We start from the raw sequence: 72,089 nt of genomic DNA on the forward strand, positions 1-72,089 counted from the left end.
TTCTCAGTTTCAGGAGGTTCCATTTATTAATTGTTGATCTCTAGCTACTGGAGTTATGTTCAGGAAACGGTCTCCTGTACCAATTAGTTCAAGGGTACTTCCCACATTCTCTTCGAACAGGTTCAGTGTGGTTGGATTTACGTTGAATTCTTTGATCCATTTGGACTTAAGTTTTGTACATGGCAATAGACATGGATCTAGCTGCAGTCTTCTACATGCCAGCCTCCAGTTATGCCAGCACCATTTGTTGAAGATGCTTTCTTTTTTCCATTGTATAAATTTAGTTTCTTCATCAAGGATCAGGTGTTCATAAGTGTATGGGTTAATGTCGGGGTGTTCAATTCAATTCCATGCATATATTTTTCTATTTTTGTGCCAAACCAAGCTGTTTTCAGAACTATAGCTCTGTAATACAGCCTGAAGTCAGGGATGGTGATGTCTCTGCATGTTGCCTTGTTGAACGGGATTGTTTTGGCTATCCTGGGTCTTATGTTTTTCTATACAAAGTTGAGAATTGTTCTTTCAAGGTCTGTGAAAAATTTTGCTGGGATTTTAATGGGGATTGCTCTAAATCTGTATATTGCTTTTAGTAAGATTGCCATTTTTACTATGTTGATCCTACCTATCCAAGAGCATGGGAGATGTTAACATTTTCTGGTGTCTTCTTTAATTTCTTTTTTAAACTACTCAATGTTCTTCTGATAGAGATCTTTCACTTGTTTGCTTAGCATTACCCCAAGGTATTTTATGTTGTTTGTGGCAATTGTAAAGTGTGATGTCTCTCTGACTTTTTTCTCAGCACTTTTGTCATTTGTATGTATTAGGGCTTCTGATTTTCTTGAGTTGATCTTGTATCCTGCCACTATGCTGAAGGTATTTATCAGCTGGAGAAGTTCCCAGGTAGAGTCACTTATGTAATGATCATATTATCTGCAAATAGTGAAAGTTTGACCTTTTCCTTTCTAATTTATATCCCCTTGATATTCTTTTGTTGTCTTATTGCTTTTGCAAGAATATTGAAGAGCCTTGTGTTGTTCCTGATTTTAGGCGAATCACATTGAGTTTCTCTCCATTTAGTTTGATGTTGGCTCTTGGTTTGCTGTATATAGCTTTTATTATGTTTAGGTAACTTCCTATTATCCCGGGTCTCTCCAAGACCTTTATCATGAAAGGGTGTTGGATTTTGTCAAAGTTTTTTCTGCATCTAGTGAGATGATCATGTGATTTTTGTTTTTCAGCTTGTTTATATGATGGATTATATTGATGGATTTTTGCATGTTGAACCCTTCCTGCATCCCTGGGATAAAACCTACATGATCATGGTGGTTGAGTTTTCTGATGTGTTCCTGGATCCGATTCACCAGTATTTTCTTGGGCATTTTTGCATCAATGTTCATGAGGAATATTGCTCTGAAGTTCTCTTACTTAGTGGTGTATTTGTGGCTTGGGTATCAAGGTTATTGAAGCCTCATAAAAAACCTTGGCAAAGACCCCTTGGCTTCTATTGCATGGAATGCTTTGAGGAGAACTGGTATAAGCTGAACTTTGAATTTCTGCTAGAAGTCTGCATTTAGGCCATCGAGACCTGGACTTTTTTGGTTAGGAGACTTTTGATGACTGATTCTATTCCCTAAGGAACTATGGGTCTATTTAAATTGCTTATCTGTTCTTGATTCAATTTTGGCAAGTGATAGCTATCCAGAAAATTGTCCATTTCTTTTAAATTTTCAAATTTTGTGGAGTACAGGTTGCAAAGTATTACCTGATGATTCTCTGGATTTTCTCCGTGTCCATTGTTATGACCCTCTTTTCATTTCTGATTTTGTTAATTTGCATGTTCACACTCTGTCAGTTGGTAAGTTTGGAAAAATGTTTGTCTATCTTGTTGATTTTCTCAAAGAACTAATTATTCATTACATTGATTCTTTGTATTGTTTTCCTACTTCTACTTTATTGAATTCAGCCATCAATTTGATTATTTCCTGGTGTCTACTCCTCCAGGGTGAGTTTGTTTCTTAGTGTTCTAGGGCATTCAGTTGTGCTGTTAATTGACCAATATGACTATTCTCTAGTTTCTTCATGTGGACACTCACTTCTATGAACTTTCTTCTTAGCACTTTCAAAATGTCCCATAAGTTTGGATATGTTGTATCTTCATTCTCATTGAATTCTAGGAAGTCTTTAATTTCTTATTTGACCCAGGATTGGTGCAATTGTGCATTATTCAATTTCCATGAGTTTGTAGGTTTTCTGCAATTTGTATTGTTGTTGTTGATGTTGGTCTGATAAGGTACATGGAGGTATTTCAATTTTTTGTACCTGTTGAGTGTGATATGCTGGCGAGTATATGGCCCATTTTTGAGAAGGTTCCATATGGCACTGAGAAGAAGGTATATCCCTTTGTGTTTGGATGGAATGTTCTATAGATGTCTGTTAAACCTAATTGGGTCATAACTTCTATTAATTACTTTGCTTCTTTGTTAAGTTTCTGTCTGGTGGTCCTGTCTAGTGCTTAGAGTGGAGTGTTGAAGTCTCCCACTTAAATGTGTGAGGTTTTATGTATGATTTGAGTTTTAGTAATGTTTCTTTTATGAACATGGGTGCCTTTGTATTTGGGGAATTGATGTTCAGAGTTGATAGTACATCTTGGTGGATTTCTCCTGAGATAAATATGAAATGACCTCCTTCATCTTTTTTGATTGATTTTAGTTTAAGCTCTAATTTGTTAGATATTGGGATTGCTACCCCTACTTGTTTCTTGGGTCCATTTGATTGGAAAATCTTTTCCCAACCCTTAACTCTGAGGTAATGTCTGTCTTTGAAGTTGAGGTGCGTTTCTTGTATGCAGCAGAAGGATGGATTCTGTCTTCATATCCATTGTGTTAGCCTGTCTTTTTATGGGCAAATTAAGACATTAATATTGACTTATATTAATGACCACTGACTGCTTATTTATGTTCGTTTTGGAGTTGTTGTTGGTTGTGCAATTGTGTGTGGATTTTCACCCCTATTTTCTTTTGGTTGTTGGTAAAGTGGAATTATCGATTGGCAATGTTTTTCTGGTTGTAATTATCTTCCTTGGGTTGAAGTTTTCCTTCTAGAACTTGCTGTAGGGCTGGGTTAGTAGATAAGTATTGTTTTTTGTTTTTTGTTTTTTGGTTTTTTTGGTTTTATGAGACAGGGTTTCTCTGTATTGTTTTGGAGGCTGTCGGTCCAGCCCGGCCTCGAACTCACAGAGATCTGCCTGCCTCTGCATCCCGAGTGCTGGGATTAAAGGCGTGAGCCACCACTGCCCGGCTAGATAAGTATTGTTTAAATCTGGTTTTGTCATGGAATATCTTGATTTCTCCATCTATAGTGATTGAAAGCTTTTCTGGGTATAGCAGTCTAGGCTGGCATCCGTGGCCTCTTTTTGTTGGTAGAATACCTATCCAGGACCTTCTGGCTTTCATAGTTTTCATAGAGACATCATGTGTAATTCTGATAGGTGTACCTTTATATGTTACTTGACCTTTTTCCTTAGCTACTCTTAGTATTCTTTCTTCACTCTGTGCATTTGGGGTCTTTATTATTATGTGGTGAGGGCATTGTGTTTTGTGGTCCACTCTATTTGGTGTTCTCTAAGTTTCTTGTACCTTCATTGGCCTGTCTTTCTTTAGTTTGGGAAAGGTTTCTTCTATGATTTTTGTTGAATATGTTGTCTGCCCCTTTGAGGTGGTTTTCTTTACCTTTTTCTATACATATTATACTTAGGTTTGGTCTTTTCTTGGTGTCCCATATTTCCTGGATATTTTGTGTTAGGGATTTGTTGGACTTTCTTTGGCTAATTAATCTCTTTCCCCTAGTGTATCTTCACCATGTGATATTCTCTCTTCCATCTCTTGCATTCTTTTGGTTATGCTTGCATCTGTAGTACCTGACTGTTTGTCTAGGTTTTTTATTTCCAGCATTCCTTCAAACTATTTTTATTGTCTCTATTTCATCTTTCAACCCTTGCACTTCTTGAATTGTTTCTTGCAATTTTTGCTTCATCTTTTCCTGTCTTTCTTGCATTTGATGTTTTTTGTTTGTTTTTTCTTGCATTTCTTTATGGAATTTTCTCATATCATCTTTGAGGGCCTCCATCATGTTCATGAAGTTATTTTTAAGGTCTTTCTTATCTACTTCATCAGCAGTGGACTGTTCAGTTCTTGCAGGTGTAGAGTCTCCAGACTTTGCTGGTGTCATATTGGTTTATGTGTTGCTGGGTGTGTTTTTATATTGTCTCCTTCTCATCATTTCTTCCAGTGGGTGCAGAAGGAGTCTCTTCCTCTTCTGATAGGTATGTGACCACAGTTCCTTTCTAATGGGTGAGAGCAGGTCCAATACTCTGATGGCTTTCCTGTTGTGTGGATGGATGTGGTCCTAGTACCAAGACCTTGGCAATCTTTGGGTAGGTTGGAACATGCTGGGATGGGATCTGTAGTGTGCAGTCCTCAGGTTTCTGGTGGTTAGGCTTGCCTTTCCTGTGGGTGGAGAATGGGACTTGTATGCTGACAGTCTCTGGGCAGGCTGTCTCCTGCCAGCATGGGAACTGTAGTACACAGTACCCTGTCCTCATCAAATTATGTGAAGATCACCTGAAGGAGGGCTGTGAACAGTCCTATCTACTCCCATCGGTGGAAAAAGGGACTATGTTGTTGGCAGTCTCTGGGTGGGCTGAATCATGTCTGGATGGGATCCGCAATGTTCAGTCCTCAGGTCTCCAGTGGTTCTGCTCAGGGCACGGGAAGGCAGGCTGGAGACAGTCCTATGATTTCCTTGCCATGGGACTTGGATGCTGGCAGGCTCTGGGCGTGTTGTCTCCTGCAAGCGTGGGAGCTGCAGTGTACAGGACCCTGGCCTCAGCTGGTTAGTTGTGCGAAGATCTTAGTGTAAAACATGTATGTACTTTTATGATTTTCTGATATTTTCATCCATTAGAAAAGAACTATTTTAGGAAAATAAAATATGTATGCTGCAAAATTTGAATTTTAATTATTTTATGAGTAGTTTTGTATCTATGCTTATCAGGTAAATTGATCTATCATTTTCATTGATTTTTATTTTAAAGCAGAGCACTGATTTGATGCCATGGTAACTTTGACTTTCTAGAATGAACTTGGAAGTGGCTCTGATTATTTATTTTATAGAATTGTTTGAGTAAATAGCAGTATTAGCTTGTTAAAGGTCCTTTTGAATCAGTAGCGAACCTGATGAATCCTTAGGTCTTGGGTGTTGTTGGGAGTTTTGATAACTGCCTTGATTTTCGGGCTCATGATTGATGTCTATTTTTAGTATCCTCTTGTATGATATCTGGTACTTCCTTAGCTTTAGAAATTTTAAATCCTATGTCAACTTACTAAACATAACTTTGCTGATCATTTCCTAATTTTCTTGTAAATGTGAGTGTAGTCTATGGTATTACACATTTTTTATCTTTAGTTTTGTTAATTTTCCCTTCTGTTTGAAATAATATATGATTTCCAGTAATTTTTCTGGCAAGTATTTTAGTTAGTGCACAATAGAAGAAAGCTTAATGACAGAGATCCATAGTTATTTAGACATTTATTTCTAATGACTATGACTGGTTTACCTCCAGTACTCAGAGAATCTTAGGAGAAATGTTATTGAGGATGGCCAAATAGGTTCAGGTTATTTCTGTTTCCCAATTTCTACTTAGTACTTCATAGGAGCACTATGTTTATTATTCTGTTAAAATTCAAGAATAAAAAAAGAGTATAAATACATATACTGGGTGAATATTCCAGAAAGTATTCATAGTATATTGAATGCAAGTATACTACCATCATATAATGTTATTTGTAAGCACTTGTGCTTAGCTACCAGGCCAGAGTTAAGGATATGGCTGGAGAGAAATTATACCAGGCTTCAGTTGGAGTGGCCACAGCAAAACTGAAGCTGTAACAGTTTTTATCGAGAGACATCAGTCTTCTTACATCCTTATCAGAAACAGAATATCGTTAATTGCCAGGATCAATACAGCCATAGTTCCCAGGATACAATGATTTTTCTAAGCTATGCAGAATACTCAGGATTAATGTATGATTTCTTGACACTTAAGGGAAAATAGAAAGAAACACTGAACACTTCCCTTCCTGAGGGAGTTCCTTGGCTTCTCAGCAGGTAAAGAACCCCATAGTGCCCGAGGAGCCACAGACTGCAACCTCAAAGTTCCTAGGACAGGACAACTTCATGTTTCCCCACAATTATGTATGGGTTTCACTAAGTGGATGTAGTATACACAAGACAAATCCAAAGCAATACACAATGTCGCTTGATCTAATATTCAAATATCAAAAATAAAAGTACTATATTTATTTCTGCTAGTAGATTTACAAAATTGAGCAGTATGAATGTTTTAAAAGCTAAAAAGTAAATATAAAAAAAGAAAAATACCCAACCCATTAAAGGAATTTCATTTTGAAAATTGAGAATCATTTGAGACAGAGTAGAAATTTGGGCAGCAGAATATGTTAGATATCTTCTTTTTCCATAGTTAAAATTTTCTTCAGTATTTCATAATAGTATATTTGTAGCTTCAGCAGGATCTCTCTGTCTGTGGAACATCTCCCACTGACACAGTGCAACTGTGTGTGTGTGTGTGTGTGTGTGTGTGTGTGTGTGTGTGTGCACGCGCAATGTGGTTCAGTAGTTCATCTTTCTTCTGCTTACTATAAATTCTCCCAATGAGAATGATAACTACAATATCACACAGTTAAGAAATTAAACAGATAACATGAATGCTTTCAGAATATATCACAATTTAAATATTTATTCTTCTGGGGCTAGTGAGTGATTATAATCTTTTTGGGGAAGAATTCTGTGGAGATGTTATCAAAAAAGGTCTAGTCTGTGATACATATTTATAATATGTAATATGTACCTATGCCAAACTAATTTCAAACTTGGGCACATAGGTATTAATTGATTTATGACTAGTGGGAACAGGTATCCCCACTGGAAAAAAGTATTTTTTGTATAAATGGAACTGGGTGTTTGGAAAACAAGTCCAGTTGTGGTTTTAATGTGATACTGCTCCCTTTTATATATATTATAAGCAATAAAACTTCAATGAGAAAGAACAACTTTATCAAAAGCAAAAAGGTAAAATGATAATACGTTGATATTTTTCTCAGCACTGTGAGTTTGTGGATTATGATTTAATAATTCTTATTGAACATCTGAGATAATGAATTCTAGTATATTAGACTTAAAGTTTTGCTGTTTGGTTAGTCTTAGATTTTTCTTACTGTATAACTTAAATAATAAAATAATATGGTAACCCTCTGAAATTTTTAATTCTTAAAATTTTCCTATAATCTTGATAAAAATATGAAGAAATAATGATTAGTATTGTTTTGATTATAATGAAAGCACATTTTGTTGTGATGGTAATAAAGATAAATCTACTATTGTAACATCTCTCCTAGAAATACTTTTCCTATATTAATGACTCTTCTAGTATAGTGAAGACAGACAGCAATTGTTTCTTCCACGATACAAGTGTCATTATTGGTGAAAAGCTGCTGATTTGATTTTGGTTATAAGACTCCCAGTCAAACTGATGGCACAATTTTTATGCAATATGTGACTACAGGTACTTAATGTGGTAAAAGGTTTTTTTATTTTTCCATGTGGAAAGTTTAGATGCAAAGGAAAGCAAGAAGAATTATATTATTCTAATAAATAATGAATAAACACAATATGTATGTTTTAATGCAATACCACCTATTTTGATCTAATCTGTGTTAGTAAGAGTTTTTAATATTGAAAACTGAATTTTGTGTTCTCATATTCCCATTTAGCCTTTCCACTTGATTCACATGAAGCAGCCAATTCTATTGATAAGTTGTAGCATTACTTTATTTTGAAATCACACATCAAAACATAGCCTTGTCTGTATCTGGAATACATTGGATCACATTACATAATGTAGAGTGAAGTTGTTATTTGCAGTTATTATAGCATTAGCCTATTTTCCAGCTTTATTTCTCTCATATAATCTGGTTGATTACTTTATTTAACAGATATGACCTCAACAAAATAAACACACAAAAAGTTTAAGAATTTTAATGGGAAAATATTACAGAAAAAATACTAAAATTTTCAAAAAACAAAATGATGGTTTAAATCAATGACATCTTTCATTAGGAAAATGTTTTATTTTATGACACAATATTTCGCTTTTATTGACAGAGTCACATTGAACTCATACCAATACTCTTGCCTCCAACTCCTACAAACTTGGATTATGGAAGTACATTATAACAATTTGCTTTATACAAACTTTTTGATTCTAGTTTTCTCCCTGTGCAATGAATAGTTGTGGCATAAACAACTTATTTTCACTATGTAAAATAATGAAATTCAATTAATAAACATCGACCCACTTCTATGAATGCAACTCAATGACAATTCTCACAAGCACCATGATAGTTTCTCTGACACCTATACATGCATTGAGGTCCACATATTTAGAAGAAATCATCATGAGAAAAATAAAAAGAAATAGAAGAAAGAACAGCTTTAAGCTTGGCTTTTATAGGATCCTAAACTAGAGCTCACTATTAAACACAAAGATTGAGGGAGCAAATATGCAAAATTAGTTTGCTATGTAAAGAATAGTCAGAGTTGAATTCTGGATAAATTGCTCAATGGTAAGGGAACTTACTGCTAAACTTGATGACTTGAGTTCAGTCCCTTGGTTCCTCATGATGTAAGTGGAAAGCCATATACCAGAAGATGTCCTATGACCTCCACTGTGGGCTATGGACTCTGTATAACACCCTCCTCCACCTACACACAGACAAACACAGAAAGAGATGTAAAGAGAAACAGAGAAAACAAGATGAAAGAGAAAGTGTGAGGAAGAAAAACAGGATGGAGAGGAGAGAAAGAGTATGAGACAGAGAGAAAGGGAAAGAGGGAGGAGAGAACATGCAGATAATAAAAATTTAAAATATAGCCCATTTGAAATGTGTATTCCATAAGTTGAAGGGAATTTAAGTATTTCAATTGGAAAGTATTTTTAATTAAAATGTAATATAATAGGTTTTGAATGTTTTTTGTTCTTTATGAGCCTAAGTTCTCTTATACAATATACAATTTTCTAGTTCCATCTATTTACTGGAAAACTTCTTGATTAAATTTTTATTTACAGCTGAATACAAGTTCATAATGTATACATAACAAGTGTTCTTTATCCACTTACCACTGAGGAATATTTAGTTTTATTTTCCATCTCTGAGCTATTGTAAATGAGCTGAAAATAAGCACACTGATCAAGTATCTGTAGAATAGGCTGTCAAATCCTTGTGTATATACCATAGATATGTTACATGATTAAATTTTTATTTATTTGCATAGATTATAATGTAATTAAACATTTGTCTCTTCCCTTTCATCAGGTACACCCTGCTGTTTTGTTTAACAATGATTAATGATTAACAAATGGTGATTGCTTAAAGTTGGATATAATCTCATAAAAATAAAGATGAACATTTTTGTTTAATGAATTTTTTTTTGGTTTTTCAAGACAGGGTTTCTCTGTATTGTTTTGTAGGCTGTCCTGGAACTCGCTCTGTAGACCAGGCTGGCTTCAAACTCACAGAGGTCTGCCTGCCTCTGCCTCCCAAGTTCTGGGATTAAAAACATGTGCCACCAACACCTGGCTATTTAATGCATTTTACTTGTTAATTAAAATAGGTACTGTCATTCTAAATCCACAACAATGAGAAATTTACTACACTAAATTGGAAGGGAAAGCTCTGTAAAAGAAATCCAGCTTGAACGGTTTACACATTTTTAAAAAGCAATAATTCCATACCCAGAAAATATAAATGGAAATATTTCTTCAGTCATTGGCAAATGAAGAAAAACCTTGAGTGTTGTTTAGGTCAGACTGCATGATAGATTGAAAATTCATGTGAAAAAAACAATAAAACCTTAAAGATGTCAACCTTATTTTAGAAATTCAAAGATAAGTGGTATTTTGAAAGATTCAATGCTTTTAAAGTCAGGAACTAGATTAAATGAATTCTGAGGCTATGAAAGGGATAGACACAGGGAGTAAGTGAATAAAAATGTACAGCTGAATAGATTTTGTTGAAACAATTAGAATATATATGTATATATACATATATATGACTAATATAATTGAAATATTTTATTGATGAATCTGATTCCATTTTTATTTATGTATATTCACTGCTTCTAATTTCAGAGCATATCCCCCAAAAATTGAAACTGCAAGTGTCAGAACGAAACTTGGAACTTATAAAGACCAAAACACATACCCCATCCCTTTGAAAAGAGGAAAATGCAATTCAAACATGTGAATCTAGAGAGAGCAAATGAATTCAAGAACACAGAAACAAATTTTACTCTACCTATGGAATTTGTTCTCTTGGGATTTTCTGATATTCCCAAATTGCACTGGTTTCTCTTTGGAATCTTCCTATTCATCTACATAATTATTCTGTTGGGGAATGGCATCATCATTCTAATCACAAGGGTGGAGCCCACTCTGCAAACACCCATGTATTTTTTTATCAGCAATTTTTCTTTCCTAGAAATATGTTATGTTTCTGTCACTCTTCCTAGAATGCTTATGGATCTTTCTACACTGAAAGGAAGTATTTCTTTTTTTGCCTGTGCTACACAAATGTGCCTATTCCTTATACTAGGGGCCACAGAGTGCTTCCTCCTGGCTGTGATGGCTTATGACCGTTATGTGGCCATCTGTAACCCTCTGCACTATCCTGCTGTCATGAGTCACAAGGTGTGTACCCAGCTAGTGGTTGGTTCATGGGTCATTGGAATTCCTATTCAGGTGGGACAGACATCAGATTCTGTCTCTTCCCTTCTGTGAATCTAACCAAATCAATCACTTCTTCTGTGACATACCTCCACTGCTCAAATTAGCATGTGGAAACATCTTTGTGAATGAAATCGTGGTCTTTATATTTGCTGTATTGATTGTCACTGTTCCCTTCACGTTGATCCTTGCATCTTACAGTAGGATCATCTCAACCATCCTGAAATTGCCATCAAACACAGGAAGGAACAAAGCCTTTTCCACCTGCTCTTCCCATCTTACAGTTGTGTTTTTAATCTATGGATCAGCTAGTATCACCTATTTAAAACCTAAGTCTAATAAGCATGAGGGAACAGACAAACTCCTTTCTCTCTTTTATACCATTTTAACTCCAGTGTTTAATCCCCTAATATATAGCCTGAGGAACAAAGATGTCACAGGAGCACTGAGAAAATTACTTACCAGATTGGTAGCAATGAGACACAATTAAAGTTAGATAAATTATTTTTATATGTTTTGTATATTTAATTAGAACGTGATCTCACCTTCTAAATAAATTGATGATATGGTTTCCTCTTAATGGACTCTGTTGAATACTTATCTTTAAGCTCATTAGTAATGTTCTGCATTTTATTTAATTTAGAAACAATCTTATTTTATATTTCAATCCCAGTTCCCTCTCCCTCCCAACCTCCCATGACCCCCCCAAGCCCCCATGCTACCCCTGCCCACTCCCCAGGGAGGGTGAGACCTTCGATGGGGGATCATCAAAGTCTGTCACATCATCTGGGGGAGAGCCAAGGCCCTCTTCCACATATCTTGGCTGAGAGAGTATCTCCCCATAGGGAATGGGCTCCTAAAGTCCATTTGTGCACTAGGGATAAATACTGATTCCACTGTCAGAGTTCCCAAAGACTGCCCCGGTCACCTAACTGGCACCCATTTTTAAACATCAGTGTTTCTCCTTGTTTCATATGGGTACATAGGAGTTTGTAAATCAACAAGAAATGGTTGTGCTTTGTCTGCAGCAAAATGTCCCCAGTAAAGCATCTGTGTTCTTCTCAACCTTTGCCTGCTTTTGGGATCCTTTACTTCCTACTGGGTTGCCTCATCCAGCCTTGACGCAAGGGTATGATGTGCCTAGTTTTATTGTAACTTGTGATGCTGTGTTCAGTTGCTATCACTAGGAGGCCTGAAGTGCAAAGGAGGAAAGATGAATATAGGATAGAGGAGAGCTGGGGGAGAGAGTGGGAGGATTGGTGGGTGGAAAAATTGTGATCAGGATGTAAAATATGAGAAAAGAATAAAAATAAAACGATTTTTCATTTTTCCCCAAACAGATAGCTACTACTATCAATGCCAAGTTGAAAACATGAAAAATATTTCAACATTAGGACTTCATTTTTTCTAAAAATAGAAACCTTTCTATGAGGGGAAAATTCCAAACCTACTCTTCCAGTCAATCACAAATTATACAGAAAGGAGCCATTGTTTGCATGAACATAGGGATAAAATGTCTATTAAGGTTTGTTACATTCTGTCTTAAGTGATGTAAAATGATTTGTCCCCATACTGCATAATGGTTCTGTGATATGTGTACTATTATTAACTCTTAAATTTCATTTGTTTACTAATAATACATGTTTGTTTTCTAATATATAATATATAATTTTTATTTGTAACATATTTATAATAATTTATTTTGACTTTAAAAGACATTTCACAGCTCACTGAATATGTAGAAGTTCACATGGATAATAAATATTTTAATGATGAAACAAGTTTCACATCAGTTATTTGATTAAAATAAACTAGGAAAACCTTAATTTCAAGAGAGACTTACTGATGTCTCACAATACAACTATTCAATGTCTTTATGTGAAATTATTTTCTTTGTTTTTATAAATTGTAAAATGGTACTTGGGATTATTCAGATTTATTACACTATGCCAGTGGATATCTATAATTTTCCTTTTTTTCTTAACTTTTTACACATGTCACTCTCAGTTCCCTTCCCATCCCCTTTTCCCCCAACCCCCAATCCTCCCAAACCCCCATCCCACTCCATCACTCCTCTGCTCCCCAGTGAGGGCAAGGGCTTCCATGAGGGATTTTCAGACTCTGTCATATCATGCCGGGCAGGGTCTAGGTCCTTCCCCATTTGTCCAGGCTGAGAGAGTGTCCTTCCATATGTAATGGGTTTCCAGAGTTCATTTGTATGCCAAGAGCAAATGCTGCTCTACTCTCCAAGTCCCACAGATTGCTGAGGCCTCTTCTCTGACACCCACGTACTATGGGAGGGGGTGTTAGGATCAGTCCCATGCTGGCCTCTCAGTCATCAGTCTGCGGTCCATGTGTTCCTCCTTGTTTAGGTCAGCTGCCTCTGTGGGTTTTGCCAGCCTGATTCCTTTGCTCATCACTCCTCTTTGCAACTGGGTTCCAGGAGTTCAATTTGGTTTTTAGCTGTAGTGTCTGCCTCTGCTTCTGTCAGCCACTAGATAAGTATTCTAGGATGGCATATAAGGTAGTCATCAATCTCATTATCATGGAGGGCATTTAAAATAGCCTTAATGCCAGTTGGTGTCATTCTTGTAGACCTTTAAAGATCTCACTAGTGCCAGATCTCTCCTCGAACTTATAATGGCTCCCTCGATTATGGTATCTCTCATCCTTCTCTCCTCTATTCTTACCCTGGCTCAACCTTTCTGCTCTCCTATGTACTCCTCTACCCTCCTCTTTCTCCCATCTCCTTCTGTCCTCCCCTTCCCTCCTCCCAATACAATTAAGAGATCTCATCCCATAACCATTCTCCAGGTTACCATGCATATCTCTCTTAGGGTCCTACCTACATGCCAGTCTCTGTAGCCGAGGGATTGTAGGCTGGCAATGCCCTGTTCCATGTCTAAAATCCATATATGAGTCAGTACATACCATGCTTGTCTTTTTGTGACTGGGTTACCTCACTCAGGATGGTTTCTTCTGGTGCCATCATTTTGCCTGAACATTTCGAGATTCCATTTTTTTCCTGCTGAATAGTACTCCATTGTATAAATGTAACACATTTTCTCTATCCACTCTTCAGTTGAGGGGCATCTAGATTGCTTTCAGTTTCTGGCTTTTACACATAATACTTCTATGAACATAGTTGAGCAGATGTCATTATTGTATGAGTGTATGTCTTTTGGGTATATGAGAGTGGAATTGCTGGATCTTGTAGTAGACTGATTTCCATTTTTTCTGAGGAATCTCTATACTGATCTCCAAAGTAGCTGCACAAGTTGGCATTCCCACCAGCGGTGGTCTTCCTGGATTTCAATGAAAATGATAGCAGAACATACCCAAACCTTTGGGATACTTAGAAAGAAATTCTAAGAGGAAAGTTCACAGCACTAAGTACTCACATGAAGAAACTGGAGAATTGTCACACTAGAGAGTTTACAGAACACCAGAAATCTCTAGAACAGAAAGAAGCAAACTCACACAGGAGGAGTAGACACCAGCAAATAATCAAATTGAGAGCTGAAATCAATAAAGTAGAAACAAAGAAAACAATACAAAGAATAAATGAAACAAACTGCTAGTTCTTTGAGAAAACCCACAAGATAGAAAAACCTTTATCAAACCTAACCAAAGGACAGAGAGAAAACATGATAATTAACAAAATCAGAAATGAAAAAGAGACAACAACAGACACTGGGGAAATCCAAAGAATCATCAGGTCATACTTTAAAAACCTGTAAGGCACTAAATTGGAAAATCTGAAGGAAATGCATGATTTTCTGGCTAGATATCACTTACCAAAATTAAATGAAGAACAGATAAACAATTTAAACAGATATATAGCATGTAAAGAAATGGAAGCAGCCATAAAAAGTCCTCCAATCAAAAAAAGTCCAGGGCCAGATGGCTTCAATGTGGAATTCTACCAAAAATTCAAGGAAGATCTAATATCAATACTCTTCAAATTGTTCCATATGATAGAAGCAGAAGGATCACTGCCAAACTCTTTTTATGAGGCTAAATTACCTTAGTACACAAACCACACAAAGACACAACCAAGATAGGGAATTACAGACCAATTTCCCTCATGAGCACTGATGCAAAAATACTCAATAGAATATTGGCAAATTGAATCCAAGAACACATCAGAAAAATCATACACCATGATCAAGTAGGCTTCATCCCAGGGATGCAGCGATGACTTAACATATGAAAATCCATCAAAGTAACCCACTATATAAATAATCTGAAAAAGAAAAACCACATGATCATCTCACATGATGCTGAAAAGGCCTTTGACAAAATCCAATACACCTTAATGTCAAAGGTCTTAGAGAGATCAGGGATAACAGGAACATACCTAAACATAATAAAGCTATATACAGCAAACTAAGAGCCAACAAAACTAAATGGAGAGAAACTCAAGATGATTCCTCTAAAATCATGAACAAGATAAGGATGTCCACTTTCTCCATATCTCTTCAATATTATACTCGAAGTTCTTGCTAGAGCAATAAGACAACAAAAGGAAACCAAAGGGATACTAACTGGAAAGGAAGAAGTCAAACTTTCACTATTTGCAGCTTGCCAGGACTTCCTCTGAAATCCTAATGAAAGATTTTTGGTCCTGTATGTGTTACATACTAGATGTCTGCAAAATTAGCATCAGTAGAAGTTGCCAAGGTCTGCCATTAATTGAAGCAGAAAGGTAAACAGCTGTAAGTGACCCAATGAATTCTACCAGGGAACTCCTAGAGCTTAGAGCTGATAAACACCTTCAGCAAAGTGGCAGGATAAAAAATTAATTTAAAAAATCAGTAGTCCTCCTATATATAGACAATGAAGGGGATGAGAAAGAAATAAGAGAAACATCACCCTTTAAAATAGTCACAAACACCATAAAATAACTTTGGGTAACTCTAACCAAACAGGGGAAAGACCTGTATAGCAAGAACTTTGAGTCTTTAAAGAAAGAAATAAAAGAGGATACCAGAAAATGGAAAGATCTCTCATACACTTGGATAGGTAGAATCAAAATAGTAAAAATATCAATCTTACCAAAAGCAATCTACAAATTCAGTGCAATCCCTATCAAAACACCAGGAAAATTTTTCACAGACCTGGAAAAGACAATCCTCACCTTCATATGGAAAAACAAAAGACCCAGGATGTCTAAAACAACTCTGTACAATAAAAGAACTTCAGGAGGCACCACCATTGCTGACTTCAAGCACTATTATAGAGTTATAGTCCTGATAACACCTTGGTATTTGCACAAAATCAGACAGGTAGACCAATGGAATAAAATCAGAGATCCTGATATCAACCCATACACCTTTGAACACCTGATCATTGACAAAGAGGCTAAAACTCTACAATGTAAAATAGAAAGCATCTTCAACAAATATTGCTGGAGTAACTGGATGCTAACATATAAAAATTGCAGGTAGTTCCCTATCTATCACCATGCACAATACTTAAGTCCACATGGATCAAAGACCTCATCATGAGTCCAGTCACACTGAGTCTCTTAGAAGAGAAAGTGGGAAGTACCCTTGAACTAACTGGTACAAGAAACTGCTTCTTGAACATAATACTAGTAGCACAGACACTGAGATCGACAATTAATAAATGGGACCTTTTGAAACTGAGGAGTTTCTGCAAGGCAAAGGACACAGTCAACAAGACAAAACAACAGCCTACAGAATGGGAAAAAATATTCACAAACCCCACATCTAACAGAGGGCTGATCTCCAGAATTTACAATGAACTCAAGAAGGAAGGCTCCACAACATTAAAGGATCCAAGTGGGGTACAGAAGAAAATAGAAAATTTTCAATAGAGGAGTCTAAAATGGCCAAGAGACTCTTGAGAAAGTGCTAAATATATTTGGTACCAGAGAAAGGCAAATCAAAACAACTCAGATGTCATCTCACTACCATCAGAATGGCTAAAATCAAAACCACTAATGATTGTTTATGTAATTTGTATTTCTAAAGATTTTTTTGTTTTGTTTTTGTTTTTTAATTGATTATCATTGAAAATAAAAACAATGTTATTTTACACCCCAGTCCCAGTTTCCTTTCCCTGCAGCCCTCCCCTTCCCCCATCATCTCCCCCATCCAACTCATTGAAAATCCTTTGTAGATTTATGTTCCTAACCCTTCACATATTTGAAACTTTATTTCAACAAATAAAACATTCCAATTTGAAATGCATATATTACTATACTTAATACTATTGATTTAACTTGAAAAATAAATATCCATGGTAATATAATAACCCCAAGCAATACTATAGGCACTGATCAGGGAAAATACTCAATTATAATGATTATATTTTATTTTAAATATTTTGTGAAACCTAACACATTATAAATTATTTGGTTATATCTGAGTAAATTTGTATGTTGTTTTTATTTTTTAGGATTTGAAGGGAAGACCCATGAGGGAATTTGGATGAAATTGGCATTTTACGTTACCTGTAGGCAAATGGTTAATACTGGGATACACACACACATTTGTTCCTAGATGCAGGTTACACAAGCCAGCACCAAAGACAACCTATCAGTAGTCTATTTCATAAGCATAGGCTTATATTTCAAATATTATAAAATATGAACAACAGACGGAAGCTAATCTTCCAAGGTATGAGCCATTTGAAGAGATTTCATATTCAAACATCATTTTTCCCAAGTTTCATGGACATCTAATAACAAAACACATTTAAAAACTCTAAAGAATTCAAAACTGTTCAAAAGTCCAGCATCAAAATGCCTTCTTGGACTCAGATAAATTCTTAGACTTGAGTTTTATGACAAGACTTTTCTTGAGGACACACAACACACACTTCTACTCACTCCAGATTGGGGGCCTATACCAGGTAATAATATATACATTATCAAACATTAACTTAGTGAACTAATGAGTTTTATTGAGGTTAATTCTAGGAATATGGGTGAGGAGATACTTACAGGGTCACAAAATGACTCAAACACAGCTGCATTTCCAACATCACATGAGCAGGGTGACAGCTCACAAAAGCTGGGAACCTGAAGCATAGTGCACAGCCTGCAAGCAGCTGAATAGGCCCTTCCATGTTCCAAGTTCTAAGTGTCTTCTAGGCAACTTGGCCAGTTTCAGCTTTTTCCAGACCCTGGTCCTGTGAATCTTTGCTGTTTGCTTGGTCTGAGATTGGATCTGAGCAGCTTGGCCTGTTTACTATTGAGAATAGAGGACTTAGTGATTTTGGTAACTTTCAGGGACTTCTTTAAACTATTTTGAGCTGTTTACCTTCCTGCTTAAAGAGCTTCTATGCAGGATAGAATGTTTTAATATTGAGGGGAATTATTACAGAAACCTCAGGTATATGAGCAATTGAATATCTGTTATATAATACAGTATATAACAAAAAAGGAAATATATATTACTTCAAAGAATATACTGGAAATTGAGAAAAGAAAAAACAGAACCAACACCAAGCCAAAACTTAATGAGACAAATATTAAACCCTGAAACTCCATGTTGCACTAGCGACAGATGTAATAAAATCTGAATTCTAATGTTCTTGAAAAGCCTTATGTCCTTGTTGCTTGTAGTATATAACTTCTCTGTTTATTGTATATCCTCCTCTTGCCTGAGGATTGTCTTACAAAAGATCCACAAATTGGTACTTCTGTCATCTTAAAGTTCTCTGAATAGTTTAGACTTCATCTTACACAGTCATGCATTATCATCCCAGGACTTGCTTTTAGAAACCCTACTTTTTCATACATCCTTGACTTGCCAGAACTTCCTCTGAAATCCTAATGAAATATTTTGATCCTGTATGTGTTACATACTAGATGTCTGCAAAATTAGCATCAGTAGAAGATGCCAAGGTCTGCCATTAATTGGAGCCAAATGTGTGACTATTGAACCACGCCTACAGCAATCTCTGATTGCCTATGTGACTGAATTCAGGGAAATCTTTGCTTCAATTGTAGGGTAACATGCCAGTGAAAAATTGCCCATCCCTGGTCTGTTCTGCCTCTGAGACTTAGAAACCTTCATTCTTATGACTCATCTTTAACAACTGAGTGAAAATTCCTGCCACCATATTCTTTTTCTCTAGATCACTGCCCATACTCCACTAGCTCACTGCACATGCTCCAAAAACTCTGTGAAAGTCCACCCCTCGACCCAGCTCATGGTTGTCTCTGTTCCCATTCAGAGGCAGCTGCCATTCTTTGTTTCTTTCCAATAAATTTCTAGTGTATATTGTAGGAGGAAAACAATGCTGCCATTAACCATGTGACTTACTAGAGGTGCATACAGATGAGGTAATAAAAGAGCAGTTTACCACACTGCTAACCACACCCACTTTAGGCATGACTAAAGACATATACGGATGGACATAAAGACGTATGTAGGCGGTAAACTACGTCATTAGCCAGGCCCACTTTTGGGCATGGCTAGGGGTCGTTACGGGGGAAGGTATAAAAGAGTGAACAATGGAAGTCTTGGTCTCTTTTTCCTCTGCCAAACTGGAAGCCGAAAGCCGGTGTTGCATGGTGTGAGTTTTTGGTATTCCTTGTTTACCAATCACCAAGATACTCCTGCACTGGAAAAAATCCTTACAAAATGATCCTGGTTAAGTAAAGCTCAGAAAAAGTTTTTCATCTACATAGAAATACTTTCAAATATTATATAAATTTATACTTTGTGTTTATCTGTGTAAGTCTGGAAAGTTCTTGATTTACTACCATGCCATCCTTTTATTGTCCTGATTAAGGGCTTAACTTACTTTTAATGGCAATAATCTCTTCATTATCTCCACAATACTTTTTCTCTGTCTTTGGGTCTTTTAATAATTAATCTTGCATTTAATTAATGATTTCCATATTTATCATGATAACAGAAGAGACCAGAAAAATATACCCACTTAGTTCATCATTAACAAACAGCTGATTTAAGAAAATCATGTCACTGTAGTATAAAATAGGGAACTTCAAACTCATTTTGAATTACAGGAGGGTTTCAAGGAAGTTCTTCATATTGATTATTAAAAAGTAAAAAATATGTGAATATGAAAAGAAAGTGATATATAGTGAATTAGTACAAAATATGTAATTAACTTATTTCTTGTCTATAAAAATAAGAAAATATTATATTTATTCACTGTACCCTTAATAGGAAATAATAACCAGCCTACAATCCACAACCCCAGAGATGCCAGGAAGCAAGGAGGACCATAAGAGAGACATACATGAACCCCCCCCCAAAAGAGGGAATATACAAGATCTCCTGAGTAAATGAGGAGCATGGGCGGGAGGGGGTTGGTAGGAGAAAGGGGAGGAAACAAAGGGGAGAGAACATGAAGTGTCAGGAAGGTCAAGTTGGGAGAGGGACTGAGAAGGAGAGCAAGGAAAGAGATACCTTGATTGAGGGAACCATTATGTGGCTAAGGAGAAACCTAACACTAGGAAAATTTCTGGGAATCCACATGGGTGACCCCGAGAATGACTCTAAGCAATGGTGAGAGGGTACATTAACTGCCCTTCCACTCTAATCAGATTGATGACTGTCATAATTAACATCATAGATCCATCATCCAGTAACTGATGGAGACAAATGCAGAGATCTACAGCTAAGCACCAAGTGAACTCCTGGAGTCCATATGAAAGAGAAAGGAAGGATAATATGAATAAAAGGGTCAATACCATGTTGGGAAAACCCACAGAGACAGGTGACCCCAGTAAGTGGGAGCTCACTGGCTCCGGACCGACAGTTGGGAAACCTGCACAATATCCAACTAGGCCCCTTGAATGTGGGTGACCATTAGATGGCTTGGGAAGTTTGTGGCACTGCTGGCAGTATGACCATTATTTATCCCTAGTGCATGAACTGACTTTTTGGAAACCATTCCTTGTGGAGGGATGCCTTGATCAACCGCGATACAAGGGGACAGCCTTAGTCCTGCCCCAAATGATGTGACAGATTTTGGTGATTCCCCATGGGAGACCTTACTCTCTCTGAGGGGTAGATGCAGTATAGGGGGATGGTGGGGGGAGTGATAGGATGGGAGGGGTAGGAAATTGGGATTGGTATGTTATTTTATTTTTAATATAAATAAAATAAAAATATACTCTTGCATGGGATGGGAGGTGCTTATAATCCCACCACTTGCTGAAGGCAGACAGGTGCTCATGCTTCAGTGGATATCATCACACCTACATCCATATGGGAAGCACAATAAGTGCTGGTGGGATAGAGAGGTACAAATAAAAAAACATGAATTTGGGAGAAAGGGAATATTAGAACTGTTTGGGGAAATTGGAGAGAAGATGGGAGGGGATGAATATGATCTTTACATATAATATACATGCATGAAATTCTTAACCAATAAAAAATTAAAAATAATACAACTAATTTCATTAACTAGCATTTGAAAGGTGAGGTAACACAGACGCTTTGGAACACATGATTTAGCTAAAAAGTAAGCATTCACATCACCAATCCAATCCTAAATAAGACATGAAATAAATGAAAGCCTGTGCCAAAAACACTTATTTATAATTATAAAAAAATCTATGAAAAACGGAAACTTGGAATCAAATGAAATTTCAAGAAGATGTAAGCAAAGACATATCAAAGCATTCCAAAGACAGAGAAAATTATTCCAAAATGGACTATCAGTTTACTATATTGATACTATTAAGATGCAACTAGAATTCATATACGGCAAAAGATTTCACATTCCCAAAGTATACAACACCACAGACTATGGATGATGTAGATTTGACATACTTGATGGCCTGGGTGAAGGCTTGATGGAGAATATGTCCCATATTTGGATATATGTGAATTTATAATTTTTATTAAATTTAAAGACCATGTCTATATTTTAAACACATGATTAATTTTCTGAAACTATGTGTTAGTAATTTTCAGTTAGTGAACTGAAAATTAATGAAATCCTATAAAACACAATTGTATTTTTAAAAAAGGATTAAATGCATGTTCACACAAAGTGATTTCTTTTCCAATGTAGAAAATATTAAACATAAATATTATCATATCACAGCATGACTGTTTGCTTTTGAAACTTGTCTCTAAATATTCATTGTGCCACACAATAAAACTTAATTTTGCTTCTTTTTTGCACCATTTAAACTACCTGCAAATGTAGTTAACAAACTGAAGTTGTAACTGACACTGACCTTCTGAAAGAATTGGGAAGTGATAAACTGCCCCCATGGTATGACACTAAAATATTTAATGCTTGTGCATTGGAAACCTTCAGGCACACTATCAGAAACTACTAATATTGTTTCCTAAAAGTCTCCCCATCAAAAAAGTTAAATAAGTGATTTAAAAGGGCACGTTTTTAATCACTGGTTTTAGTTGTATAAGCTATATATCTAGCTCCTTTGCCTTACATCAACCAATAGTGAATTGCAAAATGTTGACAAGGAAGTTAAATAACATTATCATAGACTATGAAATGCAGAATGATACATGACTGGAGAAATATCCTTCCTGCTTTGAACATATATTGAAACATTGTCTCTTAGTGCAGCAAAGGCAAGGACTTTGTTAGAAAAGTTTGAAACTCTCAAAACATGTTGATTTCATACATGATAGTACTAAAACATCCATCCCTAGTTCCATTACATTCCATCTAAACCACTAATCAGTTTCAGGGGCAAATTGCATAAATCAAAACAGATACTTTCCTGTGTGGACTACACAATAAGTAATATATATATATTTATATATACATATATATATTCTATTACATGTATGCTCTTATATATGGTATTAGTTTATGTTCAAAGGGGTCAGGGAGTTGTTTGAGATGGTATTTGCTTTGCAAGGCTAATGCCTTGAGTTTGACCCCCAGATCTTTAAAGTAGCTGGAGTCAGTGGTTTGCCTCTGTAACCGTACAATTCCTACGTTGGGATGAGAAGTAGAGACAGGAGCTGTAAGCTCAAGCATCAGCTGCCCTGAAGTTCACACTCTAACTGCACCCATGAGACATTCGGAGAGTGTTATATGTAAGGTGTGATCCATAAACACCTACCTAAAATCTGTTTAGAAAAACATCCTCATGGTTATAATTATAATTTCTTAAAAGTTGATTTAGGAGTACAAATTTCACTAATGAGAAGGCATCTACTACTTTCAGTATGGAAGACAGCCCGGTGTGTAGCACAGGTTCATTGTCCTTTAGGGCAAGATGGCCTAGCTTTGTGAGTCAGGTGAAATACAACAGGGAAACAAAGCCATGTTAGTGTAAGATCTTCAAATGTAATAGCTGTAAATAGTTCACCTCTTTTTCTAAAGTAAAACTAAGAAATTAATGACTATTTCACTTTCAAAGGAACTCCCCAAGAGAGGAGAGTCATCTATGCCAACAATGGATAACAATATAGACAGGCCCATTCAGAGATCATGACTACGAAATAGAACAAGGACCTTCTGAGTATTTACTAGAAAGAAAAATCACAGATGAGCCAAGATCGTCCCCAGGGGTAGTGGATATAGTTCTACTTTAAGAATACTGAATGTCCAGTTATAACCACTTGCTGGTAGAGTGATTTCCAGAGGAGGATTTGATAAGTCGCAGACTAATAACCAATTGTATTTTCAAAAGCAATTTAATGAAGTTCAATCAAGGTAATATATAATTGTGCTGTTAGAGTATACAATTGAGGATATTTCTCAAATCGAAAATCAAGTCAATAAAGCAAAAGACATGAAATGCTGAGACTATCATTTAAACATAAGCTAATTACTTAATACACCTACTGTATCTGTTCATTTTCTTAACTGTTAAGTGAAACAATGCATATATAAAATTATATTAGTGTAAATAATACTGCTATTAATGTATTTGAAATCATCAAAAAACTAGTACTAATTAAAATGAGAAAATACGAGAATATTTTTCTGCTGAAATTTGTTTACTGATGTATTAATTCAAAGTAGAAACTAAAGTACTCAATGATATATAGGTAAATAGAATTTAGAAAAAAGGAAAATTCATAGAGAAAAATTCAAATGAAGAAGAAAGAACACTGCAAAAGCAAAGTATAAGTAACAGCTTATAACATAAAGTTAATTTTATAAAATATGTCAGGTTTGTTTCTCATACACATGTCACTTGAACCTATGTACTCCTTTGAAGAGAAAGGTGCTACAACTCTGAGCTGCATGTACACCCTGAACTAGTAGTTTTCATACACTGGATGAGAGCTGTTAGCTGGAAAGTTGTCTGACCAGAGTGCTGAGGCTCAGGTTTTCATACCCAGCATACTTGATAGAAGGATACAAAGCAGAGTCACCCTAAATGGACTTTTCACCAAAAAATGTACCTCCAGAATATTGACTCTAATTAGAATTTTAAAAGGAAGACTAACATTGTAAATGAGCAGTCACAAGTTACAAGTGAAAAATCATTGTAGGGAAAAAAGATGGAATAGGGATAAAAATATTATAAACCAAGACAATGTGCTAAAAAACAAGGTAACACAATTACCTCTCAGTGGTAAAATAGTGTTTGCTTATGATATACATGAGTAAATTGTATGCATGTCATAATACATACATCAATAAGGTTTATTACATTTATGCATTGGATTGCTTTCAGCAACATTTATTTTTGAGGTATCAACTATCATAAATAGAGTATAGTGAATGGGGATTTAATGTGTTATATGGCATGTATGCATATGATCAGTTATTTTAAGAATTTAGTGCACTTCAAAACACAATTGAGTTAACAATTTCAAATTTATCATGTCTGCAGATGAATATCAATTTAAAACAGAAAAATCAAATATCTCTACACTGGTAGAATTTATCCTTCTGGGGTTTTCTGATGTTCCTAGTCTACAGTGGATGCTGTTTATGATATTTTTGGTCATGTATCTGATGATTCTTATGTGCAACAGCATCATAATACTGTTGGCAAAAATTGACCCTATTCTCCAGACGCCTATGTATTTTTTCCTTAGCAACTTTTCCTTTTTAGAAGTCTGTTATGTAACAGCTACTATCCCAAGAATGCTTATGGATCTTTACACCTTAAAAGGAAATATTTCTGTGCTCGCCTGTGCAACACAAATGTATTTTGTCCTCATGTTGGGAGGCACGGAGTGCCTCTTACTGGCAGCAATGGCCTGTGACCGCTATGTGGCCATTTGCAAACCTTTACAATATTCTTTACTCATGAATAATAAGGTGTGTTTGCAGCTGGTAGCTGCCTCCTGGATCACTGGGATTCCAGTAGAAATTGGGCAGACCTACCAGATATTCTCTTTGCACTTTTGTGCTTCTAACAAAATTGACCACTTTTTCTGTGACATCCCCCCACTACTCAAGCTTGCTTGTGGTGACACTTTTATGAATACAGTAGCAGTCTATGTGGTTGCAGTGGTGTTCGTCATGGTTCCATTTCTTCTGATCATTGTCTCCTATGTCAAGATCATCTGCAACATCATTAAACTGTCCTCAGCCAAAGGAAGGGCCAAGGCCTTTTCCACCTGCTCTTCTCACCTGATAGTTGTTGTCTTGTTCTATGGGACAGCTAGCATCACTTATTTACAACCCAAACAAAATTAGTCAGAAGGAATGGGGAAACTGTTGTCTCTTTTTTACACTATTTTGATACCAGCTTTGAATCCTATTATATACACTCTGAGGAACAAGGACATCATGATGGCACTGAGAAAATTGCAAAATAAGTTACTGACATGGTGGGAACGCTTAAAATAGAAAAATAACGACACATACAAATGAAAACTCAAGCTTGGTTTTGCAAAACTTAATGCTGAAAGTCTGTTTCGTGATTAACAAATTATAATGTTTTTAAAGTCACTAGTTTCATAGAGCTTACTCTATTGAGTGTAGTCAATATAAATACATTAACTCATTGTGAAAATACCATTTTAAGGATTCATCAATGTATTCATTGTTAATTATTGTGTTTTCAACTAACTCATGCAGTTCAATGTATGATAGTTCAGCTACCACCAAGGTTTGGGGTCACCTAAAATGAGCTTTATCTAACCTCTTACTCCTCCTTGGGTTTGCTGTCCTCTGATCTTAAGTTTGGATTTGTCATGGCTATTTAAATCCTCCAATATAGTTGTAGTTGCTGCCTTCCTTCATTTGTGGCTATATGTCCCTGACATCTGATTCATCTTGACACAATGCTCCATCTTTCTGTTTTCTAAACTTTTTAATTCATGTTTTGTGAATATTTGGGTGGATTTGGTTCCCATAATAACCAATATAGATCAGATTTCAAATATGCTTTTATAGAGTATTTGTTTGTAAAAATTGATGACAATTTTGCTCTGCCTTTAAGTGTCTTTTTCCATGTTTTTGTACTCACATAGCCCATTTAATTGGGGAACTGTATATCAACTCATATTCTCACTGTCCTATATTTTATATTTCTCCTAGAACATTCAACTGTCTGTTTTACTTTCAGGTTTGGCTGAAGCAATATATTTAGAAATAGAAGTTACTAAAGATTTCAGATTAAAATATCCAATTGAAATGTATTATTTGAATTATTTGAACATATATGTATATGTACACAGACACACTCCCATATATATATATATATATATATATATGAGAGAGAGAGAGAGAGAGAGAGACAGAGACAGAGACAGAGACAGAGAGAGACAGAGAGAGAGAGAAAGTGAGACTAAAACAAAGACATAAACAGACACATAAGAATAGATACAGTGACATGGAGAAATTTTGTTACCTTATTCAGTGACCAGACTAGTGAGAAAACTCTGCACTGGCTTATCACATGATAGAACTCTGTGTTTGCTTATGTTTACAACTGAAATATAAGCTTTCACTCAGAAGAAATATTTGTTGTTTTCTGTATTCTAGTTTGCTTGATCTTTAACTAAATGTTTGGACTACTGAGAAAGAAAGATGTCATAAGGGTCTTAAAATTATTGTAGAAAATTTAATGAATCAGCTATATATTCATATCTAATTTTATTTTCTAGCATAACTTGTCTTTTGTTTAATCATAAATTGCTGCTTTGCTTTCCTACCATAACTAATTATTCCTCCACATTCATTACAATATTTTTGTATATCAGAATGGGTAATAATAATAATTGCAACTCTATTAAGTCAAAGCTGTACTTCCTTTAATTTCTACTTTTTACTTTAAACTTTTCATTTATTTTACATGTCAACCACAGTTTTCCATCCCTCCCCTTCTCATGCTGTCCCCATCTCCCCATACCCCACTCCCCAGGAAGGTTAAGGCCTCCCATGGGGAGTCAATGAAGCCTGACTCATCAAGTTGAGGCAAGACCAAGCCCTTTCTCCTGGCACCCATGCTGAGCAAGGTATCCCACCATAGAGAATGGGCTCCAAAAAGACAGCTTGTGGACTAGGCATAGATCCTGGTCCCATTGCCAGAGCCCCAGAAGCAGATCAAGTTGCAAGGATGACACTAGCTAAGACCCCTAGCAATAATAGAAAGGATGACAAAACTGGCTATCACCAGTAATCATATTTGTGATTACCCTTATTGCTATCATAGAACCTCATCCAGTAACTGATGAAATCAGTTATACAAGCACTGGGCAGACATCAGGAAGTACATGAGCAAAGGGGGTCAGGATCAAATTGAACATAATTAAAATTAATCCTGAGTATTTGAAAGAGTGGGTTTCTGATTCTTATATCTTGTGTTGGGTTCTTTTCTTCTGTTTGTCTTGGACAAATCTGATATGCTGTTTTTTGCTTTAACTTATTGTGTTTTATTTTATTATTATTATTTTAAAGCCTGTTTGTTTTAGACTGAGAGAAATACATAGAATGGATCAAGTTGGGGAGACTACTGAAAATTTTAAATATAAATCAATCAATAAATTATTTTATACTTAAAAACAAAATTATAATAACCAATATAGAAATGAAACAAAATGAGACATGAACATAACCAGCAGAGTGATAAAAAAAGAGTGAAACAGTAAAATACTAACAGTTTTACATTCATGTAAGAAACAAAACAATAATAGAAGCATCAACCAGTACTGGCAAATAATTATAGCCACACTTTAGCCAACAACCTGTTCCCACCTAAATATTTCCCATAATGACATATAGACATTCCTAACAGTGTCTAGCAAAATGGAGGCTGATTTTATTTACTAAGTTTGTTATTGTTTATTAAAAAGTTATAAGATGGGCTGTGGTAACACATTCCTTTAATCCCAGCACTATAGAGACAGAAGCAGGTGGATTTCTGAGTTCAAGGACAATGCGTGGTCTACAGAGCGTAGTTCCAGGATGGCTAGAGATACACAGAGCCATGTCTCAAAAAAAAAAAAAAGAATTTATAAAAAGCATATGATAATTTTGCAAATGATAACAGCAAAGGGTGATTAAACGAGAAAATGGTAAAACACAAAATGAAGACAGCTTTGTCAGCAAAACAATTTATAGCTAGATTATATTTGTGCTCCTATATATGTATAAGATTAAAAGTATGTGGTAATATCTATGTTCTTTTAGATTTACAATAGATATATGCATGACAGAGATATCAATATTATTCTTACAATTAAAAGATTAATAATAAATGGAGTTAGTTTTATGCACTTGCTGCTATTGTTGATAAGGCCAGTTCAGACATATGAGTTGGTTTGCTTTTCAAAAAGTAACAATTAATAACAATGTAAATTATTTCCATCTGTTTTTCTTATTTTAATTAATAGGTATATCAGAAAACACCTATTAACTCCAATATTTATAAAAATAAATTAGTGCTGTCCCCAGTTAAAAAGCACTATTCCAAAGAAAGTCAGAATTCCTGTAACAAGCATAGGGAAATTTTGTATATGGAAGAGCAGTTCTCCCTATCCTTGAGCCAGACAGATGTGTAGAATCTTGGAGGAGTTAGTAGTGTGGTGAAATGCTCAAAATATATTGTAAGAAAAATATTTTAAAGCATAAATACAATATTTTCAAACCTATGGGCTATGATAAAGAAAATTCTAAGAGACAAGTACATGGCACTAATTGCTTAGAAAAATAAATAAATAAAAGTTAAAAGGATGAGATCTCATAATAACAACTTAATGCAACATCAGAAAGATATAAAATCCAAAGATTAATAACCCCATGAATAAGTAGATTGCTAGAAATTGTCAGCACAGGATTGTAATCAATAATATAGAAAAACAGATATACCCACACTATATATATTTCTCTCTATGAAAAAATCAATAAGATCAATAAATTCTTAGCCAAATTAACTTGCATATGGAGAGTATTAAAATTAGTAGAAATAGAGATAAAAGGACATATCACAAACAATACTGAGGAAGACCAGAGAAACATAAGTATATACTTTATAAATCAGTGCTCTGTCCAACAGGAAGACTAAAAAAAAAAGGTACATTTCTTTATACATATTGCCAAACAAAGTAAAATCAAGGTGAGATGAGTAATTTAAGCAGACTAGACTACTTCACTAGATTTAGTAGAAGCACTAACTATCCCCCCCACAAAATAAAACAAGGAAAAGATGGGTTAAGTATAAAATGTTCTTTTGTTCCAGTGTGTATTTCTGGAGTCTTTGTCAAAAATAAGGTGTTCATTTTTATGTAGACTTATGTCTATGTCTTTATAGGAAAGAATAAAGGCCAGTACTCCTCAAAATATGCCACAATCAAAAACAGAAGGAGCGTTGTATAATTCTTTTAACAAGGCCGCAATTTTCATGATACCTAAACCACAAAAGATCTAATAAAGAAAGAGAATTGCAGGCCCATGTTCCTACTGAAAATAGATGTAAAAGATTTCAACAATGTACTTACTAACTGAATCCAACAACATGTAAAGTATATTATCCACCATTATAGTGAAGACTTCATCCTAGAGATGGAGGAATATCTCAGCATACATAATCAGTAAGTATATACTGATAAACAGACTGAAAGACAGACAGACAACATATGATCATCTCATTACATGTAGAAAAAGCCTTTGGCAAATTCCAATGTCCATCATGATAAACGTCTTGGAGAGATAAGGATACAAGGGACATATCTCAAAATGATAAATTCAAATTAAATGGAGAGAACCTCAAAGTAATTCCAATGAAATCAGGAGCAAGGCAGGTTGTCTACTTTCTCCTTATATATTTAATATAATACTTGCAGATTTAATTATGGCAATAAGAAAACAAAGGAGATTAGAACAATGGAAATTATATAGAAATAGGTCAAAGTATCTTTATGTTCAGATGACTTGATAGTATATGTAACTGTTCCCCAAAATTCCACCAAGAAATCCCTATGGTTGATAAGTACTTTCAGCAATGTGTTTGGATGCAAAATTCGCTCACAATAAATAACCCTTATACATAGACATGGCAAAGGTCTGAAAGAGAAATCATGGTATAACACCATCCACAACAGCCTTAAGTAATACAAAATAACTTGGGGTCACTCTAACCAAGCAATTGTAAGAACTGTATGATTAAAAACTGTAAGATACTAAAGAAAGAATCAGAGAAATATATAAAACATGGAAAGACCTCCTATACTCATGGATCAGTGGGATTAATATAGTGAGAATAGTCATTCTACCAAAAGACTCAATGCAATCTCCATTTAAATTCAATCATAATTCTTCAGAGAACTTGGAAGGACAATTTTCAGCTTCATTTGGAAGCACAAAGACTCATAATAGCCAAAACAATTCTAATGATAAAAGAACTGCTTATGGTAACACCAACCTTGATCAAAGATGTACTAGAGAGATATAAAAATCAAAAAAGCATAGAAATAATAGAAACAGACACATTAATAAGTCCCATCAAAATGAAGTTCCAGAAATAAGTCAACACAGTTCTCAATAGCTGTTATTTTTTTTTGTTGTTGTTGTTTTTTACAAGGAACCCAGAAATACACACTGGAAAAAAAGACACCATCATCAACAAATGGTGTTGTTTAAAATGATGGCTGCATGAAGATCAATCTAAATAGATCCATACTTATCACGCTGTACAACTCCAAATATACTAAATACCCTTTATTTCAGAATTATCTTGAACTCATTGGCACAGAAAAAGGCTTCTGAACACAGCGCTGATCGCACTGGCACTAAGAAAACCAATAGCAACTGGAATTTCATGAAACTGAAAATCTATATGGAAAGTGAAACCATCATTTGGACAAAGCAGAGGCTACAGATATAGGATTTATCTGTATATATATATATACAGATATATACATATATATAAAGAACTAAAATGTCCTAGACATCATGAAAACCAAAACCTCAGTTATAAATAGAATACAGAATTACACAGAATGGTATCAGAAGATGAAACACAATGTTCACATCTTTAATTTTTTTATTTATATAAATAAATTTTATTTATTTTTACACATCAAACACATTTCCCTCTCCCTCACCTCCTCCAACTTCCTCTCTACCTTTCCACTACCCATCTCTGTAGCCACTCCTTAGTAAGGGAAGGCCTCCCATGGAGAGTCAACAAAGTCTAGTATATCAAGATGAGGCAGGACCAAGTCCCTCCTCCCTGTAGCAAGTCTGAGAAAGGTATCCCACCATAGCGAATGGGCTCCAAAATGTCAGTTCATGCATTAGAGATAAATCCTGTTTCCACTGCCAGTGGTCCCACAGACTTCCCAAATGTGCATCCTTTGGGTATATGCCTAAGAGTGGAATTGCTGGATCTTGAGGTAGACTGGTTCCCATTTTTCAAAGTGGCTGCACAAGTTTGCACTCCCACCAGCAATGGAGAAGTGTTCCCTTTTCTTCACATTTTCTTCAGTATAAACTGTCCTTGGTGTTTTTGATTTTAGCCATTCTAATGGGTGTGAGATGGTATCTCAGAGTTGTTTTGACTTGCATTTCCATGATGGCTAATGATGTTGAGCAATTTCTTAAATGTCCTTCAGCCATTTTAGATTCCTCTATTGAGAATTTTGTTTAGTTCTGTACCCCACTTTTTAAGATAATTATTTGGTGAGGGCCTAATTCTATCCTATTCGGGTTACCTAGCTGTCAGACCAGAGTCACTTAGCTCCATCTAGCTCTGGTGAGCTGTCTCTGTGGCTTTCCCCACCATAATCTTGACCCCTTAACTCATATAATCCCTCCCCCATTTCTTTGACTGTACTTCAGGAGGTTAGTTGAGTGCTCAATTGGGTACCTCAGCATCTACTCCCTAATTTACTGGATGAAGTTTCTATGATGACAATTAGGGTGGTCATAAATCTGATTACTGGGGAAGGCCTGTGGTGATACATTATTTATTATTTAATAAAGCCTTAGAGATCAAAATGCAAAGCTAGCCACAGCCGTAGAGCCAGGTAATAGTTATACACACCTTTAATTCCATCGGCCACACTAGTTAGCTAAAGAAGCTGGACACAGGAGCCAAAGACAGATATATCTCTGTGAGTTCAAGGTCAGCCAGAATTACATTAAAGTTAATCAGTCACAAGAAAAACAGCTCACACAAAGAAGATCTCAGCACTTGAGATCCCATGCGTTTAATCCAAGCTCTAGAGAGATATACAAAATAGGAGTGGATTATTCAGTATTCATTCTCAGAGGTTTATTCTCCAGCCACATTGAGAACAGCACAGCCCTTTCAGCCTGAGGTAGAGGTAAGAAGTCGAAGCCAGGTACGTTGCTTCTCTCACCTTTCATCTTGAATTCCAATATCTGTTTCTGGGTTTTTATTATTCATGTTACAATGGCCAGTTCAGGCACCCTCTTCACTATTGCTAAAAGTCTTAGCTGGGGTTAGTGATCCTTGTGGATTCCTGGGAGTTTTCCTAACACCTGATTCTCCCTAACCCATAATGACTCCCTCCATCAAGAAGCCCCTCACCTGAAGAATGGAAAAGGAAAATTTAGTACATTTACACAATGGAGTACAATAGAGCAGTAAAAAACAATGACATCTTGAAATGTGCAGGCAAATGGATAGAACTAGAAAAAAATTTAACTTGAGTGAGGTAATCCAGACTCAGAAAGACAAATGTAGTATTACTTACTTATAAGTAGATATTAGATGTAAAGAAATGAAAACCAGGCTAGAACTCAACCTCTGAGAAGCTAGGTAACAAGGAAGATCTAAGAGAGATATACATGAATATCCCTAGGAAGGAGAAATAGATAAGATCTCTGATGTAAATTGGGAGGGGGAGGGGGATGAGGAAGAGAAGAGGGAAAGAAAACATGAGAGAATGGGATGGTTGTGTGGGCAGAAGGACAGAGAGGGACAGCAAGGAAAGAGAAATATTTAGTATCTTTAATATTCAGAAAAAGGAAAACAAAGACGCTTTGAAATTTCATACTATACCAGTCATACCCCTGAATGTGGGGTCAGTGAGGAGGCCTTGGCAATCTCTGGGGCTCAGGTAGTACCATGGTGTACGAATGAACTTTGAGAGCCCATCCCACATATAAGGGAGGGCCTAGACCCTTTCATGGATGAAATGGGAAACTTTGGAGACCCTCCCTGGGGAGCCATATGGGGGTTGGGTGGAGGGCTGGGGTGCTAGTGAAGGGGCAGGGGAGGGAGAGGAACCTGGGATTGACAAGCTTGTTTTTAATTTAATTTAAATTAAAAAATTCATATATAAAAAACAGTATGGCTAAGCTCTATCAAATGACAGCTCATGATGGTAAGGATGTACAGGAATATAAACACTCAACCATTTCTGTTGGCAGTGTCAACAATTAAGAGCCATTATGAAATTTCATGTGACAGTTCCTTAGGAACATAGGACTACAGATCTACTTTAAGATCCAGGTATGACACTCTTGGACACATACATAAGGGGCTACATGCTACAGAGATACTTGCTCAAGTGTGTTTATTGCTGCCCATTTCATAATATTTAGAAATTTGAAGCATCTTCCACATGTGTCAACAGATGAATTATCAAGAAAACAAGGTAAATTTGAACAATGTAATATTACCCATCTGTTATAAAAGAAAAATAATGAAAATTGCATATTGTCTATCAGGATGAAAAACAGTCCTATCATGTATCAATATTATGCATTGCAGATTTTTCACTTTGTTAAATGACCACTCTATCACGTTTATTCATTATATGGATGGCATTTTGCATGCTTGTCATAATTTTAACATGTTAAGGAAGATTTTATGCTAGTTTTGAACAGTTTAAACAATATAGGTCTCAGAATTACCTCTGAAAAAAGTACAAATAAACTCACCTTTTAAATTTCTGGGAATGCAGATTGATGTATACACAGTGTTCATAAGCCTTCTTCAATTTAAAATCATGTAAGTGCTCTTCAAAAGCTATTGGAAGACAATAATGGGATCAGGTCATTTCTAAAAGTCACTACTTGTGATTTGCTTACCATCTTACAGGTTCCAGTGCTAAATTATCATCATTATTGGTTATTACCTGACAAGACAGAAATGCCCATGTATCTATAAAGGGCAAAAAGGAAAAAACATATGCATTATTTCACGAAAAACCATAGCTGAATCCTATCCACTATGGTTGCGGAGCACATTACCTTAGATGGGATTGCACTCATTCCATCAGGGTCTCTATTGCCCAAGAAGCACATGCGGAGAGTGCAGATTCATACGCAGGCCAGCTTCTGGATATGTATGCTTCTGTTGGTTTGTTTCCTCCAACTTTAATATTGCTTTCATTTTATTTCATTTTATGTGGTTATATTTTAAATGAATGAATGAAAACTTAGAAACTGTGGTAAAAGGTAACAACTAATCTGTAATTTAAATCTGCTGGGAGAGGGAGAGTCTATTTCTCAAATGCGGTGAAATGGGGCATATCAACCACTCATGTTCAGGAGTAGTTGACTAAAATAGAAAAGACTCTACAGTGTTTTTTTGTTTGTCTGTTTTTTGTTTTCTGTATGTGTTTTTATTTGGTTACAGTATGGAGTTATTTTTCCCCTTTCAAGAGTTATTTTAATTTTACTTTCTTGGTTGTGGCTTTTGATTTACTGATTTTTGTTTGTTTTTTGATCAACAACTTAAAGTTGGGTATATTGGGAGGGATCTAGGACTTAGATTGCTGAGGCCTCCTCACTGACGTCCACATTCAAGGGGCCTCTCATCCATCAGTCTGAGGTTCATGAGCTCCCCCTAATTCAGGTCAGTTTTTTTTTCTGTGGATTTCACACGCCTAGTCATGACTCCTTCCTCTCTGCAACTGGGTTCCAGGAGTTCAGTTCAGTGTTTAGCTGTGGGTGCCTGCCTCTTTTTCCATCACCCACTGGGTGAAGACTCTAGGATGGCATACAAGGTAGTCATCAATCTAATAATCAGGGAAGGGCATTTAAGATAGCATCTCCACTATCGTTTAGATTGCCAGTTGGTGTCATCCTTATAGACCTCTGGAAATCTCATTAGTGACAGATCTCTCCTCAAACCTCTAATGACTCCCTCTATTATGGTATATCTCATCCTGCTCTCCTATGTTCTTTCCCCAAATCAACTTTCCTGCTCCCCCATGTCCACCTCTCTCCTCTTACCCCCCTTACTTTATCCCAGGTCCCTTCCCCCTATGCTCCCACTCTACTAAAGAGACCCTGCCCCATTCACTTTCTCTGGAGTATCATACATATCTGTCTTACGGTCCTCCCCGTTTCCCAGACTGTCTGGCAGAGGAGTTGTAGGCTGGCACTCCCCTGCTTCATATCTAAAATCCATATATAAGTGAGTTCATACCTTGTTTGTCTTCTTTTTGTGACTGGGTTACCTCACTCAGGATGGTTTCTTCTAGTGCCATCCATTTGTCTGCAAATGTCAAGATTCCATTTTTTTCACTAAGTTGTACTCCATTGTGTATATGTTCCACATTTTCTCTATCTACTCTTCAGATGAGGGGCATCTAGGTTGCTTCTAGGTTCTGGCTATTACAAATAATGCTGCTATGAACATAATGGAACAGATTTTCTTGTAAGAATGTGCATCTTTTGGGTAATTAATTTAATTATTATTATTATTATTATTATTATTATTAATTTTATTTAGGTTAGAAACAATCTTGTTTCACATGTCAATCCCAGCTCCTTCTCCCTTCCTTTCTCCCCTGCCCTCCCCACTAGGTCCCCCAGTCACCCACCCAATCTCCACTCTGATCCCCAAGGAGGGTGAGGCTCTCCATGGTGGACCACCAGTAACTGTCATTTCATGAGGGCAAGGCCTAGGCCCTCTCCCCAAGAGTCCCTGCTGAGAAAGCCTCCCATATTGTGACATGGGTACTCAAAGTCTATTTGTATGCCAGGGATACCCAAGGCCCATAGATTACTTAGGTATAAGCTTATGGTTTTAATGTATGTGCCATGGTAAATACACATTAAGAATAAAATCATGGAATATCAGTATGTGGCTGAATTGGAAAATTATCACACAAGTCCTTAAGTCTATTTGTTTTTTCAGAAGAGAGGTAGTTTATTTTCCATATAAACATTGAAGTACCTTTCTTATTATCATTAGTTATTTAGAACTTAACTATTTAAAGGAAAAGAATATGATTTGTTTAGACCATACAATGTCATAATCACTTTTTGAAATTTCCTTTTTGTGCCAAATATTCAAAAATGAAATGACATGTTTTCATTTTAGATCTTAATAATTATCACTAAATATTCAGTTCTACAACATTAAATTGCAGTTTATCTTCTTCTATAAACATTTTATATACATTAAGTTAATAATATTTTTAATGATCTCACAAACATGATACAAGAAACTCAAATGTTGGTATTGTTTGTTAGACACCATTCATTCTGATTTAAGAAAATCTATTTCCGTTTTGCCTTATTGTAGGGAGTGATTTTATGTATCTGTAAACACTGACAACTCCCATTTGGGTGTGTTCACAGGTACAAAGAACTGGACATAAATAGAGCTGGGGGAGGAGACTCTTTCTCTTTGTGTTTCAGTTTTGATCTGGAGAGCAGTGTGCTGACCTTTGGTTCTCAGCATTCTTGGCTTTTCAAGTAAGTTACTTCTCTTTCAGTAAAATATCATAGAATATCCCTAAATTTGTGCACTTTAATATTTCTGTTTCATCTTATTACTTCATTTGTGAATCAAACAGTGAGCTTCAAATAATATGTAAATTTTCTAGAATCTGAACATGTGGGTAACAATACAGTATTCTTGCTTCTTAGCTCACATGTCACTTCATTATTGAAATAACTGTCATACTAAAGATTAGAGAAAAATTGGTCACAATGATCCAACGTGTAGTGTTAAAATTGGGGTGGCAGAATGGAGAAGAAATACACAGAAAAGCATAGCAAGCATTCATGAAACTTTTGAGAGTTTGGAAATTACATAGGATTTGATGTTGTATGTATTTTCTGTCTCCATACAGACAAGTATTCAAGTATAATTTTTCATATGCTTGCAGGAAAACTATGAGAAATTAATTAAAAAAGAAATATAATCATTATTTATACACACCCCATAAATGATATGGTTACTTCAACTTATTTCATATATAACAAAATGTCTAATGACTGTAATAATGCAAATGTTTAAGATGTCAAGTTTTTGAGAAGTTGAATACAGAAAGGACATTCAGAAGGGGATGATCACACCAACCAGATGTCCAGGGATAAACTGACAGCCATGAAAACATATATGCATGAAGCATCTTATGGAATCAACAGACTATATTTAGGAATATATTATGTCAAAATACATATATGCATGTGATAATAATTATTTCAAAAAGAGATCATGATTTTAAACCCAGGTGAGGCTTATTTAAAAAATAAAAAAATAGAAATTTCAAGGATTGTTTTTCTTTCTCTTCCTTTTTTAAAATTTAAGTTAGAAACAAGCCTGTTTCACATGTCAATCCCTGCTCCCTCTGCCTCTCCTCCTCCCCCGCCCTCACCACCAGGACCTTCAGTACCCCAACCAATCTCCATCCCAAGGGAGGGTGAGGCCGTCCATGGTGGATCTCCAGAGTCTGTCATTTCATCCAGGGCAGGGCCTAGACCCTCCCACAAGAGTCCAGGCTGAGAGAGCATCCCTCATTGTGGGATGAGCACTCAAAGTCTATTTGTTCACCAGGGTTAAATACTACCCAAGGCCCCATAGATTACCTAGGCCTCCTCACTGACACCCATATTCAGTGGGCTGGGTCAGTCTCATGCTATCCACCCAGCCATCAATCTGTGGTCCAAGAGCTCCCCCTTGTTCAGGTCAACTGTTTCTGTAGGTTAAACCAGTCTAGGGTTATTTGTAAATCATGCATAGTTTCTAAGACAGTTAAAGTGAAATTTACATTTTATTGTAGAAAATGCTTACCATGATATTGAAAGTGTTATTCATGATTTAATATCTGATTAAATGCTTCTTGCCCTAAAGGGTAGCTATATAATCTGTATTAACTGAATCCACCAACCAAAACTTTCAGAAGGAAATCAAATCAACATAAAGGAATTTGTTCTGGAAGTTTCTGATGTTTCTCATGTCCAGTGGTTTCTTCGTGGTTGGTGATTTTCATGTATTATTTTATATTATTGGGCAACAGCACCATTGTGCCAATCACATGGATATTATTTTCCTTATCAACTTTTCCTTTTTAGAGATAAGTTATGTACCAATCATTCTTCTTAGAATGGTCTTTAATCTTGGGACTCAGGAGAATTATCTCTTTTCATTGTCTTTGATACACAAATGTGATTCACTCTTATCCCATAGCCCACAAAGTGCTTCCTCCTAGATGTGATGATGTTGGCTATTATGTGACCATCTGCAACCTCCTGCATTATCCTTTAGACATAAATCACAATCTATGCATGTGCTCCCAGCTAGTGTTGGATCCTGGATCAGGGGTATTCCAGTGCATAAAGAGAAGACATCATGGATTTATGACATTTTGTGTTGCTGACTACATCACCTACATCTGTGATTCTCTTGATATTTCAACTTGCCAGTGAGAACATATTTATGAATGAATGATCATCCTGGATGCTGTTTGTTTTTTCTTGGTATCATTTCTTTTATTACTCATATCCTATTACAAAATTCTGATGTAATTATTATCTAAATTATTTACTTGAATATTCCTTGAACAATAACTGTTGAGTATACTTTTGCATATGTCCACAATAAACTTTCAGAATTATTTTTACTTTCCTTCTTACTTATTTTTACAATAATAGCTTTCCAAATTAAACTTTACCTGTAAATTGAAATAATTTGCTTGTATGTCTATTTACGAAATATTTATCATAAATTCCAATTCATTCTGTTACATCTACATAATATTCCTTTGAAAAAAGAACTTCTGACATGCTTGTCTAATTTATAAAGTCATAGTTTGTTATATCACTTATTAGGAATAATGTATTTCACTTTCTTTTTTTTTACTTTTCAGTTTAAATTTACATTAGAAACAAGGTTGCTTCACAAGTCAGTTCCAGGTCTCTCTCCCTTTGTATCCATTTGTATTCACTTATTCATTAAATACTTATATTTGCTTAAAATGTGTTTTTAAAATAATAGTTTTTGAGGTTTTTTTAAAATTTATTTTTCAGTTTAAATTTAGATAAGAAAAAAGGTTGCTTCACAAGTCAGTTCCAGGTCCCTCTCCCTTTCCCTCCCCTCCTTCCGTGCCCTCCCCCCAACCCCCCATTATCCCCTCATTTCCCCAGGGAAGGTGAGGCCCTCCATGGAGGTGTCCACAGTCTGTCATTTCTTACAGGGCAGGGCCTAGACCCTCTCCCAAGAGTTCAGGGTGAGAGTGCATCTCACATTGTTGGATGGGAGCCCAAAGTCCGGGTGTATACTCGGGATGAGTACTGGTCTACTGCCCAAGGCTCAATAGATTACCTAGGCCTCCTCACTGACACCCACATTCAGGGGGTCTTGATCAGTCCCATGCTGGATTCCCAGGCTGATGCCTGGGATTCAAGAGTTAACCTTTGTCAGGTCAGCTGTTTCTAGGGGTTAAACCAGCCCAGTCTTAATCCCTTTGGTCATCAGTCCTCCCTCTCTGTTATTGGCTTTCTTGAGTTCAGCTCAGTACTTAACCTTGGTAGTCTGCCTCTTCTTCCATCAGCCACTGAATGAAGTTTCTGTTTCCAAGACTCTCTGGACATGGGATTGTAGGCTGGCACTCCCCAGATCTATGTCTAAAATCCATATATGAGAGAGTACATGCCATGTTTCTCTTTTTGTGACTGCATTACCTCACTCAGGATGGTTTCTTCTAGTGTCATCCATTTGCCTGCAAATCTCAGGATTCCATTGTTTTTTTTTTCTGCTGAATAGTACTCCATTGTGTAAATGTAACACATTTTCTCTATCCACTCTTCGGTTGAGGGACATCTAGGTTGCTTCCAAGTTCTGGCTATTATAAATAATGCTGCTGTGAACATAGTGAAACAGACATTCTTGTTGTATGAATGGGCATCTTTTGGATATATGCCTAAGAGTGGAGTTGCAGGGTCTTGTGGTAGGTTTATTCCCATTTTTCTGAGGAATCTCCATACTGATTTCCAAAGTGGCTGAACCAGTTGGCACTCCCACAAGCAATGGAGGAGTGTTCCCCTTTCACCACATCCTCTCCAGCATAAATTGTCCTTGGTGTTTTTGATTTTAGCCATTCTAACAGGAGTGAGATGATATCTCAGAGTAGTTTTGATTTGCATTTCCCGGATGGCTAAGGATGTTGAGCACTTTCTCAAGTACCTCTCAGCCATTTTAGACTCCTCTATTGAAAATTCTCTATTTAGTTATGCAGCCCACTTTTTAATTGGATGCTTCGGTGTTTGGAGACTTGCTTCTTGAGTTCTTTGAAAATTTTGGAGATCAACCCTCTGTCAGATGTGGGGGTACCAAACACTTTCTCTTCTAGGAGGTTCAATGTGGCTGGATTTATGTTGAGGTCTTTGATCCATTTGGACTTAAGTTTTGTGCATGGCGATAAACATGGATCGATCCATATTCTTCTACATGCCAGCCTCCAGTTATGCCAGCACCATTTGTTGAAGATGCTTTCTTTATTCAATTGTATATTTTTAGCTTTCTTTGTCAAAGATCAGATGTTCATACGTGTGTGGGTTAATATCTGGTTTCTCAATTCGATTCCATTGGTCTACCTGTCTATTTTTGTGCCAATACCAAGCTGTTTTCAGGACTATAGCTCTATAATAGAGCTTGAGGTCAGGGATGGTGATGCCTCCGGACGTTGCCTTGTTGAACAGGGTTGTTTTGGTTATCCTGGGTCTTTTGTTTTTCCATACAAAATTGATTATTGTTCTTTCAAGGTCTGTGAAGAATTGTGCTGGGATTTTAATGGGGATTGCATTGAATCTGTAGATTGCATTTGGCAGGATTCCCACTTTTACTACATTGATCCTACCTATCCAAGAGCATGGGAGATCTTTCCATTTTCTGAGGGCTTCTTTAATTTCTTTCTTTAAAGATCCAAAGTTCTTGTGATACAAGTCTTTCACTTGTTTGGTTAGCATTACCCCAAGGTATTTTATTTTGTTTGTGGCAATTGTAAAGGCTGATATTTCTCGGATTTCTTTTTCAGCCCTTTTATCTATGTATATAGTAGGGCTACTGATTTTCTTGAGTTGATCTTGTATCCTGCCACTTTGCTGAAGGTGTTAATCAGCTGTAAGAGTTCCCTGGTAGAGTTCTTTGGGTCATTGAAGTAAACTATCATATCATCTGCAAACAGTGAAAGTTTGACCTCATCCTTCCCAATTTGTATCCCCTTGATCCCCATTTGTTGTGGTATGGCAATGGCTAGAACTTCAAGTACCATGTTGAAAAGTTATGGAGAGAGTGGACTGCCTTGTTTTGTTCCTGATTGTAGAGGAATTGCGTTGAGTTTCTGTCCATTTAGTTTGATGTTGGCTGTTGGCTTACTGTATATAGCTTTTGTTATGTTTAAGTATGTCCCTGTTATCCCAGATCTCTCCAAGACCTTTATCATGAAGGGTGTTGAATTTTGTAAAAGGCTTGTTCAGCATCTAGTGAGATGATCATGTGATTTTTGTTTTTCAGCTTGTTTATATGGTGGATTTTGTTGATGGATTTTCGTATGTTGAACCATCCCTGAATCCCTGGGATGAAACCTACTTGATCATGGTGAATGATTGTTTTGGTGTGTTCTTGGACCCGATTTGCCAGTATTTTATTGAGTATTTTTGCATCAATGTTCATGAGGGATATTGGTCTGAAGTTCTCTTTCTTAGTTGTGTCTTTGTGTGGCTTGGGGATCAAGGTTATTGAAGCCTCATAGAAAGAGTTTGGTAAAGATCCTTCTGCTTCTATTGTGTGGAATACTTTGATAAGAATTGGTATAAGCTGTTCTTTGAATTTCTGGTAGAATTCTTCACTGAGGCCGTCTGGACCTGGACTTTTTTTGGTTGGAGACCATAGGGGTTATAGGTCTATTTAAATTGCTTATCTGTTCTTGATTTAGTTTTGGCAAGAGATAGCTATCCAGGAAGTCATCCATTTCCTTTAAATTTTCAAATTTTGTGGAGTACAGGTTTTCAAAGTATGACCTGATGATTCTCTGGAATTCCTCAGAGTCTGTTGTTACGTCCCCTTTCATTTCTGATTTTGTTAATTTGCATGTTCACTCTCTGCTGTTTGGTAAGTTTGGACAAAGGTTTGTCTATCTTGTTGATTTTCTCAAAGAACTAACTCTTCGTTGCATTGATTCTTTGTATTGTTTTCCTAGTTTCTACTTTATTGATTTCAGGCCTCAATTTGATTATTTCCTGGCATCTACTCCTTCTGGGGGACTTTGCTTCTTTTTGCTCTAGAGCTTTCAGCTGTGCTGTTAATTCTCTTGTATAACTGTTCTCCAGTTTCTTCATGTGGGCACTCAATGCTATGAACTTCCCCCGTAGCACTGCTTTCAAAGTGTCCCATAGGTTTGGGTATGTGTGTCTTCATTCTCATTGAATTTAACGAAGTCTTTAATTTCTTTTTTTATTTCTTCTTTTACCCAGGAAGGATGCAGTTGAGCATTATTCAATTATCATGAGTTTGTAGGTTTCCTGCAATTTGTGTTGTTGAATTCTAATTTTAAAGCATGGTGGTCTGACAAGATGCATGGAGTTATTCTGATTTTTTTGTAGCTGCTGAGGTTTGCCAAGTATGTGGTCGATTTTTGAGAAGGTTCCATGTGGTGGTGAGAAGAAGGTATATTCTTTTTTATGTGGATAAAATGTTCTATAGATGTCTAAATTGAAATAATTTGCTTGTATGTCTATTTATGAAATATTTAACATAAATTCCAATTCATTGTTACATTTCATTAAATTCTACATAATATTCCTTTAAAAAAAACTTCTGACATGCTTGTCTAATTTATAAAGCCATAGTTTGTTATATCACTTATTAGGAATAATATATTTCACATTCATAAATTACTGACAGCAATATATGAAAACATACTGGCTACTAACAATGAGCATTAAGCAAAATAAAAAAGTTCATATAATTTTATATGTAAAGAGTTTGGCTAAATATTAATAACAAAATGAATCACTTACCATAAACGACCTAGATTTTGCCTTTTAAATTTCATTCTCAGGCTAAGAATCCGCCCAGTGACTTTGTACATACCAGAAATTTGCTGACCGTGAAGCAATTTCAAGACTAAATCTACTTAGCTTGGTGCATATAGTTATATAACTGACATTATATTAATAGTAGTAGACAGAAGTCATATTTTATGTATGTATTCAACTAATCATTACTTTGAAAAACCATGGTTACTGAAATATGACCATATGTTATAAAATTCAATAGAATGATTCTGTGAACAGAGACAAGTAGTTTTCCAGTGAATGATGACAAATTATGGTTCATTTAAAATATATTTCATGAAGATAAACAAATATAGTAAAGGTAATAATGACACAGGAATTTGCTTTGCTGTCTAGAAATATCTCTTTATTGTGTGTGTGTGTGTGTGTGTGTGTGTGTGTGTGTGTGTGTGTGTGTGTACAACTGAGTGAATATATGGTTTTAAGGAGATGAAAGAGTGCCATTAAGACCAATGGTAAAATTCTTTCTTCACATACAACTGTCCTTGGGATCTATGCAAAACACTTAAAAACAAGACCAAACTCTCTATTATTGTGATAACAACTTTATTATGTTTTCTGCTATCAGAATAAATATTTACTTTTTAATTTCAATTAGGAACAAGCTTGTTTTATATGCCAATTCCAGTTCCTGCTCCGTTCATCCTCCCCTACCCCCTCCCCCACAAACCCACCCCATCCTCTTTCTCCTCCCCAGGGAGAGTGAGACTTTCCAAGGGGGATCTTCAAATCTGTCATATAATTTGGAGCAGGGCCTAGGTCCTCCCCCATATGTCCAGGTTTAGACAGTATCCCTCTATGTTTAATGGGCTCCCAAAGTCCAGTCATGCACTATGGATAAATATTGATTCACTACCAGATGCCCCATAGATTGCCCAGGCCTCCCAACTGACACCCATATTCAGGGGGTCTGATTCAGCCTATACTGGTTTCCCAACTATCAGTCTGTGGTCCACAAGCTCCTTCTTGTTCAGGTCAGCTGGCTCTGTGTGCCTCTCCAGCCTGGTCTTGACCCCTTTGTTCATCACTTCTCCCTCTCTGAAACTAGAATCTAGGAGTTTAGTTCAGTGCCCAGCTATGGGTGTCTGCTTCTGCTTTCATCAGATACTGGATGAAGGCTGTAGGATGGCATATAAGGTACTCATCAATCTCATCAGGGAAGGGCATTTAAGGTAGTCTCTCCAATAATGCTTACATTGTTAGTTGTGATCATCCATGTAGACCTCTGTACATTTCCTTAGTGCCATATTTCTCTCTAAACCTATAATGGCTCCCTCTACTATGTTATCTCTTTCCTTGCTCTCATCCATTCTTCCCCGGACTTAATCTTCCTGTTCTCTCATGTCCAATCCTCTTCTCATTCTCCTAGCTCCCTCTCCCTTTCCCCCATGCTCCCAATACACTCAGGAGATTTTGTCCCTTTCCCCCTTTCTGGGGGACCATGAAGTCTGTCTGAGGGTCTTCCCTGTTTCCTAGACTCTCTGGCAGTGTGGATTGTAGGTTGGTAATCCTCAACTCTATATCTAAAATCCACATATGAGTAAGTACATAATACCATGTTTGTCTTTTTGTGACTGGGTTACCTCACTCAGAATGGTTTCTTTTAGTTCCATTCATTTGCCTGTAATTTCAACATTCCGCTGTTTTTTTTTTTCTGCTGAGTAGTACTACATTGTGTAAATGTACCATGTTTTCTTTATCCATTCTTCAGTTGAGGGGCATCTAGGTTGTTTCCATGTTATGGATATTACAAATAATGATGCTATAAACATAGCTGAATAGATATCCTTGTTGTATGAATGTGCATCCTTCGGCTATATGCCTAAGAGTGGAATTGCTGGTAGACTGATTCCCATTTTCCTGAGGAATCTCCATAGTGATCCTGTCCAGCATAAACTGTCATTTGTGTTTTTGATTTTAGCCATTTTGATAGGGACAAGATCGTATCTCAGAGTTGTTTTGATTTGCATTTCCATGATGGGTAAGGATGTTCAACACTTTCTCATTTGTGTTTAGGCCATTTTAGATTCCTCTATTGAGAATTCTCTATTTAGTTCTGTACCCCATTTTTTAAATTGGAATGTTTGGTGTTTTGGTGACTAGCTTCATGAGTTCTTTGTATAGTTTGGAAATCAGCCCTCTATCAGATGTGAGGTTGGTGAAGATATTTTCCCATTCTGTGGGCTCCAGTTTTGTCTTATTGACTGTGCCTTTGCCTTACACCTTACTGAAGCTTCTCAGTTTCAGGAGGTCCCATTTATTAATTGTCTATCTCAGTGTCTGGGCCACTGGTGTTATGTTCAGGAAGCTGTCTCCTGTACTAATTCATTCCAGGGTACCTCCCACTTTCTTTTGTAGGAAGTTCAGTGTGGTTGGATTCATGTTAAGGTCTTTGATCCATTTGACTTAAGTTTTGTGCATGGTGATAGATATGGATATATCTGCAGTCTTCTACATGTCAGCATCCAGCAACACAAGCACCATTTGTTGAATATGCTTTCTTTATTCCATTGTATAATTTTAGCTTCTTTGTCAAAATTCAGGTGTTCATAGTTATGTGGATTAATATCAGGGTGTTCAATTCTATTCCATTGGTCTACCTGTCTATTTTTTGTGTCAGTAGCAAACTGTTTTAGGAATATAGCTCTATAATAGAGCTTGAAGTCAGGGATGATGGTTCTTCTGGAAGCTTCTTTATTGTACAAGGTTGTTTTGGCTACCCTGGGTCTTTTGTTTTTCCATGTAAAGTCAAGTATTATTCTTTCACGGTCTGTTTAGAATTGTGTGGGCATTTCTTTATAACTGCATACAAAATAAAAAGATGAAAAGTATATAGTAATGGTAACCCAAGAGATATTTTCCTCATTTATTCATTTTATTATTTTTTAAAACCTTGATTATCAACCAAAATTTTGTTTTGTTCAATTAAAACTAACATGACAAAGGAATTTGTCCCCAGAGTAGTGAACAGCTCCCACTGAAACGGTAATGTGTCTTCTGCCAATGGTATATATGTATTAGAAGATGACCAGTCTCTGACAAAACAGAGTTCTTAAACATAATTGAACTAATTTTTTCATCAGTTTCTCAAATTTATCAATCAATAAAGGTAAGAATGCTATATTTCCAAGTACAAATTGATACTAAATTTACTTGTGGCTGTACTCTTATGATTTTTACCTGAGCATTAGAGAAGAATCAAAAAAATAATGAAAAGAAATCATGGATTTCTGTTTTTTTAACTGCAAATACTATTTCATTTGACTTTTTACTGTTTCAATATTTGACATTTATTAGATCAAATGAATACAAAATGCAAACTTTTAAAACAAAGAACAGATGTTTAAAATTATTGTTATTAATAGTGTTTTACATGCTAATGTGTACCAGATCATTTTCTTTTTTAACTAGGAATATATTTAAATTTATCTGTATTAAATTTGGAGTTCCAAATATATAGCAGATTATCAAAATGTTAATGAATATGATTGAAAATCTTGGTAACTTACTGTTACTCAAAATGTTCCTGACTGTTAAAAGTTAATACTGATGACAAATTAATCTAGATACAAGTGATCCTGTTAATATCAAAGTAATATCTATAGCAATAGAAATCAGTACTTTATAAATGATATCAATTAAAGAAAGGTAAGGTAGGGGACTCCAATATTCCTAGATTTCCTTGACATGCCTACTGGTTATCTTTTCCTTACTGCAATTACTCAGTTCTCAAGTTTTCCAAAAAATGTTTTCCCATTGCTAGAAACATAAAAGTAGACATGTTACAAACATTTGAAGAAGTTTATGCAGAGATTGTACAAAGAATACAGGTTAGAGATGGTGTTGTCTGACACACATGACTTCCTGTATTAGAGAACAACCACAAAGAAACAAAAATGAGATTGTAAGAACATCACTCAAATGCACTATCTCTTACTTTCCATGAAATCTTAAATGTCAAAAATCATAAATGTGAGTAGAATTATTTGTTCCTTTATCAATGTAAAAGTGAGACTCCCTCACCTAAAACTAAGCAAAAAGCAGATAATAATAAATAAATACAAAAATATTCTATATATGTAGAGGAAGTTAATCTGTTAATGGTGCTATATTTTTCTTTCTAATATGTTAAAAACCTAGTTGAGTTCAGTGTAGAGATGCATTCTATTACCTAAAGATTTAAAGTATAAGAAGGAGCACGAACAATGTATAGAAATCAAGGTGGCATTTTCTGTGGATGTCACTTGAAGTAAGCAGTTCCAGAATATTTGGTTGACCAAACTCAGAAAAAAATAATACTTTCTATTTTTCATTGAATCAATAAAGTTTTTATCATTATCTCTATAGTTATATGTCTATTGAGTTAAAGATTTGAATAAACATTTACATGAATTTTGTTATGTAGTATGAAAAAATGTAAACATTTTTGACTGTAAAATCATACATTATACATACATACATAATGTGAACTCTTACCTACTAATTTTTGTTCATTAAAATTTCAGGTATTTAATTTTAATAATTGCTTTTAGTCTATTAAGATTTAATGTGAAAATTTTTAAAATGGAAAATAAGTATAGTTTTTAATTGCTATCATGAGAAAGTTTTCAGGTTTTTTTTATTTTATTTAACACAAGCCTTCTAGCATGTGCATATACTTTATAGCTATTGTGGGAAAACCATCCACACATAAATGTTTAAATATGACGGGTAGTCTGCCTCGTATTTTCCTTGAAATCCACCTTTGTCTTTGAATGAATAGTGATTAATTTAGGAATTAATTAACAAATACTGAAAATAAATGATGTTGTGGGATATTTCATTAACAGTAGGTGAAATTAATGCTATTATCATGTATTCATCTACTGAATACAAGAGCAAAAACAAAATATAGAGAACACATACATGATACCATGTGAAACTGTAATACAGGTCTAGAGACAAAATGAGCATAATTATGACAAATAAGAACTTAGTAAGAAATGTGTGCACAAACTAATACAATGCGGTAGACAAAACAGAACAAATGAAACCAAAAAGATAAAGACAATCAGTGAACATATCGATGTTTCTGGAATACCTCAAATATATCTGAGGGTGATACCCTTTCTACAACTGATCTACATTCAGGGTATAGAAATGCACATTCTCTTTAGATCTTCTTTTGACCATCAACGGCAGTAAAAAATTTTTTCTGCCACTTTAATTAATTGATAAAGGCAGATCTCCCTAAAAATTATTTTCTGTAGCCTAAATCAATAGCTGAATACCCCACAATCCTTAAATCTGAATAAAAGTTATGAATATTGATTTTTATGGACTTTACAATGAAAGGTAAGAATTGGTTTACATATTAATAGCACCTCATTTTATATGGTAATTAGCTAATAATTATTTAGCAATAAAAGACTTGGAAGAGGTTAAGAAAGTTTGAGAAAAAAAACTTTTAGATAATATCCCTTGCCTAAATTATTTAAAAATTGTTTAAAAATATTTCCTTATGTAGATCATCACAGGTTCACACCAGTCAAAATCCTATCACTTATAAGAAGAAGAAAACATAAAGTCCCACCCCTAAGAAACAGTCATTTGTAATTGATACCCGTTGGAAAATAGAAATTTTGTGTTCTCTAATGGAGTGTCACTGGGTATAAAAGCAGCATACTAGGCTCAGGATGAGTTGCAAGATACAATGTAGACTCCACATTTTGTTTTATCATTGGTGGTTTATAGTTTTGTTTGAATATTTTGTCCTACTATTTTTTTGTTTGGCTTGATTTTCTTTTTTTTGGAGAGAGAGAGTAAGGGACAGAAGGAACGTAAGACTTATGGTAGGGAGTCAGGAAGGATATGGAAGCATTTGGGTGAAAGGAAAAACATGATAAACAACATTGTTTGAAAACATAATTAAAAGTAACAAAATAAATATGAAACTGAAAAACATGAAGTGTGAAAATGACACATGCAAAAAATAAAATACTATGTAAGAAGAAAACTATAGACTGAAAGACTAGAACAATTGAACAAAAGAGAATTAATTCGGAGTTCTGCCTTTGATTAGATGAGAATTAAAAGTGGCATGCCTTATTGTTAGTTGAACTTACATTAACATCTAGACACAAAACAAAATAAAAATGAAAAGAAAATTCTTCACCAACCTATATAGTACCCAATAATAAAACCTATCACATTTTTTACAGTTTCTTCTATGGGATACACTCATAGAGTATGGTGCTATTTTCAGTTTATAGACAAAATTATAGATAATGGGAAGGAAATAATTGCACTTCTGGTTGAATCATCCCCACAGATGGAGTACACAGAGAAAAAGCCAGAGGAAAATAATACTACAGTGACACAGTTTCTATTTCTCGGGTTCGCTGGCCTTCCCAACCTACAAGGATTTCTCTTTGGGATGTTCTCCATAATGTACATGATTATCTTAATAGGAAATAGCTTCATAATTGTAATAGCCAGAACTGACCAAGCATTACAAAAGCCCATGTATTTTTTCTTGGCCAACTTTTCATTTCTGGAAATCTGTTATGTATCAGTCACACTTCCTAGAATTTTGTACAACCTTTGGACCCAAGATAGAAGAATTTGTCTTCTGGCCTGTGCTATTCAAATGTTTTTCTTCCTAATTCTGGCAGCTACTGAGTGTTTTCTATTGGCTGTGATGTCCTATGACCGCTATGTGGCTATCTGTAATCCTCTGCACTATCCTCTGGTCATGAACCCAACAAAGTGTACTCAGATGGCAGTTGGATCTTGGCTTGGTGGCATCCCAGTCCAGATAGGACAAACTTGCCGAATATTCTCTCTACATTACTGCAATTCTAATAGAATAGATCACTTTTTCTGTGATGTTCCACCGATTCTCAAGCTGGCCTGTGGGGATACTTCAATGCATGAGCTGTCTGTCTATTTAGTGGCTATGTTGTTTGTTGCCTCCCCATTTATGCTGATACTTGCATCTTACAGCAAAATCATCGCCACCATTCTAAAATTGCCAACAGCCATGGGGCGGGCAAAAGCCTTCTCCACATGTTCTTCCCATCTGGTGGTAGTGGTTTTATTTTTTGGATCGGCTACCATTAACTACTTGAGGCCAAAATCCATTCATTCTGCAGGAACTGATGAGCTACTATCTCTGTTCTACACAATTGTGACCCCCATGTTCAATCCCCTGATATACAGCCTTAGGAACAAGGATGTAATTGCAGCACTGAGAAGAATTTTACTGAAAATGTAGAGCCATAGACTTATGTAAAAGTGAATTAACAGCTTCTTCCGCACTTATCGAGAATATTTCAACTATGTAGATTCCTCTTTGAGTGGTAACTGTGTCTGTGCTATCATGTTTATTTACTTTTTAAATTTAATATAGTTTAATTAAAATACATTCACATCATTTCCTGTTTCCCATTTCTCCTTTAATCCCTCTCATGCCCCTTCCTCCAGTTCCTCCCATGTTACCTATAACATATGCCTCTCAAAATGATGGCTTCTTTTTCTTTGATTACTATTGGTATGTGATTATATGATGATAAATAGATACATTGATATATAAATGATATATGACAAGTAGATAAATGAAATATATATATATATACAAAGAAGATAGATGATAGATACATAGACACTAGATAGAAGATAGATGATAGACAGATACTTATATAGATATATAGAAATATATTAATGCAAAATTTGGGTCTTTTGTGTTTTATGTGTGTATATGATTTCAGGACAGATACCCTCGCCAAATAAACTTTTCTTTAAAGCAAATGAAAGCTACTAAATAAAATCATAACTGGACACAGTAAGGCAACATTGGATTGTGAAGGGTGTAGCACTTAGTTGATTATCATTAACTCAGCTTTCACATCTAAGACTCAGAGAACATGACAGAAGAGGGGAAAGATTATAGGAGTAAGAAGACTACTATCCATGATGTGATACTAGAAAAGGTTGCCTTAAACAAGACTTGAACAATGACAATATCAATAGATACATTTTGAAAAATTACTTTTGAATTATCCTAGTGTTTTCTACAATAAAATATAGTTTATAAGTTAATCTTGTCCTCATGCATATATTTTTATATTTAAATTGTTGTATACACACAGGAGAAGTTTGAGGATCTTCCCTTTGGTCTGAGCTGAGGTTTATATAAGAGCTAGTGGCAGTTGCTTTGTTTTTCTGATCTTCAGTTTGGAGCTTATTTGGGTCTTTTACACAAAGGTGTGTGTGCATGTCACATAAGGTGGAGTGAGTACTCAGAAAAGATAGGAGTGGTTTGATCATTACTCCAAAGTCAAATTATTTTATTCCATGATGATTACAGAGACAAAGAAGTAGAATTCTGGTAACTTCATCAGTGTCCAGGGAAAACTCATTGCAAAGAAATAGTTGACTTCCAATCTTGTTTTCAGGAAAAAATGTGATTGGGTTCAAGATTGTATCCTTAAAACGTATTTGTAAGTTCGAAGGAGAACTATCTGTAACAGCATCAAATGTTCCCTAATAAGATATCATAATAAAATACCTATGTTCAAAATTTTGATATATAAACTGAAGTAGAAAGCACATTTTAATAACTTAAAAAATGATTTATAAGACTTCTTGTGAGTACATATAGAATGTTAACATATTAATACTCACTTCAGAAGATCATAACAAACTGTTGGGAAATAATGTACAATTCTAGTAGAAACAATGGGTAACTGAAAGAAATACAGAATTTATTTCTTTGAAACCTTAGGCAAAAAGGGGCAAACTCAATATCAAAAACTGGATCATATACTAAAGCCCCATGAAGACTGAGATACAATAAAATCTGCTTAATCACATATTTACAAACAAAATAATTTATAACAATTTCAAAGTTCTTAAAGATGTATATTTTAGTTATTTTTTGGAACCAGAAATTTGGAATTATAATCCATTCAGTTTTTGCATAAAATAACAGACCCCAAGGCATTAAAATAACATGGATGTTAGGATTCAGGCATCCTCACTGGCCTGTCCTTGGGGTTCTGACAGCATATACCCTTAGAAGCAGCAGCTAAGATCAGCACATGTGCATATTGACTATGTTCTCTTTTAACTTTGACTGATGCACTATGATTGCTACATGTCCATCTGCAACCCTCTGCACTATTCTCTGGTCATGAACCCAACAAAGTACATAGAGCTGTTAGTGGAATAAAGGGAGTGGTGATCTCAGGGCTAGACCCCACCAAGCTAAGCTACCAAATAATGAAAAGGAGCTAAAGAACTTTGATCCATGCTTGGCGATACATTTCTTTAACCATTGCTCTCAGAAGACAGAGGCAAGCTTATATATGAGTTCAATGTCAAGATGGTCTATAGAGCAAGTTCCAGGACAGTCAAGCTTAGGCAGTAAAGTAAACCACCAGAAATGGAAAACTGGTGAAGACTAAATTGCATGAGGGGGCTATCAAGCAGTAGCAGGTTTGACCATATAGTTCTGGCTTTAAATTCCAGGATAGAAGAAAGGCATTATGGAATCTCTTTCCATGATTGAGGAAAGTTACTGAGACAGGTTTGGAGTCCCACAAAGGCCATTGTGTGAAGGTGTGATGGTGAGTCTGGATTGTGTTGGAGAATCCAAGATTTTTGGGCATGCTAGAGATGTGGGATACCTGCTAAGGAAAGCTGCTCAGAGAGAGCTAAACCAGGCAAGAAAAGGAAATATGTTGCAGGCAATAAAGCTGAAGGGAATTGGAGATCTGAAGAATGAAGAATGCTAAGACATCAAACATGAAGTTACAAAGTTTGGAGTTTGTCCACCTTGATTTTGGTCTTTCTTTGATCCAGTGTTTCCTTATTATGCTCCCTTTCTTTCATCTTGGAAAAGTAATCTATACCCTCTGCTGTTTTATATATGGGAAATATGTGATCTGAATTTTTATTTTTATTTTACATAGGTTACAGCTAAGCAATTGTATGAATCTCAGAAGAGACTTTAAGCATTGTAATTTTAAACAAGTTTGAGACTATTATAGACCCTGGGGTCTTTGGAAGTTGAACTAAATTAATTTCATTATGTTATAGCTTCAAGCCTATAGGAGACAAGGAGTGGATTGTGGTGGTTTCAATGGACCGAGCCCCAATAGATTCATGTGTCTGAATTCTAGGCCCTTAGAGAGTGGCACTAATAGAGGAGCGGTAACCTTATTGGAGGCAGTGCGTCACTGTGGGGATGGACTTTGTTGTCTCATATTTTTAAACTTTGTGCAGTGTGGGACAGAGTTGTTTCTGCTGCCTGTGGATAAATATGTAGATTTCTTAACTCCTTCTTTAGCACTATGTATGCCTGCTTCTCACCATGTCCCACCATGAGGATAATGGACTAAACCTCGGGAAGTGTAAGCCAGTCCCAAATAAATGTTTTCCTTATAAGGGTTTCCATGGTCATGATAACTCTTTACAGCATAAGAAACCCTCAATAAGACAAAACTGTCATTGATACTTTTGAAAATCATTATAATTAATTTACTTAGATTAGCAGATTTCCCACTTCTGATAACTATTGGTAATGGTGCTCAGAGAAGATGATGTAGTTTTCTTCTGATGCTGTCAAGGTTCTGGTGGATGATCCTTACACCCATCCATATAGTCAGCACTAAGTGGACTCAATAGTTTCCAAACAGTATACATGAATTAGGAGGAAAATGTTGTAGGCATCATGGGAGGAATTACAGGGGAGGAAGCAGGAGGCACATTTGACCAAAATGCATTTTATTGATTATTAAATTATCAAAATGAATGTTTAAATATATTTACTAGACAAAATGGAATGTCTATTGCATAATCCATTGGATAAAAACAGAATTTAATCTGTTGATATATGAGGAATACATACCTGTAAATTTATCATAGTATTGTCCCAAATTGCCTCAGGAAATTTTCCTCTGAATTACTTTGCACTTTATAGGCTAAATTGTGGAATAAAATATAAAAGATTTACTTAATAGGAGACTAAATAAGTGAATGAATCAATGAATATCTATGTATCAGCTCAGAAATTTTTTAAGTTTTGTGGAATGCATGAAAAATAAGCATAAAATAACATTTAATTTACTACATATCAGGGTCAATTTATTGAACTCATGTAGTAAAAGATTATCTTGCAGGTATTATTAGTCTTTCCCAGCATAGGAAAACAGGTGATATGTTCATTTAATTTAACATTTGTACCCATGAATTATTATAAATAGTACAGAATTGGTGACATAAAATAAAAGTGAAATGTCTATAATAATACAGGGGACAAGTTGGAGGGGAGAAAACGACAAAGAGGAAGGTGAGACTAGTGAGAAATTTCTTCAAAGTACATTTTATATTGGGTAAAATTGTCCTTATGTCCCAACACATGTAAAGAGACCCAGGGACAGAAACACTCTGCGTTCTAGGCAAAATTGGATAGGTCACTTAGAATTTAATCCAGTTTTTTGATAAATTTCATGTATTTGTTTTTCCTTATATTTGGAATATTTTCCATTGTATATATAGGATTCATTTTTTATATACGCATTTCTGCTATTTTACACCTGGGTTGGTTGTACAACTACTATCTTGTGAATGCTGCAGTCACTTTTGATGTATATATAACTCTATGACATTTTTAATGGTGTCAGTGGGATTGGTAGAGCTAAGGAACTTGATTGAATGATATTCACTTGGGAAGAACCACCATACTGGTTCTATAGAAGTTTGGGTGATTTGCATTAAAACCAGCAGGGTGTGTTATTTTAATTCCTATCTTCACCAACATGTGTTATTTGTTGTTTGATGACTACATTCCAGTCTATGATGGGCATTTAATAAAGCAATTACATAAACAATGTGACCAAATGAAGAACAACAGCAAGTAAAATAGGTATGCAACATAATTGGAGCATTGCAATATACACATCAAGTGACTACAGACATCACCAAGTCATCTTTGTGTACCAGTAAGTATAACAATAACATGTCAAATGGAACGCTGGGTGTGAATAGGAAAAATTACATGGAAATGTAACTTACATGAAATACAAGTGATTACATGACAAGAAAAGAAGAAAGAACATAGTTATAACATAGTTACATGATGAGGAAGAGGAAGGAAAGGGGCACATTAGCAAGTCTGTATTATAAACTAAGAGGTTGTCTCTTGATCGAACCCTTGCAATAACTAGTGACCCCATAGAAAACAACAACGTCAACTCCTATCACCACAAGGTGCCAAATCTAATCATATGAATGCATCCTATAGAACAACTCCAAGAAGGTAATGATATTCTGCTGAAAAGCAGAATGAAGTTACTAAGGTTAACAAAAGCCAATAGTTGTGATATATGCTTTACTTTTGGACAAGAAACCAATTCAGTGATGATTGGTGACAATACCAAACACCATAGATTATCAGGAAAGGTCAGACTATGAGTTTATAGTGCTATCATTTTTTCGGTGTTAGTATAGCTAATAACTATACTAACATTTTTCGGTGTTAGTATAGTTAGTTAATAAATACTATAGCAAGTGTGAATATACACTAAGAAGAAAAAATAATTCTTACAGACTTTAAAGGAAATATAAGTGAATACATGTCTCATGGAAGTAGTATGGTGCGTCTTCAAGAATTTAAAACAGAAGAATATCAAATGATCTAATAATCTTATGTATATTCCCAAAGGAAATGTGGCCACTATATTGATGAATCATAAGTTGAGAATCTCTGGTGGACATTATGCCATGTAGATGTTAAGACAAGAAAATCATAAACAACACAGCACAACAGAGAAAAGTGTGCATTCTCTTCAAATTTGAAATTGTTAATGACATACATGAATGCCTAATACTATTTTAGTATATCCAATAAGAGCAAATGAATAGTGTGTATCTTAGAGAATACATTCATCATCATAATGACGAATGCTTAAATTCATCTATGCTCAATAAATATTCACAAAATAATTAAACTGCAATTGCAAATTTTGTTTGTTACTAATAAATAAGGAAACCAAGGAAAATTTTTGAGCTTGAGGTTCATAATTCATAATCCTGATTATGAGAGTGGTTCCTATTGTTTTTATACATACCTGTAGGAAATATCAAAGGATAAACCTACACATTCATTATTATGTATTCTTACATTTTCTTTATTTGTGCCAGGGAAGAATTCATGGCCTTGCACTATACTATGTCACATTACTATATCCTCACCCCAATTTGTGTTTCACTTTTGCGTTAGTGATGCTCTTCAAAGATGAAGGAAATTGATTGAAATATATGAAATTAAATAATACTATATTCCATTTTACTTCCTTGGAAGATCCTTCTTTTCCTTTGGGGACTTGCTAAGTACCTAACCTTTCTGGTTATTTCAATTGTAGCACATATCTAAAGGTTAAAACTGGCACCCACATGTGTTTTTTATATATCTGGTTGACTTGCTCAAGATGATTATTTTAGTTTTGCTCTTTTACTTTAAATCTGATAATTTTACTTTTCTTAATAGTTGAATAATATTATATTGTGAGAATGTAGGACATTTGCATTATATTTTTATTGGTTAATGGATTTCTAACTTGCTTCTAATTTATGGCTGTTATGAACAGAGGAGGTGTTGGCCACAACATAAACTGGCTCTATGTTTTATAATTATTTTGTTTGTTTTTCTTTTATTATTTTTCAATGGGAGCATGAAATTGGGAGAAGTAGAAGATTAGCAAGGATCTGGGAGGAGATAGGGGAGAGGAAACATTATAAAAGTATATTGTATGGAAAACCTGAAATAAAAAATTAGAAAGTAAACTTTAAATAAAGAAAACTAGGTAAGGTAATTTCAAACTTACCTTATCTAAAATTAATTTCAAGATGTTAAGAGTGGTAACAGTGAAAAAACACTAGATCAAAAGGTTTATCTTTTCTCTTCATAGAAAATTCACTACTTACTTTATTTATTTTTTATATTTTAGATTATAATTATACCATATCCTCTATTCGTATGTTTCCTCCAGTCTCTCTTATATACCCATTCAAATTCATGACCTCCTTTATGATTAATTTTTACATAATATATGTAAATGTGTAAACATATATATTCCTACATACAGCCATCTCAGTCTGTATAATGTTTTTTTTGTTTTGTTTTCAGGGCTGAATACTTGGTATTGAATGACCAAAAGGGGTGTGTTCTCTGGGAAAGACAGACAACTATTTCTTCTGTGCAAGCACTCTATTATTGTCTTTATTGGCGCTGTATAGTTAAGGCTTCCTGAACTTTCCTTAGTCCACTTTAGTATGTCTATTGTTGCCTTGGTTCAGCAAAATCTTAGTCAAATTGGTGAGACTTTATTATGTGGGAGGCGGGGTAAATGATACAACATTTTGCAAATGACTTTTACCAAGTGAAAGTGACATTCCATTTAAGTTTACTTAAAATAAAAAATGAATTTCGAAATTCAATGTGTTAATTGTTGCTTACTTTTGTACCAAAAATACAAATAGAATCAAAGGTAGTGACATAACTGTAAGGGAAAAGAAAGTGACTTAAAGTTATACCACATTTAATTACATTAATGGAAGCTGTATCATCCAAATTGGCAAATTAATACCTAGTGTTCCATCTTTGGAAAGGAGGTCAACAGGTAGTCTGAATGATAATGCCTGGTCCTTAATCATACTTTTTCTAATCACAATTTTATAGTTATATAAAATAATAACATATTTTCAGAGTAATTCAATATTTACTTCCATTTAGTTTGTGAATTTGAGTTCATGTATATTTATATGGGGGTAGTTGGGGATATAATCAAAGAACTGGGAGTCAAAGAGGGCAGTCATTGATGGGAAACTCCCTCAATGACTAGGAGATACTCTGGATTGTGACATCTAAATGCCATTGGTGTTAAGACTTGAGAATCTTAGCCACTAGGTGGTAGTCTTGCTAGACAGTAAATTTAGAAATCAGTCCTCCCATTTCCTGTGGATTTGTAACTAGTTTTTGATGAGTAATTGTTAGTTGAAATTCTATATACCTTTCCTGGATCAAATACTTCAGAAAAGAACATGGACAGCTGTTTTATTTTTTGTTTGTTTAATTATCAATTGAGATAAAGAATGCCATCCTGGGCAATGTGGTTATATATATAGGTTTTTCGAGACAGGGTTTCTCTGTAGCTTTGGAGCCTGTCCTGGAACTCACTTGGTAGACCAGGCTGGTCTAGAACTTACAGAGATCTGCCTGCCTCTGCCTCCCCAGTGCTGGGATTAAAGGCGCCCGGCTGGTAGTATATTTTTGAATCAAAGAAATGTTTGACATATCAAAATGTTGCTGGATTTGTGGTGGAAAAAACATTTTATTCTTCTCCAAGACAGTGAACACTTCCAGTTATATTAAAATGTCTTACCATATTTAAAATGCAGTTACACATAAGGATGTGTCAGAAACCACTATGGATACATAAGCAGGTTGATCAGAGCAAGTTTTTTTTTTTTTTTGTCATCAAGTGGTCCCTTCCCTCAATAAATAACAGTGCTGGAAAACTTATTCAGTGGCTGTTTCTTTTCCATCAGGAAGCCTTAGTTTCAATCTTCAGTGTGGCAAAATGTACGGCTCCCAATTTCTGATGTTTTCAATTCTAATAGTTCTTAATAATAGCAAAAGCAAATACTGACAATAAGTATGAGTTGTTAATTTATTTTGTCGTTCTTGGTAGGCTAAATTCATGACAGATAGGAAAGAAAAGATTCTCTACAATTATAAATTAACATGGGAAAGGAGATGTCCCCAGAGTAGAGAATATTCCTTCTTAAGTAGAATAGTGTTTTATGACAGGAGAATATATTTTGGAAGGTTTTTGACCTCTGTTTCAAGTAAACAAAATCTCTTGAACTCAGAAAAAGAAACTTCTTTATCATTTACTATTGTATGTCAATAGTATTGTGTTGTATTACAAGGTAAGAATTATAATTTCCTTAATTCCAAACAGCATAACCAACATTTAACTGATAAAAATTTGTTCCTATAATTTTACAACTTTAATATCAGTATTTGGATACAATTACAAAAATTAATGAAAGAAAAACTGAATTATTGTTTTTTGGTAAATTTCCAAACACTATATCAGCTTGGCTTTTTGCTACTTGTCTGTTATTTGGTGATATAACATACAGCGAAAACAGCAAATGCAAACATTTTATTAAGAAAGACTAATGTACTAAAGATCATAGTCACTCACATAGTATTGCTAAGGTATGTCACATTATCATTCTCTGTTAAGCGTATGTTTAAATGTTTCAAAGATATGACATCTATTGAACACATATCATTAAACCCACCTATCTACAACAGAGAATGAAAATGCTTAATGAGGATCATTCCCATGTACTTGACACCTTCAATGATTGAAATATCCCCTAGTGGCAGGATGTTTAGATTCAGAAATGAATTTAAAATGCTATAGAAATATCAACATATTTTCATTTGGTTCTACAGAATTTTGTCATATGAAACTTTTCAAAGGCAGTTATATATTCATATGCATATTCATATAATATTTAATTTTTAGAATATATATGATGAACTTAAAGACAAAAATCACATGCTAATTTCAATAGATGCAGAAAAGTCTTTCTCTATTTTTATTTAAATATCAATCATAATTTTCAAAATTTATTAGTAAAACACAATGCAATGTATATAAAATGTTTTAATTGATATCACAATGTTCACATCAAAGAAAACTATTGCTTCAAAAATGATCACAGCTAATATCTGTAAAATATTTAAATAAAAACAAATTCCCATAGTTATTTGAAATTTTTACTGAATTTCTTTATTAGCATAAAAATGAGAATCTAAAGGTTTTCACATGATTTACCTGCACACAGACATAAGAGAGACAGACAGACAGACAGAAAGAGACACATAGAGGAATGTTAAATGATTTTAAGGAGATGTTTTAGCAATTCATACACATAACTTGCCTACAGGAGCTGAGGAAATAGCTTGGAGGTAGAGATACCGTGTAATATTTACAAGCTATGGCTTAGACTGCTGTACCACAAAAAAATGAAGCTGAAGAGTAAGTCCTATTTGTGAAAAGATTTAATTACTATATCTTTTGCTTTAAAAACAGATTCAACAAATTCTATTGATGTAAAAAACATGAATTTGGATTACATAACTTTTACACTAAGCTTCCAAAATTTTTATCATTAGTTTTGTGATGAAATAGAATATATATATACAGGATTATTGTATAAAAGGAGTCTAGAACCCCACATTAAGAGGTGGAATAATTTTTTCTATAGATAATTTTAAGTGAATAAAGAATATATAATCGTAATAATATTGATTTGTGATAATTAAAGGAAATAATTATGGAAGAAAATTAAAGAGCCAAATGAAAATGAAATCATTAATTCATAATTTGTCACTTTGGATATTTAGATAATCATTTATAATACCATGTGATAATGTGTCATTAACATAATATATTTTATATACCCAGTAGCAATGGTGGAAAACAGTAGCATTTACCACAAAGATATATTTAGTGGCAAAGTGTCATGAGAAAATCTGAATTCATCAAGATATTAGATGTTTATGTATCTTGATGCCTTCTGATTACATAGATTTTATACTAAACTTCCAAAAGTTTCAACTATAAAAGAGAATCCCATCAAATCTAGTGCTCAATTTATTATTAATTTTGAGATGAAACTGCATATGTACAGGACTATCAAAATAAAAGGAGTTTAGCAAGCCACATTTAAACATTGAATAAATGTTTTATAAATAATTTTAAGTGAATAAACTATATATGTGTGTATATTATATATATAAACATATATATATATATAAAATTTTAAGCAGAACCAATAAACATGCATGTATGAAAACCTGAGTTCCTAAATGATATAACAAAGATGACGATAAGAAGGTATACTTCTGACTGAATCATTTCCACAGATAAAACACATAGACATCATGGAAGAAGACAATGCTTCCACAGTGGCACAGTTTCTCCTCCTCGGATTCTCTGACCTTCCAAACCTACAGGGTTTTCTGTTGGGAATGTTCTCCACAACGTACTTAATTATTCTAATTGGAAATAACTTCATAATTATGATAATCAGGATTGATCCTGCACTACAGAAACCCATGTATTTTTTCCTGGCAAATTTTTCTTTTCTGGAAATCTGTTACGTATCAGTCACTCTCCCTAGGATTCTGTATAGCATTTGGACCCAGGATAGAAGCATTTCTCTTCTGGCCTGTGCCACACAAATGTGTTTCTTCCTAATGTTGGCAGCTACTGAAAGTATTCTCCTGGCTGTCATGTCCTATGACCGCTATGTCGCCATCTGTAATCCTCTGCATTATCCTCTGGTCATGAACCCAACAAAGTGCACACAGCTGGCAGTGGGCTCCTGGATTGGTGGAATGCCATTCCAGCTAGGGCAAACCTGTCAGATATTCTCTCTACATTTCTGTAAGTCTAACCAGATAGACCACTTCTTCTGTGACATACCCCCTGTACTTAAACTGGCCTGTGGAGACACTTCTGTTAATGAGCTGTATGTGTATGTAGTGGCTATCTTGCTTGCGGCAATCCCTTTTATGTTAATTCTAACATCATACAGCAAAATCATTGCCACCATCCTGAGATTACCAACTGCTGAAGGACGGGCAAAAGCCTTCTCCACATGTTCTTCCCATCTGGTGGTAGTGGTTTTGTTTTTTGGCTCTGCATCTGTTACCTACTTAATGCCAAAGTCAATACATTCTGCTATAAGTGACAAGCTCCTCTCTCTTTTTTACACCATTGTGACCCCCATGTTAAATCCCCTGATATACAGCCTTAGGAACAAGGATGTGATTGCAGCTATGAGAAGATTATTCCTTAGGTCATAGTACAATGGATTTATGTACAGTAACTAAATTGCTACCACAGTTCTTGCATAGACAGTTACATCTGTAGTTGTGCTTATGATGTTTGTTTCTTTTTAAAGTCAGTGTAATATTGCATTACATATTGCTATGTTGTCAATGTTGTATGTCTAATGAAACATTTTAATTAAATTTGTATTTTGAAATTTTTCTACATGTGTGTAATACGTTCCCTATTCCTCTTGAAACTCAAATCCTTCATCCTAATCCTTCCCCATATGTACATCTTTTTGTCTTCATTCATGATGCATAGAGTTTCACTGAGGCCCTTTGTGTGATCACAGGTTTGAATGTATTATGCTTAATCACTGGCAGGCATGAGCTCCTGATCTCACTGAATTTTTTGGAAAGTAGAATTTATGTAGGCATAGTGAGTGTTTTCCTTATTTTCATAACTTATTCTTGATAGGGCCAGTTGCACTCAGGCCCAGTGAAGGGAAGAGCAGCAGCTGTGACTTAAAGATTTCACTGGCTTTGTCATGCCCAGGTGCTGGCATTTTGTAGCCATTCTTCCCATCCTGCCAGTCATACATTCTTTCTGTGTCTCTTTTTAATATACCTAGAATTTTAGATGATTGTAGAAATGTCGTATATGAGACTGAGTAGTCAATTCTTGCTTATTATCAACAGCTTAAGCATTAATGTGTATGTACATCTACCGTGAATAAATGTAACATGTATCATAAAATCATATGACATATTCTTGTCTAAATTGCATACTTTAACATTGTCCTTAATCTTCACATCTATATTTCCTGCTAATTTTTGTTTAGTGACAGATTTTACTCAAAAATTATAATGGCACATAATTTTTTTAAAAAATAGATTAATTTAATTAAAAACATAATGAAACCTTCAGTGTTCTGTCAGAATATTCATAAACTAAGAGATGACAAAGTCATGAATGTTGAAAACAACATTGAACCTACCAAGCATCTTAGTAAGATTACTGTACATACTTTCAAAATCTAGGATAACTTATATTCATTTAATTCTACAAACTATAATGTAAATTACTGGGAATATTATAAAATTTGTTTATAAGTGTCTTGGTCATCTACATTTGGAATATATTGTGTGTCTTCCCATCCCCCCCCACAATGGTATATATTACTTGTATAGGCCAATAATTATAAAAGGTATTTTCATGCAAGTGAATAATATACTTTCAGTACACTTCCTCCTAAAGTCCTACCTCTTCTGCCTTTTGGCCTCTCTCTCTCTCTCTCTCTCTCTCTCTCTCTCTCTCTCTCTCTCTCTCTCTCTCTCTCTCTCTCTCTCCCTCTCTCTGTCTCTCTCTCTCTCACACACACACACACACACTAATATATATTATATATATGAGTTGAAATCAATATCAATATAAATAAAATATAGAATCTACAAATGACAGAAAATAAGAACCAAGCAATCTTTCATAAATGACAGAAATATAGTCATATATTTCTGAGAAAGAATTAATTAACTTATTATGTTATTTTAATTGTATACATTTCCTATAAAGGGCATAACTGAGTTTTCTTTATGGTTTCTATTACATTTATTGTATGTTAATGTACCATATATTCATTAGCAATTCCTTTTTCAGATGTTACATATGATTTGTTGATATAGTAGCATTTGAACATTACCCTAAAGTGCTATAGCTTGGCCATATGATTGATTTACTTTAGTTTCTAAAAATCTCTTAATGCTCTCATCCATAGAGCCCATATTGTTTTGCATTCTATGAAAGTATAAAACAACTCTCTTTTTTTTGTTCTCATCAGTTTCGGATATTTCTTTCATTTATTTTGATATTCTATGTATGTGTACCCTGTGTACGTGTGTGGATGTATGTCCATCACAGGAGGGCAGGGACCACAGTAAGTCAGAAAAGGGTCTTAGTTCCTTTGAAACTTTAATTTTTCTTAATTGGTAATCTACCATTCCAGTCCTGTTATTTATTTTCCTAATGACTAAAATTCACATTTTGGCAAGATACAATCTCAGTGTAGTTTTGTTCCACTTTTCCTCAATTGTCAATGAGGGAGAACTTTAACTCTGTGTGTAGAGGATATCTGTAAATCTTCTTTTGTAAATTGTCTGTTTCAATTACCCGTTTATAGTTTGGATAATTTAAAATATTTTCTCTTTTAGTTTTTTTTAAAGTCAATATACTCTGATACTAATTATATGCCATATGTATGGCTAGCAAAGATGTTTTATATTCTGCAAATGCCTTTTGAGTAGATTGTCTCATTTGCTATAGAGACACCTTTTAATTTAATGAAATCATTTTTTCTCATTTTAATAGGGTCTTGGATATTATACAACTCCTTGGTCTGGTATATCTTACAAGGTCTTGGGCATCAAGCCTGGATAGCCTGGTTTTATGATAAGATTTTAGCATTCCATGAGTCCCATTACCTCAACTCACACCAATAAATTCATAGGATGGCACTCGTTGTATGCCCAAAACCAAGTCATTTGAGAATCTGTGCTGAATATATGGATCTAGAAATATTATGTCATTTACATAAACACCTAGGCATGCAATCAACATGTATCATAAAGGGAGTCCCTTAAAAATGAAGTCCCTTGGGGCAAATAAAATTCTGGGAAACCACTGCTTTACACAAAATGAAATAATAGTATTGGGAGGAGAATATCAACACATTCATACTTCCATTTTGTATTAATGATAGTGTTAACAAACAAATAAAATTAAAAGGAAAATAAACTTGTTTAAGAGAACAAAGAAAATTTATCACAATTTTGTGACCTATAAAGATTAGCAAGCAAAGAAAAAGTCTGATATGTGCAATAACACAATTACAGAGGTGAAAGTTTAGCTTTGCAGAAAAGAAACAAATCTTTGTAAAGTCTTTTTAAACACTGAAAATTAAATTTCATTTTAAGCTTTCCTATGATGCAGTGGGATATTATTTTTTCTTCAGTAGTGAACTGTGTGTGCTTTAATATTGACTTGCCAGGTAAGATATGCCCAGTGTGCTATAGCAGCATGACTCCCCTGAGTATAGCAACTGATTCATAATTAGATCACAGGCCTGCTAATCAGGAGGGAATTCATGTCTGTGACCATAGATCAAGTCAAAATCCTATGGCTAGGGAAGTCATAGGCCCTCTATAGTGATATTCTTGATGCTGATTTGCTAAATGATCATTCTCTTACCTGCCTTCCAAATGCTATGCCTGTGCTCCCAAACCAGTTCAGAATAACTTATCTTTTCAGTTTTTGATGAATAATGCAAAGAGTTTTCACTGCTTAAATGCTAAGAATCAGTGACTACTGCTTCCTTCAGCTACTGGATGAAGGGTCTAGATTGGCATATGAGGTAGTCATCAATCTTATTACCAGAGAAGTTCATTTAAGGCAGCTTCTCCACTCTTGCTTAGATTGTTATTTGAGGTCATCCATGTAGATCTCTGGAAATTTCTCTAATGCCAGATATCTCTTTAAACCTATAATGGCTCCTTCTATTATGGTATCTCTTTTCTTGCTTGCTTCTATTTTTTCCCCTGACTCGATATTCCTGCTCCCTCAAGACCGCCTCTCCTCTTCTCCCTTTCTCTCTCCAAACTCCCTTTCCCCTCGCTCATGCCACTGGAATTCAGTTACAGAGAGGGAGGTGTGATGAACAAAGGGGTCAAGACCAGGCTGGAGAAACCCATAGAAACAGTTGATCTGAACAAAGGGGAGCTCATGAACCCCGGACTGCTAGCTGGGAAACCAGCACAGGACAGATCCAGATACCCCTGAATGTGGGTGTCAGTTATGAGGCCTGGGAAATCTATGGGACCTCTGGTAGTAGATAAGTGCTTATACCTAGTACAAGATTGAAAATTGGGAGCCCATCCCACATAGAGGGATACTCTCTCTGTCTAGACACCTGGGTGAGGGCCTAGGTCCTGCTCCTAATGATATGACAGACTTTGAAGATCACCCAGGGAAGGTCTTTCCCTCATTGGGTAGCAGAAAGTGGATGGGATAGGTGGTTGGTGGGGGCAGGGGAGGAGGGGAGGGAGAGGGAACTTGGATTGACATGTAAAACATGCCTGTTCCTAATTTAAATAAAAAAGAAAGAAAAAATCAGTGACTAAATGCTTTATTATGTTTGGAACATCCATATCATTTTCCTTTACCCCAGTGTTCAGGGAGCATCTTGAAAGACTGTGCATAAATTTATAAAAGCCCTAAGATAGGGAAGAGAAGTGTGAATTTAATTGGTCCCTATAATTTCAAAGAGAGTAGAATTATTAGGAGGTATGGTTTTTTGAGGAGTGGGTATGGGCTCTTTGGAGGAATTGTGTCACTTGTGAGAGAACACTGTGAGGTTTCCTATGCTCAGGACATCTCCCAAGTCTCAATCAACTTCCTGTTGCCTGAAAATATAGGACTATCAGCTACTCTTCCAGCACGACTTCTGCCTGTCTGCTTCCATGTTCCTCACCATCATGATAATGGACTGATTCCCTGAAACTGGAAACTGCTACCATAGTTAAACGTTTTCCTTCATTAGTATTGGAATGGTCATATTGTTTTCACAACAATAAAACCATTACTAACAGAGAAGTTGGTGCTCAGGGACTAGATTATTGGTGTGATAGACCTGACCATGGTTTTGTTTGGGGTAATCTGTACTCTGAGTTTGGAAAGCATTGGGATGCTTTGAGTACTGCTTAATGGGCCATATGAGTAAGAGCATAGAAGACAGTATTGCTGAATGTGAATTGCTGAGCTATGGTGATCAAGAAGTTTCAGAGGAGAATGATAATATGTGGCCTAGAGACTGATTTTAGGGTATTTTGGTGAAAAAAGTGGTTGCCCTTGTCTGAAAAGTCTGTCCTTTCTGTAGCTTAAGTGAAGGGTTTTGTCTTAAGTTTGTTGCCTGAGGAAATCTCAAAACAGGCTATTATAGACTCTGACGTGAATATTAGTGTAACTATAATGATGATGTAAAATTAAATCTAGCCAGCTGAGCAGGAAAAATTACAAAATGTAAATTTTGAGAATAAAAAGATCACCAGAATGTGTAATAGAGCTACGTATTCTGTTCAAGGAGATAAATGGAATAAGAAATTGAATATAGGGAGTGGTGACTGATCAAGAGCCCACCCAGCCAAGTTTTCAACTGGCAAAAAGGAACTAAATAAAAATTAGTGATGGATATGGTAGAACACACATTTTATCCCAGCATTGGAAAGGTAGAGGCTGGTGGATCTCTGATTTTGAGGCCAGTGTCATTAACAGAGGAAGTTTCAGGACAGTCGAACTTAGGCAGTGAAGTTCAGAAAGATAGAGAAGATGTAATGGAATGAGGGGTTCATGTTCCAACCCCAGTTAGCAGCAGAACTATGCAGCTTTGGCTGCATGGTTCTGGGTTTAGATAGAATAAATGGGGAATGGGATTTCCTCCATGCCTAAGGAAAGTCCCTGAGGCCAGACATGTGTCAGGGGTGTCCCTGAATAGAAGTCTAGTAGAGAGGCCATTGTCTGAAGATTTAAAGTTGATGCCTGGTTTGCCGTGGAGAACCCAAGATATTACAGATGTCAGAGTAATGGGATACCTGTCTAGGAGAGCTGCTAACATGGAGTGGAGCCAGCCCAAGTAAAAGAAGTGTGTTGCAGTCAACAAAATTGAACAGAGTTGGAGATAGGAAGAATGTTTTGACATCAGAAATAGAAATGTAGTGTTTGGAGTTTGCCTAGCTGGTTTTCAGTCTTGCCTTGATCTAGTATTTCCTTTCTTTGTTATCTTCCCTGCATTTTTAAATGGTAATGTATATGTCATTTTATGTTGGCAGTATGTAATCTCCTCTTTGATTTTGATTTTTACAGGTGATTACAGTTAAGAGATTGCACTAATCTCAGGAGAGACCTTGAACTTTGGATTTTGTTAAGACAGTGATAGATTATGGAGACATTGAAAGATGGACTACATGCATTTTCTTTTTTTTTTTTAGTTTTTTTTTCATTTTTTTATGATTTTTTTTATTCTTTTTTTTAAATTTAGATAAGAAACAAGGTTGCTTCACAAGTCAGTTCCAGGTCCCTCTCCTTTTCCCTCCCCTCCTCCCGTGCCCTCCCCCATCCCCCCCGTTATCCCTCATTCCCCCAGGGAGGGTGAGGCCCTCCATGGGGGTGTCCATAGTCTGTCATTTCATATAGGGCAGGGCCTAGACCCTTCCCCAAGAGTTCAGGGTGAGAGTGCACCTCACATTGTTCTATGGGAGTCCAAAGTCCGTGTGTATACTTGGTATGGGTACTGATCTGCTGCCCAAGGCTCAATAGATTACCTAGGCCTCCTCACTGACACCCAGATTCAGGGGGTCTTGATCAGTCCCATGCTGGATTCCCAGGCTGATGCCTGGGATTCAAGAGTTAACCTTTGTCTGGTCAGCTGTTTCTGGGGGTTAAACCAGCCCAGTCTTAATCCCTTTGATCATCAGTCCTCCCTCTCTGATACTGGCTTTCTTGAGTTCAGCTCAGTACTTAACCAGCCACTAAATGTAGTTTCTGTTTCCCAGACTCTCTGGCCATAGGATTGTAGGCTGGCACTCCCCAGATCTATGTCTATAATCCATATATGAGAGAGTACATGCCATGTTTCTCTTTTTGTGACTGGGTTACCTCACTCAGGATGGTTTCTTCTAGTGTCATCCATTTGCCTGCGAATCTCATGATTCCATTGTTTTTTTCTGCTGAATAGTACTCCATTGTGTAGATGTACCACATTTTCTCTATCCACTCTTCGGGTGAGGGACATCTAGGTTGCTTCCAAGTTCTGGCTATTACAAATAAAGCTGCCATGAACATAGTGGAACAGACATCTTTGTTGTATGAATGGGCATCTTTTGTATATATGCCTAAGAGTGGAGTTGCTGGGTCTTGTGGTAGGTTTATTCCCATTTTTCTGAGGAATCTCCATACTGCTTTCCAAAGTGGCTGAACCAGTTGGCACTCCCACCAGCAATGGAGGAGTGTCCCCCTTTCACCACATCCTCTCCAGCATAAATTGTCATTGGTGTTTTTGATTTTAGCCATTCTGACAGGAGTGAGATGGTATCTCAGAGTTGTTTTGATTTGCATTTCCCGGATGGCTAAGGATGTTGAGCACTTTCTCAAGTGCCTCTCAGCCATTTTAGACTCCTCTATTGAAAACTCTCTATTTAGTTCTGCAGCCCACTTTTTAATTGGGTTCTTTGCTGTTTTGGAGACTTGCTTCTTGAGTTCTTTGTAAATTTTGGAGATCAACCCTCTGTCAGATGTGGGATTAGTGAATATTTTTTCCCATTCTGTGGGCTGCCTTTTTGTCTTGCTGACTGTGTCCTTTGCCTTACAGAAGCTTCTCAGTTTCAGTAGGTCCCATGTATTAATTGTTGATCTCACTGTCTGTGCTACTGGTGTTATGTTCAGGAAGCTGTCTCCTGTACCAATTCGTTCAAGGGTACCACCCACTTTCTCTTCTATGAGGTTCAGTGTGGCTGGATTTATGTTGAGGTCTTTGATCCATTTGGACTTAAGTTTTGTGCATGGCGATAAACATGGATCGATCCGCATTCTTCTACATGCCAGTCTCCAATTATGCCAGCACCATTTGTTGAAGATGCTTTCTTTATTCCATTGTATATTTTTAGATTCTTTGTCAAAGATCAGATGTTCGTACGTGTGTGGGTTAATACCCGGATTTTCAATTCGATTCCATTGGTCTACCTGTCTATTTTTGTGCCAATACCAAGCTGTTTTCAGGACAATAGCTCTATAATAGAGCTTGAGGTCAGGGATGGTGATGCCTCCGGACGTTGCCTTGTTGAACAGGGTTGTTTTGGCTATCCTGGGTCTTTTGTTTTTCCATACAAAATTGATTATTGTTCTTTCAAGGTCTGTGAAGAATTGTGCTGGGATTTTAATGGGGATAGCATTGAATCTGTAGATTGCTTTTGGCAGGATTGCCATTTTTACTACATTGATCCTACCTATCCAAGAGTATGGGAGATCTTTCTATTTTCTGAGGGCTTCTTTAATTTCTTTCTTTAAAGATTCAAAGTTCTTACGATACAGGTCTTTCACTTGTTTGGTTAGCATTACCCCAAGGTATTTTATGTTGTTTGTGGCAATTGTAAAGGGTGATGTTTCTCTGATTTGTCTTTCAGCCCTTTTATCATCTGTATATAATAGGGCTACTGACTTTCTTGAGTTGATCTTGTAGCCTGCCACTTTGCTGAAGGTGTTAATCAGCTGTAAGAGTTCCCTGGTAGAGTTCTTTGGGTCATTGATGTAAACTATCATATCGTCTGCAAACAATGAAAGTTTGACCTCTTCCTTCCCAATTTGTATCCCCTTGATCCCCCTTTGTTGTCGTATGGCAATAGCTAGAACTTCAAGTACCATGTTGAAAAGGTATGGAGAGAGTGGACAGCCTTGTTTTGTTCCTGATTTTAGAGTAATTGCGTTGAGTTTCTGTCCATTTAGTTTGATGTTGGCTGTTGGTTTACTGTATATGGCTTTTATTATGTTTAAGTATGTCCCTGTTATCCCAGATCTCTCCAAGACCTTTATCATGAAGGGGTGTTGGATTTTGTCAAAGGCTTTTTCAGCATCTAGTGAGATGATCATGTGATTTTTGTTTTTCAGCTTGTTTATATGATGGATTACGTTGATGGATTTTCGTATGTTGAACCATCATGCATTTTCATTGTGATGTTGTTACAATATTATGGAGCCAAAGAGTGAAATGTGGTAGTTTCAATGTAATTGGCCCCCATAATCTCCTAGTGAGCTTTTTGGAGTGGGGGTATGGCCTTATTGGAGGAAGTGTGTCAGTGCGGAGAAGGCTTTGAGATTTCCTATACTCAGTATACTTCCCAATGTCTTGGTAAATCTCCTGTTACATGCAAGATGCAGGATTCTCAGCTACTTCTCTAGCACCATGTCTACCTGCATGCTTTCATGCTCATCACCTTGATGACAATGTACTGAACTTCTGAAATATAAGACTCAGACTCAATTAAATGTTTTCCTTTATAAACATTGCTATTGTCAAGGTGTCTCTTCACATCAATGAAAACCCTAAGAAAAGAGTCCCTGACATGCTCTCTTCTGCACAAGACACGACTGTTGCATATAGAAACCCAGAGCAGCTATGGCTGTCTGTACAACCTCAAGACAGAAAAATTCTAGAATTGATTTTGGCAAGAATCATGAGGCCCTACTCCAGGGAAAGATCGGTGGGCAGTCTATGGTTGTTTCAGAAGGGATAATCATTTTCTCAGAGGACATGGCCACTGGTAGATTGACCATACCTCAGTGGATGTCTGTAAACAAAAGCAATAATTTGACCCAGTGAATTACAGTAATTAAAAAACCAAGTGACATGAAGTTAGAATGGAAATGTGGAAGGGTTAGAAATTCTAGGTTTGGGGTGAAGGTTGATTATGATCAAGAACCATGGTATACAGGCATGGAACTTTCAAACAACCCATACATTTTTAATGAAAAATATAATTTGAATCTTTAAATAAGCACTTTTGCAGTCATTTATCTGTGTAAGTTACACAAATAATGATCTGTGTAAATTATTTTCTCATTGAAGCTATATCTTGATGAGT

The 72,089-nt window shown here is 35.6% G+C and overlaps 2 protein-coding genes and 2 pseudogenes across 2 annotated transcripts; all 4 read left to right on the plus strand.

Annotated features, from left to right (window-relative positions):
* The first annotated feature begins 10,432 nt into the window (after nt 1-10,432).
* LOC101825369 lies at nt 10,433-11,348 on the plus strand (annotated as a pseudogene).
* A 9,009-nt stretch (nt 11,349-20,357) lies between these two features.
* LOC101841230 lies at nt 20,358-25,618 on the plus strand (annotated as a pseudogene).
* Nucleotides 25,619-49,814: 24,196 nt separating this feature from the next.
* On the plus strand, nt 49,815-50,759 carry LOC101825105 (olfactory receptor 10AG1-like). The gene has a single exon (XM_005065024.2). It carries the CDS (start codon nt 49,815-49,817, stop codon nt 50,757-50,759), a length of 945 nt encoding a protein of 314 aa, XP_005065081.1.
* Nucleotides 50,760-60,593: 9,834 nt separating this feature from the next.
* LOC101840974 (olfactory receptor 10AG1-like) lies at nt 60,594-62,441 on the plus strand. The gene is made up of 2 exons (XM_005064598.3): nt 60,594-60,606; nt 61,468-62,441. The coding sequence occupies exons 1-2, from the start codon at nt 60,594-60,596 to the stop codon at nt 62,439-62,441; spliced, it is 987 nt and encodes a 328-aa protein (XP_005064655.2).
* The last annotated feature ends 9,648 nt before the right edge of the window (nt 62,442-72,089 follow it).

Source organism: Mesocricetus auratus, unplaced genomic scaffold (assembly GCF_017639785.1).
Source record: "Mesocricetus auratus isolate SY011 unplaced genomic scaffold, BCM_Maur_2.0 Super-Scaffold_100004, whole genome shotgun sequence".
NCBI lineage: Eukaryota > Metazoa > Chordata > Mammalia > Rodentia > Cricetidae > Mesocricetus > Mesocricetus auratus.

Excerpts from the sequence above, each read along its gene's own strand:
- LOC101825105 (XM_005065024.2), top strand. The coding sequence starts at position 49,815 with ATGGAGTACACAGAGAAAAAGCCAGAGGAAAATAATACTACAGTGACA.